Genomic DNA, 53,785 nt, shown 5'->3' with positions numbered 1-53,785 from the left:
ATATATAGGGTGTAAATGTGACTAGTCGAGCCAAATATTAGCATTTTGAAATTCGGCTTACAATATTTAAAAGTGTTTAAGTTTGGCTCAAGTTGATAAAACTTTGAAATTAGTTGTTCAATTCAGAGAATGAGAAGCTTTCAACACAAGAAAATGTGAACCGCTCGGAGCCCACCTGAATTTGTTTTCTGTCGCCACTAGCCGGCCGCTGGGGAAACACAGCCCGGCCCTCTCTCATTTATGAAAAATTTGAATTTAGTTAGGTTTGGCTCGTTATGTTATAAAAGTTTTATAACTTGAATATTTATGTTTTTAAAATAAAAATTTTAAAATTAATAGTTGACAAATTTCAATTATTTTATTAATTTTATGAAAAAAAAAATTAACTTTAAAAAGTTTATAAATTTAAGATATAAAGTATTGTTCAATATGTTTAAATTTCCAATATAATTTTATATAAACACATATGAATGATAAAATTCAAGATATTTATTAACTACTCATGAGCTTAATTTATTGTTTAAAATTGGTTTGTGATTAATTTTTTGTTCAAATTCTATTCGTTTTCTTTATAAGTAGAGTTTAAACGAACTAAAATCAAACCGAATTTGAACTGATCACAAGCTCTTTTAGTTTTAGTTTTGTTTAGGTTTGTAATTACAGCCCTACTTGTAAACAGTTTTATTTTTTTTTAATGATTTTTTTTTAATAAATTAGGAGGGATATATGGCTGATCGATTAGCATCTGGGTATCACAAAATTCAAACATCATTGGCAACTAGAATATCTGCTCTCATAAATACTTATGGAGATTTTCTTATGCCCCTTTCTTTTTTTCTTTTTTTTCTTTTTTTGGTGTTTAATTTTATCATATTCCCATGGTGGGATGTTATATGGTAACTATTTTAGTAAATAAATATAAATTTTGATCAAGTTTATTATTACTATGATAGAAAAAAATTATGTAGGTCCCTTAAAGAAATTCAACGATAAATATCATTGTTTCATTATATAATAATCTAAGTTGGAATTCAAGGGTAGGATTTATTTTTCTTTTCAGTTTTTCATATTATAAGATTTATTTTCTATTGGGATCCACAAATTTTTTCTTTTAAAAATTATCCAAACAAGAAAAAAATTTCACTTTCCTAGAAAATTTTAGATTTCCACTAACTTTACCTCTATTCAAATATCCCATAAATCGTAAATCCTAAAAAAAAACCAACTTATAAAGCCTTCAAATGGATATTTTTATTTAAAACAAAGGGCTACTTTATTGGCTTTTTGAGATGGATTTTTCGTTTTTTGGGGGGGGGGGAGGGGGAGGAGAGAATTATTCAGCTCGCACTCTTTTCAGAAAATTAAAATAAAAAAGTTAAAATAAAAACATAAAGAGATTGTAATTCTCAATCTTGACCATAAGAAATGGGTTAATATAAATTTCCACCATGCAATAAATTTGACATTTTAAATCCCTACCCTTGGTTACTGGTTAACGATGGAGATCAAATCTTAGCAAGTGATGGGATGGTAGTTTAGCGGAATAAAGTTATTCAACCTTTACATAAATAGGTTTGGAGTTAAAATTTAAATCTTAACGAGCTTTATTATATACCTATTAAACTACCATAGACATCTTTTTTATTCCAGCAAAAAAAAAGAAAAAAAAGAAAAAAAAATGGGAATGTCTCGTTACGATGTCAAATATGTTTTCTTTATAATTTTACTTTCCCTGTCCAGAAAAAAATTTAAAAAAATTGTTTATAGCACATCAGAACCAGGTAAAGGTTTTACGGAGAGGTTTAATTTAAAATAAAATAAAAATACGAGGTCCTGAATAGTTTCCTTTGCTTCCTCCTAAGCCTCCGAGGCTTCACTCCCTAAGTCCCAGGCGGCCAAGACTAGTTTGCAATCACCGGCGGTCGATCTCCAACAATGTTAAATCACCGGCAGGTAATATACTATCTCTTTCTCGAATTTTTATTCGTTTTGGCTCTGCATTCGCTTTCGCATGAGAATCGATTTTGATGAGATATCTCACATCCTCCCCTGTTTTTTACCGGAAAAATTGATTACTCACCCATAGTTTTTTCATGGGGCATTTGCTATAGTTGTTTGCTTTGGATACGCCATATTAGGTTTTTTTTTTTTTTTTTTTTTTAATGATAATTCTTCCTCTTGAGAGTTTATGTGTTTGATATTTGTAGATTTATAGGATTCTAGCTATAGTTTTACAGGCTAAAGTTCTTAATCCAAACTGCCAAAATGCAAATATGGTGCTTGTTGTTGATCGAGATAAGTTTTTATTTATATATATATATATATATATATATATATATATATTTTTTTTTAGAGTTTTTTTATAGGTCATTTTTCTTATTCATTGAGAATTTGCCTCTAAATGCTCCATGATTTATACAAGAGAATTGCGACTCCAATTTGTGTAAATACATTTAAGAAGCAACGTTGCTACGGGTACCAACACTTTTCATACGCAGATTGTTATTTTCGCAATACGTGAATGGTTCGACAATTAATGTTTTTTTATTTTTTTTTAAAAAAAAAAAAAAAGTGAACCGTAAACAAGCCAATCAAATAGAATAATAGCTTGCAATTTTGGTTCCCAAATCTTTCTCAAATGACATGGCAAGTCTGGTTTCGACCTCACGTCAGAGATGACAGACCATGATTCATTTGGGAAAAGATTTGGGGGGCCTAAAATTTGGGATCCCTAGCATCTTGCATATATTTATTGCATATTAATTATACTTCGCCACTTGATTAGATCTTGTTTAGCTTTAGTAATATATTTTGTTGCTAAGCACTACCGTGATTGTGTGTTTGTGAATCAGAGATGTATTGCCTTGGGTTGTATTAAGCTAAGTTGATGCAACATATGGCTACTGGCTGCTTAAATTTACTTTTCTATTCTAACTTTAAATGATAGATGAAGTTGAGGCACCCTATAAAGCGTCAGTAAACAGACGGATCTTGAATCCAAAATGTTTGAAAACGGGTAAGATGCTTAGATATCTGAGGCCTTGGTATTTTCTGATTGACTCTTTTACTTTTTAGTTTCACAGCTTTTACATATTCAAATAATCAACAACTGGTATCTATCTTTTGTTCAAAGAAGGATTTGTTAACTTTCTTGCAAATCTGAGTTGGTTCCCATTGTGTGAATATTTTTTTGATTTACTGTTATGTGGTATTGTTTTCGTGGAAAGAGCAAGCATAGTTGCCTTTGGCATTTTGTTATATAGATTGTTTTCATTTTTCACATGGTTTTGGCATTGTTAAATCTATTTCTTCATAATCATACCTGAACTGTGGTTAAACTGTAGTTTTTTTGGTAGTTGATTCTACAAATGCAAATATCAGTTTACTCTGTAAGATCTTTAAGTCTTGGACTTGCTTCGACATTTTGAGTGTCAAGGGAGTCCAGTGAAGAGAAACTTCAGTGTTGGGGTGTATAATCAATAATTTGAAAAATATATTACATATTGTGGAAATATAATGATAGTAGTATCAATCAAGATCTGTCACTTTCTCTACATGCTATTTTTGTAATTTGTTTTCTGTATTTTGAGTCCATGACTTAAATAGTTTGTCTTGTTGCTTCTTGGTTCACTGTTCATTTGAGCCTCATATTGGGAGAGTATCTTGTGAGGTTTAAACACAGTGATATAGCAATCAGAGCTTCATTAAATCCTTCTGATCATGAGATGGTCACCTTGAAGATTCCTAGAAGAAAATGACTCAAACATGTATGATTGTATGTTTATGAAGTGTCATTTGTAAGACATGCTTACCAAATGCGATTTGTAGGATATTTCTATGTCAAGAGTGGTCCTTCGGATATTGAAGAAGACAAGTTGTCAGCTGCATACAATTTGAACTATTTTGTATTATTGTAATGAACATTAACGTAGAATTTCAAGATCTGGTTGGATTTGGATTTCAAATCTGAGGAGCTTTCTTAGATCCATTTCTTGGATAAGGAGATTTCAAAGTAAGAACTAAGAATTAGAATTAAAAGTTAAAAATTCGGAATTATTCTTTTGACATTTTTTAAAAAACAAATAACTATGGTTATGTTCTACTCAGTCATATTAACTGTTATCAAGTGTGCTCTGATTCTCAATCCATGTACTTTTTTTTTTTTTTTGGGCCCTTTTTTTCGTATCATATTTGACTTTGCATCACAAACAAAACTGTGAAGAATGCCACATATTTGTTACTGTAACATGACCTTGTTTGCATGCTTCAAAAGTTGATAGATATGGATTTGATCTTTGGCATTAGTCCTAGTGTTGAATCTAATTGCATTGTGCCTGTGCAAATGAAATGTCTAAATATCTTGAAAGTATGTGATATTTGGAATGAAATTTAACAGTAGAAGAGAGAGAGAAGCTAGAATTATATTTTCCTCCCTTAGTCACGTTGTTGTTGTATTTTGTTATTTTATTTTATTTAAATTTATTTATTTTTATTTTTTTATGATTATCATTATTTATTTATTTTTTATAAATATGAAAATGACTTGAGCTCAGTGACACTTTTCTTAGACTCTCAATCAAGTATTTTTTTTTTATTTTTTATTTTTGGTTAAAATTTTTAATGAGTATCAGGGCCAAGAGAACCTGGTGGTGCTGTTGATCTCATAACTTATTACAAGCTTTGGTCTCATAATGTTGTTGGAGACACTGACGTCCAAAAAGGGGAAGGCATGGAGTTGGATCAGCTTCTTCAAAATGCTTCCCATTTGAGAGAAAGAAATGCATGTATATACCCTTTTGATTTGGATCTACTAAGGGATGCTTTTCATATGAGGGAGACAACTCCTGTTAACCAGCCTTTCGTAAGACCTTTTAGTTTTATGGCTATCTATTTTTTGTTCCTCCTCTTTCTCTCTTTGTTTTTGTTTTTGTTTTTGCTTTTTTTTTTTTTTTTTTTTTTTTTTTTTTTTTTTTTTGCCTTCTTCTTCTGGGTGTCTTTGGGGATGAAGGCTTGCTCAATATGAAATTTAAGGAACGCTATATGGAAGTTTTCCTTTTCCTTTATAACTTTGTAATTGATATGTTCTGATAGTGAGAAGTTTACTACTTAGGTAGTTTTATGTGCAATTTACCGAGGATCTTGCTGATATTATGTATTTGTCTTACCAGAAACGATGTTGTAATTTCTGTATACGTAGACAGACAGAGAAAGGCATCCCCACTGCGACAGCAAAGTTAAAAAGTGACTTTAAAGACAGAGAGAAGGGGCATAGAAAACACAAAGACCAGCACAGTGACAAGGATAGTAAGAAGAAGATACACTGTCACACTGTCACAAGGGTAAGAGCAGTGTTAAGGGTAAGAATATAAATGCTGTTCATGGATTTAGTCTCGAGGACTTGGAGAAACAGCAGGAGATGGTTTGCACACCCATCTTTTCTTGTTGCCCTCTGTTGATTGCACGTCCTAAATTTTGTTGCCTTTTGTTGATTGCATGATTACTGTTTTTCTCTTTTCTTTTTTCCTTTTTTATGAAAGCGTTGTTAATATGCTAACAACTTGCAGGACGGCTATTAACTGGGATGTCCATTTGAGTGTTGTATTCTTTCTTCCATGGTTATTTTTGTTTTTTTGAGGGAGGTGAGTGTCGGGATACCCACTACAGAATTAGGTGAAAGTAAATTTTGGTCATTTTCTGTGGCATTTGTATTGATATCAAGTCCTGTGGCCATTTTTCCAAGTTTTTCACCACCTGACGTCCAGAACTCTGTGAGGGCGCCCACATTCATAATGTAAATTCATGTTTGCTAAGACCACTCACGTCTTGGTATTACATTTTGAGGTACAAGATCTGCTGGTTGATTTCAATGTGAGTCAGGGAACAGTGCAAAATTGACTGTTTGACTCTCTTCTCTTAGTGCAAAGTACTGTCAAAAAAGGTGGAGGGTGGGGGGTGTGCAAGTGTAGGTGAAATCCTGATCAGTTTATTCATGTTGAGATATTGGTAAATCCTGTATGTAACAGGATTTCTTTCTTGCAAACTAATCTTTCTACCAGAAGGGCTCTGTTTTGAGTTGATATGGATCTGTAAGATTTATGTTCAAATTTCTGTTTTCAATATTGAGTGCTCAGATTTTTTTGGATCATGGGTGACTGCTCAAATTTGGAGTGGTACTCTATGAATTCTCTCTTGTTACCAGAAACTATCTTTTAAAGGGAAGTGAGTTTCTCATATTTTTGTGGTTTTATAATTTAGGCATATATGCTTTTGTTAAATAAAAGATTTTTTTTTTTTTTTTCATCTTAGTTTTGAATTTTATCATTCCAAGTTTCTCTACATTGCTACTTCATCAAGTAGCTCAAATGCAGACGGCAACTTTCTTTTTCCGCAAAAAAGAAAATTTTATTATTTTATTATTATTATTATTATTTTCTCTGGAAGCCAATTCAACCAACCCCTTTTCTACCAAGCCAAACGAAGCCATGTATGGCCAGATCATCTAGCATCGCAGCCATACAAAGGGCTGCAAGCAAGCTCATTCGAAGTTGCAAAATGTGGAATGACCTATGCAGAAAGAATCGAACCAAATAAATCACCTTTTCGACACAGGAAATGGATTCAGCATAATCCTGCAACTTGCCATGTTCAGATATATATATATATATATATATATATACCCTCATTAGGAAATTTTTCCATGCAATCACGACTTCCAATTCCCAAAACATAATTCTTCTTCCAAAAAGACAAAACAACAAAAAAAAAAAAAAAACAAAAAACAAAAAAAAAAAATTAAAAACTAAAATAATTTTGATTAAACTATTAAATATTCAAAACTCAAAGCTATCTTTAATATACTTGTCATTAAGCAATACCTTGAATAGCTGGTGGTAATATTCTCATGTTTAAACTTATTATCATGCTTCATTGTTTAAACTTATTATCATGCTTCATATGTTAAGCATAAACAATAAAAGTGGTAATTGATTCTTGTTAAAACCTGTTTGGCGATCTAATCGATATATTACTTAATTTGGAACGTTTTAGATTTCTCATTTCATTCTTGTTTAATTTTGTTAAACTTCTCTTTTTATTACTTAAAGAAATAAATTAAAAAAATCTCAAGCTAGGAATGATATTTTTTTGAGTTGTAAAATGTTGTATAATTTTTTATTTTTTATTTTTTTGGAGATGTAAAAATATTGTGAATATTAGGAAGGTTGGGTAATGTTTACTTGTGCATACTAGCCTACAAGCAAAGTAAGCGTTCACTTGTACATATCATAATCATATTAGCCTACAAAAATGTAAGCAAGTAGAAATGTAAATGAGCCGAATTGAACGAAGTATTGGCATTTCTAAATTCGGCTCATATGATTTTATGAGTATTTAAGATCGATTCAAGTTTATAAAATTTTGAAATAACTTGTTCAAGCTCAACTTGGCTTGTTCATTAAAAGTTCAATTTTAACTTAACTCGATATGTTACAAAAATGAAAAGACAATTTATGAAAAAAACCAAACTTGAAAGTTTTTTTTTTTTTTTTTAAATTAATTGTTTATTAATAAATTTCATATATTGTATTAATTTTATTATACAATTAATTTATTTTTTAAAAAAATTATAAATTCATAATATAATTATTATAAAATACGTATAAATAATAAATTCAAACTACTTATGACCTTAATTTATTACTTAAAATTGGCTAACGATGGTCGTTTCTTGTTGTGTTTCTCCTTTAAGCATATACAAATTTGCAGCTATCTTTTTTGCTTTCATCACTGCAAGTGCGCCTTTAATTATTTTCATGATCTTATCTTGAATATGGGTTTAGCACCCACTATTATTTAATTGTCCCAAAGACAATAGATCTTTTTTCAAGCCTTTCACGTGTCATACCTTCTAGATTATGTGAACCGTACCATCATACATCTTCAATTTGATGATAACAATACCAGCGATATTTAAGGCATGATTGTCTCCTATGAACACAGATCCTCCTAAGATAGGTTTATATTGATGGAGTCATTCTCTTTGGGGGGTCATGTGCCATGTTGCTTCTAAGTCCATAAGTCAAACATCAGTGAATCTTTTCTAGCTTCAGTAACTAGTGTTGTTTCGTTGTATAAAATTTCACTGTCATCCGAGGTAGTTGCCACATAACCTTGAACTTTTGACGACTCAGCACCTTTTCCTTTGACTTCTTTGTTTTTCTTGAGATACTAACACTTCTTTTTGTAGTGCCCTTTCTTGCCACAGTGATGACATTTGAAATTTTTCTTACTTCTAAATTTTGATCTACTCTAATTTTGACTCCCATCGGGGCCACATTTCGTTGATCTTCCTCTTGTCATTGTCAAAGCTTCAACTTGTTATGAGCTTCCCAATCTATCTTCTTTGCTCTTGAGCCGAATTTCTTCTTGAAGAATTGTAGCTGCAATATCATTTATGACTAAATTTCTATGTTGTTAGTTAAGTTGACAATGAGTTGATCATACGAACAGGTAGACTTTGAAGCAAAATTCCAAATCGTTTACCCGTGGCTATGTTATTGCCTCATTGCTGTGAGTTGTGAAAATAAAATATTGAGGGTGTTGATGTGGTCAGTCACAATAGTTTACTCCATCATCCGAAGAGTGTAAAGCTTTCTCTTTAAGAATATTTTATTGTGTATTGATTTAGTCTTGTACAATTTTGTCAGTGTCCCATATTTCTTTTGCTATCTTTTTTTCCGCTCTGTTTGACAGTACTTCATCGGCTAATGCTAGGTAGAGATTAGCAATAGCATTGCCATCCATCTCGTTCCACTTGCCATCATCAAGGATTTCTTCAATTATTGCCAAGTAGTTATCTTTTCTAAAAACTTCTTTTATTCATATTTTCCACAATGAGAAATTATTTCCATTGAACTTCTCTATTTTATGCTTTGCAGCCATTGTTGAAGGTGTTTCTTTTCCAATGATTAGATTTGACTGAAGCACAAAAAACTGGCTATAAACCAAACTTTGGTACCACTGTTAGGATATCGAGATATAGGACACATAATTACAGCTGAAATAGAAATTATAAAAAATGAAACATTTGTGTGTAAAATATTCAAATAAAATACACATAAAATAATTGACAATCATAGAAGAATTTTACTATAGTAAAAGAATATAATAATTTCTTTCTAAAATAAAGAGAACACAATTGATAACACCATTTCTCTCATAATAGGAGAAAACACATTCTCTTTTACAAAAAAAAAAAAAAAAAAAAAAAAACAAATACTTAGGAGAAACCCTTATAAAAAGACTCTCTCTCTAATACTCTCCTTCTTTTTCTCTATTTCTAAGAATTTTTATTTTATTTTTTTCAAAAGAGTGGGATATGCTTGCTTAAAAAATGGGATAGTTTTGCAATGAGTGGAGATGAATATATGGGAGCATAAGGCGGTAAAAAGAGGCGGTGGAGTTCTTGAAATTGAAGTTGTACTCTTGTTGCATGTTGCCATGAAGCTTGATGCTTTGCATGGTTTGCTACCGCCTTCGACAAAGTCAAAAGGCTTCATCCACAAAAAAAGGTGGCTTTGCCGCCACAAATTGTTTGCTTGGAAACGTTGTTGAGCCAATGTGCAGGTGTTGACCCTTTCACATAGTTTCTTATATCTATATTTATATATGTATAAGACTTTTCACATAGTTTCTTATATCTATATTTATATATGTATAAGAATAATGTTGCTTATAGCCAAGACAAGGCAATTATATATTATATATATATATATATATATATAATATTTTAAGCATAGTGTTGCAAAAATCTTAAAGCTTTTTTTTTTTTTTGGCTAAAATCTTAAAGCTACACGCTAATAATTATTTGTGGGTGCTTTGCTATTGATTATGCTTTCGTATTTTTTTCATCATCAATTGGAAGTTCTTGCGTTGGCTACTTCGTACCCTGGTACACTGTCATAATCTCCATTTTTAATCTCCAATATTTCTATTTCTTACCTGTATGCTGAATTATGGTAGTTATACAAGTTCAATGTTGTATACTGGCCAATAGGCTGTCTGCCTTGAACTTTGGGCACCTTGGCCACTATAAAACAACTCTTTGATTGAGCCAAAAAAAAAAATTAAAAAAAATAATAATAAATATAAAAACAACAATCATAATAATAAAGAATTTAAGTCAATCCATATATTTTATTTTATTTGTTCTAAATATTTGTATTTGATAAACAAATATTTTAATTTCTATAATTTTTTTAATAAATATTTTCCCAACTTGTAATATTTTGCTGATTAAACATTCTAACCAATCAAATATAATTATGTTCAAAGAATTAAGTGAAATATATTAATGAATTGTATTATGTCCGAATTGATTAATTAAAACTCTATTTTTCTGCCATATTTTTTATTTTTTCCAACTTTTGATTTCAAAACTATGTTCTGTTTTCCTTTGTTGAACATAGCTATATTGTTGCACTAATATGCATTTTACATGTCAGTATTGATTACTTGAAGTATTCTCAACATATAAACAACACTTATTTGATAAACTGAGGCATAACGATTTTAACACCAGGTCTTCAACTTAAGATATAGAGGTTATCACTAATGATTACAAACTATTTAAATTAATGTTTATAATAAAAAACTAAATATTTTGTAATTGATTAAGGGTATATTTTTAGAAGTTTACATTTAAAAAAAAAAAAATTGTAGTGCCAAAAGAGTCCCTCTACTTTCGTTTTTTTTTAATTCACTCTTTAAAATATTTATGAATCAGTTAGCTTTGTCTCGGATTCAACTCCCCCAATAATGGGGAAAAAAGTTTTAAAAAATTAGTATATTAAGCAACTAATATTGCTGTTTTTCAACTTTATGCAAGTCGACAGCTTTCAGAAAGCTATCATTCAAGTTACCGTTACAACATAATTGCTAGCTTTCTGGATGTTATATATAAATACAAGCCCCTTTTTTTGTGGACAGTATTTTTAAAAATGGAAATATGGTTATAGATGATAGTTTTTGAAAAAATTGTCATAAATAATAATATTATATATATATATATATATATATATATATATATATTTTGTTCACATCTTCACCATTCTCTTCATATAGTTTGCAGATTTTAGCTACATGAAATTTGTATACAATGCTACTGATCTTTCATTAAAAGAAGAGTAGGACTATATAATAGTGGGAGGTGGTACAGTAAGCTGTCTTTTGGCTCCTTCTTCATACCCAATGGTCTTGACCACAAACGGGGTATTAGGTGGTCTTTTGCAGGAAGACGATGGTAAAACATCTGCTCAGAGGTTCACTTCAGAAGATGGTGTTGCGAATGTTAGAGGAAGAGTCCTTGGTGGGAGCAGCATGATCAATGTGGGATTCTACTCCAAACCTGATGACCAATTCTATAATGAATTTGGCATGCACTCGGACATGGATGCGGTCTAGGAGGCATATCAGTGGGTGGAAGACACTATTGTTTTCCAACCAAATCTTTCGGTTTGGCCATCTATTGTCAAAGAAGCTTTATTGGAAGCAGGAGTTGGTCCTGACAATGGATTCAATCTGCAACACTTAGTGTCAGGACCCGTCCAAAATTCCTCACCGGAACCCTAGATAAGCCCTGATCCAAAGAAAACCCTACCGGACCCTCCAATAGAAAATCCGACAGAACCTTCCCTAAGGGTTGGACTTACCACAATTTTCCTGCACTAAAAACACACTTCTAGAAACATCCCCTTATTCCTCCCACATTACTACAATTTAATTCCACATATTTGCAGCACTCCAAATGAATAACAGGAAATCAGTGCATAATTAATAAAATGTGTCCAATACAGTATACAGAGCATTAAACAAACAAATGTGGAATTAATACAATGACAGATAAAGAAGTAATACAAGATGAAGAGGAAAAAGGGAGGAAATGCTTCTTGAACTTTCGGCAATGAACTAAGACGTCGGGCTTGCCCCGGACGATCAACGTCTCCCCACCTGGAACTAGGGGAACAGAATTTAAAAATATGAGATGCTAATCATCTCATTGATTGACCCTAACTACTGTACAATTATAAATCCACGATAATTATAATACACTTGATTAATTAAGAATAAATAAATAAATAAATAATAATTAATTGGAAAACTATAATTTCTCTCAAAACCCTCACCATTCACTCTGTTGGAAAGGTTCCCCTTTTAAAACATTTTCGCAAAACTCAATCTTTTATACCCCAAAGATCAAGAAAAACAATTAGTCAATAAATTTCGAATAAAATACAAGAATTTAAGGATTCAAATTTATAATGAAAATAAAAAATAAGACATCATTGGATACCATAAATAAAATTATAAATAATACTTATATTAAAGAAATTTGGCATAAGAACAAAAATAAATCCAATATATAAATTATAAAATTTATTGTTAAAACTCAAGGAAATAACCAAAGGAATATTTTAAATCAATTTAAACATCTATATGAAACAATTGATAAAAAAATAATAGAATTTATTTTAAAATATCAATCGATTTAAATGATAAAATCAAGACAAATAACTCTTAAACATTAATGAGAATAGGTAATAAAATTATGATAACAATTCCATAAAATTTGTGTAAAGCTTTAAATTTAAATACATAAATAATAAAAACAACAATTTATACAACATATACAATGTACTATACGATGTACCAATCTGTAAACCGTGGGATACATCCACTTCACGACCCTCAATATATGAAAGGTGTCGTAGAAATAATAAATAACCGTTGGGACGTACCCAGCCTCACGATCCGTGGCAACAATAAACCATTTGATGATACCAACCTCACGGCACCGTGGTAATAATAATAAACCGTCAGATAAACCTGATCTCACAGTCCGTGGTAATAATAGATAACCGTTGGATGAAACTAACCTCACAGCACCGTGGTAAACCAAGCGCGCGGTAATATAATATAATATAATACTGATCCAAAGTATTGGCATTACATGGTACATCAATTTAAAATAATCGATACAGTATCCTACTGTATCATAATCATAATTTAATTGTCAAGTTCAACCGCTTGTTCAAATATTTCAAAATCTCAAAACATCATTTCATACGAAAATCAGAAATACCACAGTGAAAATATATTCACCATAGACCAATTTTAAACACATAAAATTATAAAATATTTGATCATACTTAAAATCATAAAATTTTCCATCTGCTTCTCAAATAAATCATTTCCGAAATGATTTAAAATCCCAATTTAAATACCAAAATATTTAACTACTCCAAGTTCACGTATGAACCCATTAGAATATAAGACCATTTAATATATTGTCAAACCTTACGTAAAATGACAACTCATATTTAATAAGGCATATATTTTTATATGCATAATCTAAACATTCAATCAAATGGTATATAAGCCAAATTATTCGAACACATATATATTATATTATACTCCAAAACAATTTTTAAAACTGATAACCATAGCAATAATTAAAATAAATCAAACCACAATTTGTTTAAATTTCCAATTATATTCTTTTGGCACCAAAACATATATATATATATAAAAAAAAAAACATTATAAATTAGCAATACAATTTATTTGGAAATTCTCTTAATATCAATACATAAAACATATTTATCAAAATTTAATTATGAGATATTCCAACAATGAAGTTTGATAATAATTACCAAAATCTCAAATTCCTTAAAACCAAAATATTTTATAATGTACAAATATTTAATTCCATTCAATTTTGGCACCAAAATTCCAAATATAAATTTACTAAATATTCAACACATCAAACATATTTTTCAAACAACCAATTTACACAAAATATATATATTTTAACATCCCAAAATAATTTTGAAAGTGAGTCACTTACCTCGAGTACGCAATTAATCCAAGATCCTCCATGGGATAAATTTTACGATGTACACGTGCTCCTAGAACAACAATATTACACAACTCAAATAAATTAATATTTTATTCGGATAAATAATACCCTGTACCCGGGGGGTTTAACACAAACGTTAACCAAAATTGATGAGTAATATACCGAATCGAAGCTTGTGGAACAAGGATTACGAATCCGGTCTTACTTCCCTGAGATCGGACCCGTGGTGGCCGGAATCTCGCCGGAAAACTTTAGGGATTCAACTCCTCGATTCTCTCAATTCGTTGAGATTTGAGGAAAGGGGACACCGGATTTGGGTTCAGAGGGTTGGAATTAGTGGGAAAGGAGGGGCGGTGCAGCCGGAAACTCGCTAGAAAGTTAATTTCCTAGCAAGCCGCCATGGTCATCGGAATCCGCCACTGCCGGCGGCACGTCCGGTGACCACTGGCTGTGATTTTTTGTGGGAAGGTAGATCTGGTGATGGATAACTCAATGGAACTGGGCGGTGAGGCAAATGGTTGCCGGAATAGGGAGAAATCGGGGTTGGAAGAATCGGCACCGCCGTAGGAAAAAGCCTCGATCCGGGCCCGTCGGCAGTCGGTTGGCCGGCCGGTTTTCAGGTGGGCTTTAAGGTGGGGTGGCGCATGTACTGTTCCAATGGCTGGAAATGGGTGAACGGCGGTGGCCAGTTGGTTTCTCTCTGTAGCTCTCTCTCTCTCTCTCTCCCCTCCTCTCTTTCTCTCTCCTTACCCCGCCGGCTCACGCGTTTTGCCAAAATAAAAGCCACCCATGGGTGACACTGTTCACTCATGGGATTGGCTGAAATTGCGACACGTGGCACACACTGTTCACTCAAGCCAAATATATTAAAATATTACGGTATTCGAAAAACTTCTCATGTCCATAACTTTCAAACCACATGTCCAAATCGGACGTACCACTAGTCCACGGAATCATATCGACGAGTACTTCACAACCATGCATGAGTCAAAGCTCAACTTTGCATGAATAAAAAGTCAACTCGGACACCCCTTGGACAGTTTGGACCTCAACTTGTTTTGCTCATAACTTTCAAACCGTAGCTCCGTTTTCGAAGTGCTACTAGTCTATGGACTCATGACAACGCGTACTTTGTAACGGTACCTCGGTCAACCTAAAATTCCATCCGAGTCAAAAAGTCAACTTTTGACCTCTTGGTCAACGGTCAACGATCAACCTCGGTCAAAGTTGGAAAATTTTCGTTGTACTTTGGGACGGGGTGTTACACTTAGTGGGAACCAAAACTTGAGGGAAAGAGACATAGAGCTGTGCAACTTCTTAACAAAGGCAAACTGAAGAACTTGAAAGTTGCAGTTGAGGCCTATTCAGAAAGAATTATCTTCTCTTCCAAAGCATCAGGAAAGCAGCACTAGCATATGATCTATTGAACATTTCTATATATAATTTTATTCTACTAGCCACTAGGTGTTGATGTCCAGTAGAAAGGTACTATATATATATATTTATATCAATGCTCTATACTGTAGGTGTATCAGCAACTAGGGTCGTATTAGTGATTCGAAGGGGCAATTGAGTGCAGGGGCAATTGGGAGCCCTCAGCTCATTTTTCTCAGTGGAGTTGGTCCACTTCCTTATCTTTTGTCACATAAAGTTCGGGTAGTCAGCCAAAATGCCGATGTGGGAAACTTTATGACAGATAATCCTTGTAATATCATTAACATTGTAGTCCCATTTGCATTGGCCCCTTCAGTTGGACAAGTTGTAGGAATTATTAGCGACTTCAATTACATAGAGCCAGTCTCTTTTGTTACCTCATTTTCTTTTTCTCAACGTTTTAGCTTTTATCCAAATGGAACCACTCTTTCAGAATTGAGCGACCATTGTTGAGAAGTTCTCCAGACCACTTTCGAGTGGCTCCCTCCGGCTAGTTTCATCGGCCGATATCAAAGTCAACCCAACCGTCCGATTCAACTACTTCAAAGATCCGAAGGACCTTTCTCGTTGTCTAAGAGGAACGAGGTTGCTCAGTGGTATGCTCAAGACCAATGCCATGGAAGGGCTCAAATTCGAATATTTAGAGGGTGCCGAAGGTTTCACGTTTTTAGGACCTTCTTTGCCAAGAAACCTCGCCAATGATGCATCAATGGAGATGTTTTCTCGAAGCACACTGATGACCTTTTGGCATTACCATGGTGGATGCTTGGTGGGAAAGGTTGTCGATGTCGATTTGCGAGTGGTGGGTACAAATTCACTTCGAGTGGTAGATGGATCCATACTCAATACATCACCTGGAACCAACCCTTAGGCCACCCTCATGATGGTAGGCCACTATGTATATTAATATTACTCACCAATATGCCTTTTTCTTTCTTTTAATGAAATATTTTATTTCTAACTTGGTGTTGTCATTTTGTAAAATTTGGGTAGGTACATCGGGCTTGGGATGATGCAGGAAAGAGAGGCAGCAAAATAGATTGAGCATGTTTATCATATAAATAACATAAAATAGGAAATCAGGGAAATAAATTTGCTAAACGACCATTTTGTAGGAAGAGTATGCTTAATATCATTGTGGCCCCTATGCAATTATATGTAATGTTTTGTGCGTCTAGAAACCTGATTTTTGTTTTCATTTCATTCATACTTTTGTATATTCTATCGAAATATCACCCGATTGCAATAATACAATAAAATTTTAAAGCATTTTTTGTTTGCTGCATTTATTTGAAGGCTAGACTTGTAACCAGTTGGGTAAATGAATGTTGGTCATAATCTCTTATCTTGCCCCGGAGTCTAAGGTAAATTGGTCATGGTCGATGGACAACCAAGGTCTCGTAGCACATGCTTCCTTAAAATATTTTTTATTTTTTATTTGTTGAAACAAATATTTTTTAAATTTATATGCATTTCAGTCCTTTATATTTTTACTCTAGCAATTTAAGTTGTGCACCTTTCAAAATACAAATTCCTTTTTGCATTTGTTCAATTTTTATTTTTTTATTTTCTTTTTATGCTTGATTGTAGTGTTTATTCAATAGAATAACCTGCACTATATCTTTTGAAAGTTATGTGGTAAATATTTTAGAGTTAATTATAGCATTAATGTTAATAATGGTAAAATCAACATAACTTCTTATAGATTTTTTGTTTTATAAAATTTCTTTATTGTAGTTTGTAACTACTATTTACCTTGTTTTTAAATTTTAGTTTTCACTATATATTTTTTATTGTAGATATCTTTTAAATTTAAAATAGCTGTGAAAAGATATTTTTAAATAAAAGCGACAGGAAAACTAATCGAGATACAATTTTATATGTTTAATAAAAAACAATTAATTACTCTCTGTATCTATAAGGGTAAAGCTCTATAGACATTTTGTCTAATATCACTCAGGTGTCCAATAGAATATCTGGTACAGGTGTCCAATATGTAAATGTATTGCCTTGAAGAATATTCCTGTGAAATATCCAAAGGTGAGTCTATAATAGCTGCTAAAATTTCATGGTTTACCCTTGAGTTCATATGGTGGAAGTGGAACCCTTTGACTTTTTTACTGATGTATATATTATCGTGCTATGAATAATATTGGGTGGTGACTAATACTATTCAACAAGCCTACTACTAATAAACATTATCTCTCTAGAGAATTTTTAACAAATTAATGACATCTTTTTGTTATAAAAATATGGTTTAATGGTGCCCTTCTAAAATATTTTTTTGGGTCTGCTATTGGTTGTGACCAGTGAAACAAAAGTCGCCGAAACTGACGAGAAGTCGAAGATAATTTCGGTTGCCGGCCACTGTCAACATCGATTTTAGGGGGGGGGGGGGGGGGAGGAGGGAAGAAGTTTCTGTCAGGAGTGCGGCCGATTTTTCGTCGGAATCGAAGAAAGTCACTAAAATCTTCAAAAACTGGTGGAAATTTCATTCTGTTGGTGGAAAATGCCGACCGAGAACTGATGTGTATGTGTTTGTGTGTTGTGATTGAAAAGGAAAGATCTGAAGGGAAAGGGGACAGCCAAGGAGGAGAAAGACACGGGAATTTTTTTATTTTATTTTTTTTGTTGATTTTTTTTTTAAAAATGTTAATGAAAGTGCAATAGAGGAAGACACGAGTATACATATATATATATATATATATATATATATATATATATAATTTTTTTTTTGTTATTGATTTTTTTAAAAAAAAATGTTAATGAAAGTGCAATTGTGGAAAATGTGAATGAAAGTGCAGAAATTGTTGATTATTTGGATTTAATGTTTATGGATTTTCACAATGTTAATTGAGTAGGAGAGAAAAACAAAAATTCAAAATGAAATGAGAGTAGAAAAGTAATAGAAAATGAATCTTATACTTTTCCTTGGACAAATCTACATTACCCTCCACTTGAACAGTTAGTTGGGATTGATAGAGAGAGATATACTTGGTACATCCATAATTATATGGAAAATTTCTCTAATATGATGAGTTGGAATGCCTATTGTTATACTCGTGAAACATCAAGATATGATCATCAATTTGAAGAACGAAAGAATTCTTTTTGGTATTGATAATGTATTAGGGATTATATTTGAGAATTTTTTGTATTTTACTATTATCTGTTAAATTTTCTATGTTTTCGTGCTAATTAATATTATATTTTATTCACTTATAAATAATTTGTAATATTTATAGAATATTTTATTATTATTGTATTTTAATTATTATATTTTTATATTATTTTACTATATTAATTATCTCATATGTAAAATTTATATTCTAAACTAAAAATTTACAGTTTCCGTAACTTTATCGATATTTTCATCGATATTGATGTTTCCATTGATATTTTTATAAAATCATACTCTTGATATTCTATTGATATCAATATTTTCTTCACTGATTGTGACAGTTACTTTTTGTTTTTTTGGCTAAAATATTTTTGGTTATCTATGCTCCATATATTATATACACTCATATATATGTATATATATATATATATATATTTGAAAATTATAATATACACGTACTAAAAGAACTCTGCCTCGGGCTTGAGCTATGAAAATTTTTAATGGGTTTTTTAAAATTTAGGGCTGTTCTTTTTATACAACCATTTTTTTTTTTGTTTTTTTATCTCCCACTTCTTTTTAGATAAATTTTTAAAAATATTCTTATTCATTAAGTGTTAAATTCCTCTAAACAATAATAAGTTGTTTTTTAAACTTCAGCTAACCAATTTTAAGTTACTCAATATGTAACAGTCAAACAATATATGTTTAAGTAATTAGAACTAAATGTAAAGGGACCAAAAAAAAAAAAAAAAAAAAAACTAGAACTAAACATATTTTCTTATATTAAAAACTGAATTATTTTTTTCTAGTAGAAATAAAAATATTTAATCTATCCAAGTAGAGTAATTTATTTTTAAACTTCATCAAATTGTTGTAAATATAATTATATTTGACGGAAAATATATAATTAACAAAATATTCAAACGTTAAAAGTATTTATTAAAATAAAAATTTATAGGAAAATATTTTAATTTAGTCAAATAAATCAAAGTGAAAATGCATGACATATTATCTGAGTTATTAAATTATTTATATTTATGATTAGGAGATTATAAATTTGAAATATAAAAATTAGAAAGAAAATATAGTAATATAAAAAATAAAAATAAAAATAAAAACTCTCTTTAAACCTTTTGGTGGCAAAATGATTTGTGCCAATATATCGTCTATAGCATCAAATGGGTGATAATATCATCGTTAACGTCTTTAATGAAATTCAAGTATTCTTTGTTTTTTGCTGAGAACTGAGATTCATTGAATCCAAAATAAAGGGCACAAAAGTAAAACCACCCCCATTCAGGTAGCCACCACATCAAAGCTCTCCCGAATCAAAAACAAAATAAGATTACTGGCCAAAACATTAATATCTACGGGGCCAAAGAACTAGTTTTTTGCTGCCCACTTACTAGTTGTATGAGCAACTCTATTGGCCTTTCTTGGTGCCCAGTCAAAAGAGACAAGGTTAAGACTAGAAACGAGAGAAAGGATGTCCTTAAACAAAAAATTAGCAGACCAGTGCAGGGAACTCTTATCTCCGTTAGATAAGCTATTAATAACAGTAAGAGCATCAGATTCGACACACACTTTAGTCCAACCAAAAGAGATTGCAAGCTGCATGCATGGCTTTGAGAACCGCTTCCAACTCTGCTACCTCCGGAACGTGTATATCATATTGGAAAGTGTGAATGCGCAGCAGCTCACCTATGTCATTCCGGGCCACTACCCCCAAAACGCTCCCTTTGGAAGACATAGCTGCATCAGTATTAAGCTTTATACATCTAGAAGGAGGTCTACACCAGACTTGATGTCTCTTGCTATGGTCCACGTAACCAGAGTTCAAATGTTGATCCCTTGGAACCGTGTTGATTCCCTCCATCTCTTTGAATTTGTTCCAAATACGATTCATGGAGAGTTCTTCATTGGAATCAGGTATCTTGTGCACTGTCCTGTTTTGAAGCCACCACAAATGTTCTTTAGTGGTGGCGCTGAACAAAAAGAAGCTGTCTCTATCGTCATGGTGCACTGGCAGCACTCCCTTTGGATCTACTAGGCAACTAAGGTAGGATTGTAAATCGGAAAAGCCCACTTTCTCCCATCAGATACACCAGGGGCTACCAAACCAAAGTCTTTTTGCAACTTCCACATTGAAAGAAAACATGAACTTCATTTTCCGTGCTTTGACACCCATGACAACACCTGTCATCCTCCACATCAATACCCCTGACTATCAAGTTGGTCTTCACCGGCAGTCCAAAATTTGCTAATTTCCATAAAAAGAATTTGGACCTCTCATGGAGCTGACTCCTCCACATCTACTACCACCAATCCTCCTTATTGCTTCCTTCCCCCTTATCCAAGCAATAGGCCAAATTGTCACTACTTTGTACCTAACCAGATTATTTTGTCATTTAGGCCATTTTTTGCCCAGAACATGGATTTGATTAGGAGTGGGCATGTATTAGGTTGGTTCGGTTTAGAATCGAAATATAACTTAATCCATACTTATCGTTTCTTTAATATAGAATCTAAACCAAACTATTAAAACATTAAATCCAAAGCAAACCAAACCTTTTATAACTGGTTTAGTTTGGAATGGTTGATCGATTTAAAACTTACTAAATTTTAAATATATAATACAAATAAAAAATTTTCCATATATAAAATAGAAATAATAAATTATAATTATTCAAATATAAAATACAATTAAAATAATATAACATAGTCCATAATGGAAAATAAAGAAGAAAATATAGCAAATGATACACATCATACACTTATCAAGTAGCAAGCATTAATGTCATTATCTCACTCCTACAAAATCAAATTAAAATTGTTAGAACAAATAATATAAACTAATACATTCATCAAAATTTATTCACTCAGAATCAATGCATAATTCCTTTTTTTCCTTTTTTTTTTTTTACCTTAAAACTTTGATAAATCATAAGTCAATCAACATTGATAGGTTCACTAATATTAGTTGATTCTGCAAGCTCTACAAAGATCAAAACAATAAAATTAGCCATAAATTATATTTAAAAATTTATTTATATGTAAATAACAATTAGATACAATATATGTAGATATATATATATAATATGGTGTTAAATTGATTTTTGTAAAATCATATGCCCTAAACCAAACCAAAATCATAATCTTATTTGTCATTAACATTCTCCCATGAATCAAAAGCAACAGCAACACTCATCATCAACATGTTATTAAGAAAATAAATTGACAAACCTAGACAAAATTCAACAACAGATGCCATGACCCGTGAGTTTTTGAAGCAGAAAACAAGCAACAACTGGTGCCAGGTTCTAAAGTAGTGAATGAGCAGATGCCATGAGTTTTGAAGCTGCCATGAGTCTTAAAGCAGAGGAACAGATGCTAAACTGCTGTGAGTTTTGAAGCTGAGGAACAGATGTTGAAGCTGCCATGAGTCTTGAAGTCGTGAGTCTTGAATCAAAGGAGTAGATGGTCGAATCGAATATTAGCATGGTTAATGGTTATGCCGATGGACTGGTGGTGGGCAGCAATGGAGGTAAATGCTTAGTTTAAGATTACAACTTACAATTTAATTGGGGATTTGGGGATGTGAAAAATATATATATATTAAAAATTAATATATAAAAATGGAAAAAAAAGTTAAAAATTAATATACAAAAATGAAAAAAATATTAAAATTAATATATAAAAATGAAAAAAAAAAAAATATATATATATATATATAATTTTTTAATTATATAATATATTATTTGGATTGGATTGGATTTATATTTTCAATTCATAACCAATCCAATCCACTCTAATTGATGTAAAAATCCAATCCAAACCGTTAAAAATGAATTGAATTGGATGGATTGGATTGGATTTTGTCCATCCCTAAATTTGATGTTAGTCACAGTTTCTTGATCAAAAAGAATAGACAGGTACTTGACGTTCCATTCTCCATTATTTAACTTTAGGGAGCTAACCATTCCAAAATTACTAGGAGGGCTTGGATGGATAGGCTTAGATAAAAAATCCAGATTGTTTGGAATCTAAGGGTCCTCTCAGTAATTAACTGTGTCGCCTTTCCCCACTTTAAAGCAAAGGCCCTTTGACGAAGTGATTTAGCTTTCAGCCCTGTTTCTGACTGCTCTTCATGAAAGACGAGTGGGGAAATTCAAGTAAAATTCTTTTGCGTTATAATTTTGACTTTGAAATTTTAACTTCGTCCTTTGCAAAAGCTTTCAAAGCTTCCAGTGATAATTGACTTTTCGTATACAAGTCTTAAATGCCAACTAGTCTAACGGTTGAGATAATTCATGATAGAGTGGAGAAAAATTTGTTATATGAATTAATCACATATATAACATATACACAGCCAATTTTTTTTCAAAAAACAAATTATAATGTCTTTCTTTCAAAAAAAAAAATATATATATATATATATATATATATTTGTGATAGGTTCAGTTGATATGCTTCTCGACATTCACGTATAAGGGATAATAGGTTCAAAAGATACGTATAGAGAGAGGAATTGTTGTGAAAAATAAAATATATATATATTTATATAAATGTTTGTTAAATATGTCTTCCCCTCGTTTGGTGTTACTGTTAGGGTAAGTTGTTGTTATTATATTTATTGGTCAATAATCTTGGGAAGCTGGAATATTATTTTGCTTGGTATAAGTCTAGAAGAGACAGTGACGTGGGCTTGACACATTAAGACAAAATTTCTTCTTTGGCGGCAACCTAACTGATAATTATAATAATAATTAAAGATAATTATTATTCTTTGGCGGCATATTGTTTGTGTGGAAAGCGGAAAGATATTGAGCCAATGCGCAGGTGTTGAACTTTTCACACAGTTGCTTATATCAATAACTATGTATATAGATAAGCGTAGTGCTGCTTATAGCCAAGACAAGGCAATTGTATTTATATAACCTTTCAAGCATAGCGTTGCTAAAATTTTAAGGCCGCACGCTAATAATTATTTACTTATTATGGGTCCTTTGTTATTGATTGTGCTTTCATATTTTTTCCTTTATCAATTGGAGGTTCTTGCGTTGGCTACTTCATCTGATCATGGTATATACTTTCATAACCTTCATTATTAATCTCCAATATTTCTATTTCTTATCTATATGCTGAATTATGGTAGTTAAATAATCTCAATGTTGTATACTGACCAATCTGCCTTGAACTTTTGGCACCTTGGCCACTGCAAAAGAACTCTTTGATTGAGCTAAAATAATAATAATAATAACAACAACAACAACAACAACAACTATAATAATAATAATAATAAAGAATTATTTAAATCAATCCATATGTTTTAATTTTTTAATAAATATTTTTCCAAGTTGAAATATTTTGTTGATTAAACATTCTGATTAATGAAATATAATTATGTTTAAAGCAATTATATCAAATATATTAATGACTAATTAAAACTCTATTTTTGTGCTATATTTTTTTTTTTTAATTTTTTTCCAACTTTTGATTTCAAAACTATGTTCTGTTTTCCTTTGCTGAACATAGCTATGTTGTCGTGCTAATATGCATTTTACATGTCCGTATTGTTTAGTTGAAGCAGTCTCAACATTAAACAACATTTTTTTTTATAAGATTTTACTACCAGGATTTGAACTTCAAATATGGAGGTTATCACTAATGATTTATAATATAAAACTAAATAATTTGTAATTGACTAAGGGTGTATATTTTTTGAAAATTTACATTAAAAGTTGTTGGAAGCGAGAAAAAAAAAAAGGAAAAAAGAAAATTGTAGTGCCAAAAGAATCCCTCTATTTTTATTTTTTTAATTCACTCTTTAAAATATTTGTGATTTGTCTCATATTCAATTCCTCCTATGACGGAGAAAAAGTTCAAAAAAATTAGTACTTTAAGCAATTGATATTGCTGCTTTTCAATTTTATGCAAGTCGACAGCTTCCAAAAAGCTTTCGTTCAAGTTAGCGCTACAACATAATTGATAGATTTCTTGATGTTATATATAAATATAAGTCCCTTTTTGGATGTGGGCATATGTAATTTTTAAAAATGAAGTATGGCTATAGATAATAGGCTTTGAAAAATTACCGTCAACAATAATATTATATATTTATATATATAAACTTTGTTCACATCTTCACCCTTCTCTTTATGTAATTTGCAGATTTTAGCTATATGAAATCTGTATACAATGCCACTGATCTTCCATTAAAAGAAGAGTATGACTATATAATTGTGGGAGGCGGCACAGCAGGTTGTCCTTTGGCTGCAACTTTATCAGCGAACTACTCGGTTCTTGTTCTTGAAAGGGGTAGTGCTCCTCCTTCATACCCACAGCTAGTCTTGACCACAGACGGGGTATTAGGTGGTCTCTTGCAGGAAGACGATGGTAAAACACCAGTTCAGAGGTTCACTTCAGAGGATGGTATTGCGAATGTTAGAGGAAGAGTCCTTGGTGGGAGCAGCATGATCAATGTGGGATTCTACTCCAGAGCTGATGACCAATTCTATAATGAATCTGGCATTCACTGGGACATGGATGTGGTTGAGGAAGCATATCAGTGGGTGGAAGACACTATTGTTTTCCAACCAAATCTTTTGGTTTGGCAATCTATTGTCAGAGAAGCTTTATTGGAATCAGGAGTTGGTCCTGACAATGGATTCAGTCTGCAACACTTAGTGGGAACCAAAACTTCTGGTTCAACCTCGATAATGAGGGAAGGAGACATGGAGCTGTGGAACTTCTTAACAAAGGCGAAATGAAGAACCTGAAAGTTGCAGTTGAGGCCTATGTGGAGAAAATCATCTTCTCTTCAAGAACATCAGGTGAGCAGCACAAGCATATGATCTATTGAACTTTTCTATGTATAATTTTATTCTACTAGCCACTAGGTGTTGATATACACATTTTTTGGTAATGCTCTGTACTATAGGTGTATCAGCAACTGGAGTCGTATATAGTGATTCGACGGGGAGGACTCATGAGGCATTGATTAGAGATAAAGGAGAGGTGATATTGAGTGCAGGGGCAATTGGGAGCCCTCAACTCCTTCTTCTTAGTGGAGTTGGTCCACTTCCTCATCTTTCGTCACATAAAGTTCTGGTAGTAAGCCAAAACGCCGATGTGGGAAGCTTTATGGCAGATAATCCTCGTAATATCATCAACATTGTAGTCCCATTTGAATTGGACCCTTCAGTTGTACAGGTTGTAGGAATTACGAGCGATTTCAATTACATAGAGCCAGTCTCTTCCGTTACCCAATTTTATTTTCCTCAACCTTTTAGCTTTTATCCAAATGGAACTGCTCCTTTAGAATTGAGTGTGGCAACTATCGTTGAGAAGTTCTCTGGACCTCTGTCGAGTGGCTCCCTCCGATTGGTTTCGTCGGTCGATGTGAAAGTCAGCCCAACCGTCCGATTCAACTACTTTGAAAATCCAGAGGACCTTGCTCGTTGTGTAAGAGGAATGAGGTTGGTTGGTGATATGCTCAAGACCGATGCCATGGAAGCTCTTAAGTTCGAAGATTTAGAGGGTGCGGAAGGTTTCAAGTTTTTAGGACCTTCTTTGCCAAGAAACCTCTCTGATGATGCATCAATGGAGGCATTTTGTCGAAGCACAATGACGACCATCTGGCATTATCATGGCGGATGTGTGGTGGGAAAGGTGGTTGATGGTGATTTGAGGGTGGTGGGTACAAATTCGCTTCGAGTGGTAGACAGATCCATATTCAATACATCACCTGGAACCAACCCTCAGGCCACCCTTATGATGATAGGCCGGTGAGTATATTAATCTTAATCACGAAGATGGCTTTTTCTTTTTTATTATTATATATATATACATATATATATATATATATATATATATACAAATTCGCTTCGAGTGGTAGACGGATCCATATTCAATACATCACCTGGAACCAACCCTCAGGCCACCCTCATGATGATAGGCCGGTGAGTATATTAATCTTAATCACGAAGATGGCTTTTTCTTTGATTAAGATGAATATATATATATATATATATATATTTTGATGAAATGTTTAATGTTTAACTTGGTTTTGCCATTCTGTGAACTTTTGGCAGGTACATTGGGCTTAGGATGTTACAGGAAAGGGAGGCAGCAAAATAGATTGAGCATCGTTTATCATATATATATAATATAAATTAAAAAAATAATAAATTAGGAAAATAAATTTGCTAAATGACCATTTTATAGGATGAGTATGCTCGATATCATTATGGTCCATATGCAATTATATGTAATGTTTTGTGCTTAAAGCAACCAGATTTTTGTTTTTATTTTATATCCGACAAGGGAATTGATACTTTTGTAAATTATTTTCTTTTATATATTTATAACCCAATCATCAGTCAACTCTTTAATGATGTTCCCTTAGGGACAGTACTAGTGACTTTTTTTAATAAATAATTATTAACTTGAATCTCTTCAATATAAATTAGAAAAAAAAAAATTGTAGTGGTAACTTTAGTAATTTAAGTTTTCGTTCTATACATACATATACAAGATTATATATATATATATATATATATATATATAAATCATGACGAAGATTAACTGGGGATAGATGGCAGTGCCACAGTCAAGTTATCCTTAACGGCGTTTCTTTGTTGATTAGTCCAATGTTGAAATCCATCGTGTAGAGCATGGTTGGCTTATATATATATATATATATATATATATGTGTGTGTGTGTGTGTGTATAATTTTGTTGGTTAATTACATTTTGGTATTTTTGACTTATAAAGATTTTACAATATTAACCAAGTAAATTATTAAATCATTAAAAAAAAAAACTTAAACAATATTCAATAAAGATTTTGACCGTTACTCATCTGGAACAAAAACATGTTTATATTGCTGGCCGTTAGATTGAAATTGACGGTCCAGATTAGATTGTCATTTCCCTCCCATTCCCTTCCTTTCCCATCCATCTCCAGTAGTGTTCGACGTCCGTCTCCCACCGTGTTCGAGCAAGAAGCAGGGACCATTTGACAGCCAGAGCCACCACCGTTCAGCCATACAGACGTCCTAAACCTGCCAAAACCCACGGCCTGAAAGAGCACCGTTCAAGCCAATGTCCGTCCGAAACCCATTGCCCAGGCCACCGCTCAAAGAGACCATCTTTCTCTTTTTGGTATTGTACAGCTCTTTAAATCAGCACGCCAGCTTTCTAAGTTCGCAACCATCGCACTTGTTGGTATGGATTCGGAGGATGTTCAAGTTTATTTGGAGGACGTTCAACCCCTTGGAACCCAGAACTCTGCTACTCTTTTATTCCAATTTATATACAATATCTATCTCTTTTCTTCTTTTTTTTTTGTTTTTTTTTTTTTTTTGTTTTGATGGGTGTGGTGGTGGGTGGTCAACCCGGTCTGATAATCTTTTTATGGATCAAACATAAATTTTATTTTTTGGGGTTGGTGGGCATTGCACTCTACAATTTTGTATTTTAGTTTGGATGTATTTCGATTGATTTTTCATGGCTTCAACTCAATTGGGTTTAAAAAGCTTCTCTCTTTGAATGTCTTTTCCATTAGGATTCAGTTTATGCTGCTGGGAACAGTGCTAGATATCAGAGGGAGATTTCTTTTGGAGAGGATGTTGTGATTGTGGCGTACGTTATTGATTTCTTAATTTCAGATAATTTAATAGCAACTCTCTTTTCTTTCCTGTTCTTCTTTTTTTTAATGAAAGTTTTTGTCTTTCATTATCTCCAATAATTCACTACAAAAATCATGGCAAAGACAGTGCATACCGCACTGCCATTTGCAAATCGAATTAGGGGTGGTTTCAACGACACACTTCCTGATGATTTGCTTGCTGCTGTTTTGAAGGTTGGATACCTTTGATAAACTTTATTTAAAATTTTCTACAATTTTCATTAATAAATGTTTAGAAGGAAGACTGGTTCTGCTGCTTGGAGATTATGCTTTTCTAGAAGTTTGGTTAGTGTGAAGCTATAGTTTTTATAATTTTGCAGTTATATATTGAAGCTTGTCAATGCAGGCAGTGATAGAGAAAACAAATTTGAATGCAGGTGAAGTAGGAGACATAGTTGTTGGCACATTTTCAGCACCTGGTTCGCAGAGAGCAACTGAATGTGGGAAAGCGACATTTTATGCTGGATTCCCTGGTAACTTTTCTTTATTTTTCCTTTTAAATTTATGTTTTATCAAATTAATGGGCAGTTCCTCACTACATTGTTTTGAACTTGATAAATTCTACTTCATGGTATAAGAATACACAACTTGTATTTTAGGGTGTTTATTACCTATATTTGGAACCCATATTGTAATCTAGGATTAGATCAATAATGAGTAATCGAATGATACAAGTTACTCTTCAAGCTTTCAATATTGTAATCTTTCTTGGACATTTGGTGCCCTGATGTAAGATTCTATTTACCTTATATTTCCACCGTACCATTTAAAACAAAAACAATGCTTATTCTACATCAACAGAAAATGTTCATCAGACTTTAAGGCTATTGCTGATGTTGCTGCTTCTATTAAGGCGGGATTTTATGACATCAATAAGGAACATCCTTGAATATGTTTTACACAACCTCAACTTTTGGCTCTGACCATTTTTGTATTCAGTGCAGGAATTGGAGCAGGATTGAAGTCCATGACAATAAATAAAATGAATAGGGCTACTAAAGTTAACCCAAAAGTATATTTCAAAGGCTACATTTTTGTTCTTCATTTCTTTTTCTTCTACGAAAAATGATTGAAGTTGAATAACTTGTTTGGTGTATGATAAGGTGTCAACAGGCGGAGATCTTTACACAGGCACCCGTGATTGTCTTCTTCCTAATGGTATTACATCTGAAAATGTCGCACAGCGTTATGTTGTGACACGTGAAGAGCAGGATATGGCTGCTATGAGGTCTATAGATTCAAATTGTATCTTTATGATTGTTTTAATAAAACTTAGTAGGTCATCATAAGGATAAAATATATAATAAAAAACATTTATTTTTTTTAAGTAAAATGAAGGAATATTGGTGGGAATTCTGATTCTGATTACTCACATTACCCGTGGATCATAATATGCCAATTTGTTGTTAATTACATTGTTCTAAGAAATATAATAGAAGGGAAAAAAATAGCAGTACTAAATGTTACAGCAGGTTATATTATACCTGAATTTTGGAATAAAGTTCACCCAAAATAGATTTGGAATATCAAACATTAACATAAGAATTCTCATTCATGTATAATTCTTACACAACTTGTCAGCTAAAGCTATAATATCTAGGTCAATTTCATCATTTAATAGGTACATCCTCTGATTGATGCCCCAACGGTTTGTTGGGTGCTTAAATTTTTCTATTTTTATACACTGGATATATAAGCTGGAGAGTCCCCTTCCAGCTTCACCTTCCCCTTTACCAAGGCCTGGAGCAAAAATCAAAGTTAAACACGAACTATATTAAATTGCATCATGCATGATAAACCTCAATCAATCACCCCAAAATTGACCTATAAGTGTCTATATTATATATATATATATAAGGAAAAAAGAGTGCAAAACCAATTAAAAGAATTCACTTGCCCTGCATCCTATAACCCAAAATGAGACCGTATTCTGAGTTGAGTCACTTGCAAAGTTATAACACGTTACCAAGCTCCTTTTTTCTTTTTTTCTTTTTTTTTTTTTTTTGATTACACATTCCTGAGTTTTTAACCCTAAAGTACCATATACTCCAAGTTTATCATATGCGAGAGACCACTCCTTAATAATGTCAAGCAAAAATTCACATCGTAATTGAGAATTAAAGTTCCTCTTAAAGTCTTCATACGTACACCCAAAACCAAGGGATTTTGCAATGCTTGCATATAAATCAAATGACTAAAGAAAATTTAATACCTTGGAAGGCCATGAGGGTCTTACATAGAACTACTTGCTCAAGCAACAAATGCCTAATGTTAACGCCCAAAGGGCTGTCCACAAAAGAAGAAAAAGATATTAACAAAAGACTCTGTTGGCAAAATATCTTAGTGGGAATAATGAAGAATAAAAGTATGTACTAGCAAGAATTTTATCTATCTTAAGAGGGAATTACGTCTCAGACATCCTTATGTAATAATTGATATTTAGGTATTCTTTCTGGGGGTAGAGGGCAATTCACTATCAGCTTCCTTTTCATTGCTCCCTTAAATATTGCCTGTAGAAAGTGCAAAGAAACTTCATCTAAGACCCATTATACATATATCTAGAAACACATATATGAAAGAGCAAGAAGAAATTCTTAGAATCACAAAGTAAGAAAAAACATAGAATCTAAAACAATCATATGAAATCGTTAAAAGCAAAGAGAAATGCAGCAAAGAACTTATATATACTTTGATGTTTCCTAAAATTACCAGACTTTTGTCACTTAGATACAGACCATATTGAAACACATATTTTGACTGTACAAGCAAATTTTGTCTAATCCAACATACTAATTGAGCTAAAATTTTATATATAGTTTATGAATGTTTTCTAGAAGCCTGTCTGCTAATAGAAATGGATTATCACTAAGACATACACAGGGCATGTAGCAAGACCATGATGCCACATGGCCAACAACTGCAAGAAACGTGGCTGCTAATAGAAATTAGAAATAAGCATCTAATTTCAATTCAGGAAATTATGTGTCCTCATATTTATATGGCACAAAAAACACCCATAACTTGGAACTAGCGTTGTATTTGAAGAAAGTTAAAATAGCTATACTAAGAAAGTCAAATGGTTTATTAGAAAAAAAAAAAAAAAATTCTTATGAGAGTGTCAGTGCATTCATGATTTAATTTATAAAAACCAAATGCCATTTACCTCCACAACAGCAATGAATCTTGCTTTTGGTGAAATGCACCAACCCATTTAGTGTGATCTGCAGTCCTGCGTGACAACAAAACAATAGTCCAATGTGAACCACTATTCTCCCAAGATCTCAGTTGCAGATGCTACTTAATATATCAAAAAATTTAGAAAGATTCTCCTTTCCCCCAAAGCCCACCCAAAAAAAAAAGAGACAGATTCTATTTCTTGAAAATGCAAAGTCACAACTTTTATCCTCTCAATTCATCCATAATGTGCAAAAACATCAATTAAGGAGTGCAAAATGTGAAGAAGTTTGCTACTATTTTTGTTAGAATAATTCTCTGGTTTTCAGGGGAGGTCCTAGTCTTTAGGAAAAATCTATCTGTATTTGACTTATTCCAAGTTACTGTTCCCACTTACCTTTCTTTTCGTCAAAGTAGGTTGTTCTCTTTTCTGTTAAGATTGTGTATTGAGTGACTATTAAAGCCACGGTTATTATCAATAAAATTTAGCTCTTTCAAACCAGCTGTTGTGTTTCTTGTTCTTTGATCAAAATTTTCAACAATCCGGTATCAGAGCCTCCAGTGAATCTAACAAAATCAAAGTCGTAGTCTTTGAAATTCTTGCAGTAGCACGAACGATGACTACTGAAAGGAGTTTTGTATAGCCAGCTATTCCTCATTTTGATGGTCACTATGATCATTGGAGTATGCTAATGGAAAACTTCCTACGATCTAAGGAATATTGGGAGCTGGTGGAGCCTAGGTATGTTGAGCCAATAACAGGATTGTTGCAGACAGATGCACAGTGAAAGAAGAATGATGAGATGAAGCTAAAAGATCTAAAAGTGAAGAACTATCTCTTCCAAGCCATTGATCGCACAGTTCTTGATACCATTCTTGAGAAGGATACTACCAAAGAAATATGGGATGCCATAAAGAAAAAATTCGAAGGAAATGCAAGAGTCAAAAGGTCTCATCTTCAAGCTCCCTGTAGAGAAGTTGAAACTCTTGAAATGAGATATGGTGAAGGAGTGACAGAGTATTTCCCTAGAGTCATGACAGTGGCAAACAAGATGCGAATTTATGGAGAAGATATGCAGGATGTTAAAGTGGTGGAGAAAATTCTACTCTCTTTAACTGAAAGGTTCACTTATGTTGTTTGCTCTATTAGGGAGTCAAAAGGCATTTATGCTCTCACAATTGATGAGTTACAAAGCTCATTAATAGTGCATGAATAGAAGTTCTAGAGGCACAATGGTGAGGAGCAGGTTTTGAAGGTGACATATGAAGGAGGAAGAGGTCGTGGTCGTAGTGCCAACAGAGGAAGAGGAAGAGGTCGAGTAGGTTTCAACAAAGCAATTGTGGAGTGTTATAAATGCCATAAACTTGGACATTTTCAATACGAATGTCCTTTTGGGAACAAGGAAACAAGCTATGCAAAGCTTGATGAGGAAGACAAAATGCGTCTAATGTCTTATGTGGAGTTGTATAAGGCCAGAAGTGAAAATGCATGGTTCCTTGATTTAGGGTGTTCCAGTCACATGTGTGGTGATCATGCTATGTTCAGTGAATTTAATGGAAAATTTTGGCATTCGGTGAAATTGGGGAACAACACTACGATGAATGTGATGGGAAAGGGAAGTGTGAAATTGTTGCTGAATGGAGTCAATCATGTTGTTACTGAGGTATACTATATTCTAGAGTTAAGAAATAATCTCTTGAGCATAGGGCAGCTGTAAGAAAAGGGCTTGGCTATCTTGATTAAGGGAGGGACCTGCAAGATATTTCATCCATGAAGGGTTTGATCATTCAAACTAATATGAGTACAAATAGGATGTTTATCTTGTTGACTTAGTCTCAAGCACAATCTAATCAGTGTCTTCATATAAAAGATCAAAACCTGTCTCATCTTTGGCATCGGAGGTGTGGGCATCTGAGTTACAAGGGTTTAAGAACACTGTTGCACAAGAACATGGTGTGTGGACTACCTCAACTCTCTGCCTCAACTGTGCCATGTATTGATTGCATCAATGGGAAACAACACCATGATCCTATCTCAAAGAAGAGTACTTGGAGAGCAACTCAGAAATTGGAACTTATTCATACAGACATTTGTGGTCCGGTCACTCCTACATCGAATAGCAACAAGAGGTACATTTTGTTATTCATTGATGATTATAGTAGAAAAACATAGGTGTATTTTTTTGGTAGAAAAGTCAGATGCTTTAAATTGTTTTAAATGTTTTAAGACTATGGTTGAGAAAGAAACAGGGCTATTGCTTAAATGTTTACGCACTGATAAAGGAGGGGAATTCAATTCAAATGAGTTTAATGATTTCTGTAAACAAAATGGAATCAAGAGGCAATTCAACACTGCTTATACTCTGCAATAGAACAGTGTAGCTAAAAGAAAGAATATAACTGTGATGAATATGGTTCGTTCAATGCTATCTAACAAGAACCTTCCCAAGACTTTTTGGCCAGAAGCAGTAAATTGGACTATCTATATCCTAAACAGGTGTCCTACATTGGCTGTCAAAGATGTTACACCAGAGGAATCTTGGAGTGGAGTAAAACCTTCGATAGATCATTTTTGAGTCTTCGGTTGCATTGCACACGTCCATGTTCCAGAAGCAAGTAGGACTAAACTTGAAAGCAAAAGCATTACTTGTGTACTATTGGAAATTTGTGAGGAGTCAAAAGGTTATAGGCTTTATGATCCTGTCGTGAAGAAGGTTGTTGTGAGTAGAGAAGTAATTTTCGAAGAAGGCAAGCAATGGGACAGGGATGTGAGTTCTAAAAAACAAATAGTAGTAAGCTTAGAATGGGATGATGGTGGTGGTGAGATTGAAGAAGATGCAAGTCCAAATGGGAATGGAGATGGAGAGGTAGGAGAGACTAGTGATGAGGGAGTTAGAGAAGAGGAAGATGGTACTAGTGAGGTTGAAGAGACAGTGAGAGAATTGAGACAACCTTATGAGAGACAACCTCCTGTGTGGATGGGTGATTATGACAGTGGAGAAGGTCTATCTAAGGATGAAACTCTTATGCCATTAGTAGTATCAACTGATCCATTATATTTTGAGGAAGCTGTAAAGAGTGTAAACTGGAGATTGGCCATGGATAATGAGATTGAATCCATTGAAATGAACAAAACATGGACACTCACTGAGCTGCCAGCTGGAGCCAAAGAATTAGAGTGAAGTGGATTTACAAAACCAAATATAATGAGTATGGAAAGATCAATAAATATAAGGCTCGTTTGGTTGCTAAAGGGTATTCTTAGAAACATGGAATAGACTACACAGAAGTTTTTTCACTGGTGGCAAAGATGGATACGGTAAGGATGATTATTGCTCTAGCTGCATAGAAGGATTGGAAGATTTTTCAGTTGGATGTTAAGTCAGCTTTTCTTCATGGTGAGCTGAGTAAAGATGTTTATGTGGAGCAGCCCAAAGGATATGAAAAAAAAGGCAATGAGCATTTGGTTTATAAGTTACATAAAGCTTTGTATGGATTAAAACAAGCTCCACAAGCTTGGTTATCTTGATAAAGAGCAGACATTACTCACAAAGAGAAGCAGAGAAGGAAAAATTATCATTGTAAGTATTTATATTGATGATTTAATTTTTACTGGCAATGATGAAGTTATGATATTTGAATTTAAAAGATCTATGTTAAAAGAGTTTGATATGTCTGATTTGGGGAAGATGAGATTTTCTTGGGATCGAGTTACTATAAAAATCTGATGGTATTTATATATGCCAAAGGAAATATGCATTGGAGATTTTAAGAAGGTTTGGTATGATGGAAAGTAATTCGGTGGGTAGTCTAATAGTTTCAGGTTTCAAATTAAGCAAAGATGAAGATGGAGTTTCTGTTGATGAGACATACTACAAGCAGTTGGTGGGAAGCTTAATGTATCTTACTGTCACAAGACCTAATATGATGTTTATTGTTTGTCTCATTAGTAGATATATGGCAAAACCAATGGAGAGTCACCGACAGACATCTAAAAGAGTTCTTCGATAGTTAAAAGGGACTGTGAATTATGGAGTTCATTATAAAAAAGGAGGAAATGGTAAGTTGTTGGCATTTATAGATAGCAACTATGTTGGAGATTTGGAAGATAGCAATAGTACATCTGGGTATGTATTTTTAATGAGTTCAGGTGCTGTTTCATGGTGTTCAGAAAAGCAGCCCATTGTGACTTTATCAACCACAGAAGCTGAGTTTGTGTCAGCTGCAGTTTGTGCTTGTCAAGGAGTCTAGATGAAGAGAATTTTAAAAGAGCTGGGACATTATGATGGAGGCTGTATTACTGTAATGTGTGATAATAGTTCAACCATCAAGCTATCTAAAAATCTAGTTATGCATGGTCGCAGCAAGCATATTGATGTAAGGTTTCATTTCTTAAGAAATCTTACCAAGGATGGTATAATTGAATTAGTTTATTGTGGGAGTCGGGATCAAGTGGCTGACATTATGACCAAACCATTAAACCTTGAAGTTTTTCAAAAGCTTCGGAAGTTGCTGGGAGTACGTAAAATTTCTGGCATAAACTAATTGCTTCACAACATTTAGTTTAAGGGGGGGAATGAAGAAGTTTGCTACTGTTTTTGTTAGAATAATTCTCTGATTTTCATGGGAGGTCCTAGTCTTTAGCAAACATCTATCTGTATTTAACTTATTCCAAGCCTTTATTTTCGTCAAAGTGGGTTGTTCTCTTTTCTGTTAATATCGTGTATTGAGTGGCTATTAAAGCCACAGTTATTATCAATAAAATTTAGCTCTTTCAAACTAGCTGTTGTGTTTCTTGTTCTTTAATCAAAATTTTTAACAAAATGCATAGGGTCCCATTTGCAGTCGCAAATGAAATTACATAAAAATCAATTCAATTCAAATCCAATGATGTTCATTTGCATCAAAAAGTAATTTACGAAGTGGAAAGGTGGGCCTTAATGGGGGGTTTTTAAGATCTGATGGTTTAAAGAGAAAAAAATACAATGAAACAAATTAAAGGGAAAAAAAGATTAAACCATAGAATGAAAAAAAAAATGAAAAAAAAAAAGAGAAATAATACCCAGAATCCATCTTCATATGATGAGCATTGAAACGGAAAATTGTAGAAGGAATAAGAAGCACGGCCAAATCGGAGGACGAGAACCTTGTCGATGGTATCTCTGATGGTGCATCTTAAATACAAATTCAGAAACTTATATTCATGATACAGAATCCCAAAAATAAATAAATCAATATACATAGATTAAGAATAAGTTCTATCAAAATTCCAAAAAAAAAAAAAATTGAATGAAAAAATTTGAATAAGGTATTTGAAAACCCTAGCCTTAATGCTATCGCTACCGTTCGTCAAGGAGAAAGATAAAAAAGAAAAACAGAGCCTCTGTGAGAGGTGGCCTGGGCAGTGCATTTCGGAAGGTCTGGAATGTCGGTAAGGATTGAACGGTGGTGGCTCTCGCTGTCGAACGGCCTTTGCGTCTGTTTGGAACGACGGTAGATAGGTGGGAAAGGAAGGGAATGGGATGGCTGCTTGCTCGAACACGGTGGGAGATGGGCGTCGAACACTACCGGAATGGAAAGGAAGGGAATGGGAGGGAAATGGCAATCTAATTTGGACCATCAATTTCAATTGATCGGCCAGCAATATAATAGGCCTCGCCTTGGGGCGCCTAGGCTCCAGCCTCAAGGCTTGGAAAAAACATCAAGTCTTGGGGCAAGGCTTAGAAACAAATTTTTAATCTGTGACTCTTTTTTATGAGAGAAAGTGTATTTTTTTTCTTTTTTTTTATTTTTCATTTTCTTTTTTTGTTGTTGTTTTTGTGTGTAAATGAACATGTGTCATAATCGCTTTTATTACCCATGGGGTTTAAGCTAAATTCGTCATGGCTGACAGACAAGCAAGGTTTAACAGTAGAGGTGCCAATTTAGATCAGGATACAATGATACAATTCGAAAACGATATGGAATAAATGGGTTTGGATTTATTATAAATGGGTTCGGATCATAATCGAGTCAACCTAATTAATATGATTGTTAATCATGTCATTTTCGAATCGACCCGTTTAACTCAAAATTGATCCGTTATGATTCATTTATTAAACGTATCAGTTTCAATCCGACACTATTACATACCTATTACAACTCTTTTAAATTTAATTTTAAATTATAATTTTACCCATAATATATTATTAAAAAATAAAAAATATTATAAATTATAAAACTCTATTAAAGTAATTTTTTTATGAAAGCACATTTATTAAGATTTATGTTTTGTGGATTAGGATTTGCAAATATAATTTGAGGGTATATTACAATGAAATTTAAATATTGTATCTTAATTTTTTAATGCTTAAATTATTTTTATGTTGTTTTTTTAATTATTATTTTTAAATCATTTTCAAATAGGGAGCTTGATTTTCAAGTTAGTAGAATAGATATATTAATAAACAAGTTACTTTCAATAAATAGATTAATTTTGATTTAATAGGTTAATTTTTAAGTTAATATTTAGGTTAATAGGTTAACAGATCAACACGACCGATTAAAGTAATTTTGTTAAATGGGTCGTTTCTGGTTGACTTGTTTATATATATATATATATATATATTTGACACGACTAATAAACGGATTAGATTAGGACTAAACATTTTTGATATGATTATTAAACGGATCGACAAGGACACAACACATAAACACGAATTGCCACCTCTAACTAGCAGTACATGCTCTTTTAAAATATTTTTTATTTATTTTTTATTTGAAGAAACAAATATTTTTTAAATTTATATATATTTCAATTATTTATACTTTTACTCTAGCAATTTAAGTAGCGCTCCTTTCAAAATACAAATTCCTTTTTCCATTTGTTCAACTTTTATTTTTTTTATTTTCTTTTTATGCTAGACCTTAGTGTTTATACAATGCAATAAAATAGCCTGCACCATATTTATTGAAAGTTATGCTGAAAATATTTTAGAGTTAATTATAGCATTAATGTTAATATTGGTAAAATCAGCATAACTTTTTATAGATTGTTTAGTTCATAAAATTTCATTATTGTAGTTTGTAATCACTATATTGTTTTCAAGTTTTAATTTTTATTCTTTTCATCGTAAATACTTTTTAAATTTAAAAAACCTATGAAAGAAACTTCAAAATGAAATCGATATAAAAACTAATCGAAATACGATTTTATATGTTTAATAAAAAAATTAATTACTATGTATCTATGATATGGGTAAAGCTATATAGACATTTTGTCTGGTATCAATCATGTTCCAGTATGTAAATACATCGCCTTGAAGAATATTCCCGTGGAATATCCATAGACAAGTCTATTGCTAGAGTTTCATGGTTTACCTTCGAGTACATACGGTGGAGGTGAAGCCCTTTTTAGATATATATATATATATATATATATATTGGATAATTCCAATATGCTCAACAGATTTATTTCTAAATGATCTCCAGCTTACATGGATCAATTTTTGTTCAGCATATTTGACATTGTAATAATGGCAAAATAGTTTAAAAATATTTGATAGCAACATCGATGCAAATGACGTGAAATTTTGCTGGTTAGCAAAAGAAGTTGTGAAATTTCAGTCTTAAAAGTTGCAATACAAATGTTAGGTCAAGTTCAAAATGCAGTATGGATGCCAGAAAAAGGACAATGGGAAACATTACTGCCATTTTAATCCCATAAATACAAATCTAAGTTGCAACGTCATCCCCTTACATGCATACATAACTATAATTTACATATAGGGTGAAAGTGCCTGGTCGAGCTAAATATTAATATTTTAAAATTGGCTTATAATATTTAAGAGTGTTTAAATTCGGTTTAAGTTGGTAAAATTTTGAAATTATTTGTTTAAATTGAATTTAATTTGTTCATGAAAAATTCAAGTTTAGTTAAGTTTGATTCGGGTCGTTATAAAAGTTTTAGAAGTTGAATATTTATTTTTTGGAATAAAAAATTTAACATTAATAGTTAACAAATATTAAGTTATTTTATTAGTTTTATTGAAAAAATAATAATTTAACCTTAAAAAGTTTACAAATTTAAAATATAAAAATATCGTTGGATATGATAAAATTTAAACTTTTCATTAATTACTTACAAGTTTAATTTATTATTTAAAATGGATTTGTGATTTTTTTTTTTTTTTGGTTCAATTTCTGTTTGTTTTCTTTAAAATAAAGTTTAAATGAACTAAAATGGAACAGAAGTCGAACTTATCACAAGCTCTTTTAATCTGTTTACAGCCCTGCTCGTAAACAGTTTTGTTTTTATTTTATGATTATTTTTTTTTTAATAAATTAGGAGGGAAAATGGCTGATCGATTAGCATCTGGGTATCATCAAAATTCAAACGTCATTGGCAACTAGAATATCTGCTCTCCTAAATAGTTATAGAAAATTTCTTATGCCCCTTTCTTTTTTTATTTTTTTGGTATTTAATTTTTATCATATTCCCATGGTGGGATGTTATACGGTAACTATTTTGGTAATAAAGATAAATTTTCATAAAGTTTATTATTACTATTATTAGAAAAACAATTATATAAGTCTCTCAAAGAAATTCAACGGTAAATGTTACTGTTTCATCATATAATAATCTAAATTGGAATTCTAAATCTTAAACCCCATTTAAAAAAAAAATAAATAAATAACGAATTTATAAAGCCTTTAAATGAATATTTTTATTTGTTTTTACGTACTCAACGGGAAAATTATTAAACGCACTCTTTTTAGAAAATTAAAATAAAAACATAAAAGGATTGTAATTCTCAATCTTGACCATAAGAAATGGGTTAATATAAATTTCCATCATGCAATAAATTTGACATTTTTAATCCCTCTCTTTGGTTAATGATGGAGATCAAATCTTAGCACGTGAGAATGGCCGTATCTCAATCGAAGTTGATGTCAAATATGTTTTCAAATATGTTTTCTTTAACATTTTACTTTCCCTTTCCAGAAAAAAATAAATAAATAAAATTTAAAAATGTTTATAATACATCAACACCAGGCAGAAGAAACCTCATGAAATTACGGAGAGGTTTTAATTTAAAATAAAAAATAAAAATAAAAATACGAGGTCCCGAATAGTTTCTTTTCCTTCCTCCTAGACCTCCGAGGCTTCACTCCCTAAATCCCAGGCGGCCAAGCCTAATTTGCAATCACCGGCAGGTAATATACTATCTCTTTCTCGAATTTATATTCGTTTGGCTCTGCATTAGTTTTCCCATGAGAATCGATTTTGATGAGATATCTCACACTCTCCTCTGTTTTTTGACCGGAAAAATCGATTACTCATACATGGGGCATTTGCTATAGTTGTTTGCTTTTGCTACGCCATGTTAGTTTTTTTTTTTTTTTAATGATAATTCTTCCACTTGAGAGATTATGTGTTTGATATTTGTAGATCTATAGGATTCTAGCTATAGTTTTACAGGCTAAAGTTCTTAATCCAAACTGCCAAAATGCAAATATGGTGCTTGTTGTTGACCGAGATAAATTTTTATTTATTTCTATTATTTTTTTTTAGAGTTTTTTTATGGGTCATTTTTCTTATTCATTGAGAATTTGCCTCTAAATACTCCATGATTTATACAAGAGAATTGCAACTCCAATTTGTGTAAATACATTTAAGAAAAAACGTTGCTACGGGTACCAACACTTGTCGTACGCCGATTGTTACTGTTGCAATACGTGAATGGTTGGACAATTAATGTTTAAAAAAAAAAAAAAAAGAAAGAAAGAAAAAAGTGAACCGTAAACAAGCCAATAAAATAGAATAATAGGTTGCAATTTTGGTTCCCAAATCTTTCTCAAATAACATGGCAAGTCTGGTTTCGACCTCATGTCAGAGATGACAGACCATGATTCATTTGGGAAAAGATTTGGGGGGCCTAAAATTTGGGATCCCTGGCATCTTGCATATATTTATTGTATATTAATTATACTTCGCCACTTGATTAGATCTTGTTTTGCTTTAGTAATATATTTTGTTGCTAAGCACTACCGTGATTGTGTGTTTGTGAATCATAGATGTATTGCTTTGGGTTGTATTAAGCTAAGTTGGTGCAACATATGGCTACTGGCTGCTTAATTTTACTTTTCTATTCTAACTTTAAATGATAGATGAAGTTGAGGCACCCTCTAAAGCATCAGTAAACAGATGGATCTTGAATCCAAAATGTTTGAAAACGGATAAGATGCTTAGATATCTGAGGCCTTGGTATTTTCTGATTGACTCTTTTACTTTTTAGTTTAACAGCTTTTACATATTCGAATAATCAATGGCTGGTATCTATCTTTTGTTCAAAGAAGGATTTGTTAACTTTCTTGCAAATCTGAGTTGGTTTCCATTGCGTGGTTATTTTTTATTTACTGTCATGTGGTATTGTTTTCGTGGAAAGAGCAAGTATAGTTGCCTTTGGCATTTTGTTATATAGATTGTTTTCATTTTTCACATCGTTTTGGCATTGTTAAATCTATTTCTTCATAATCATACCTGAACTGTGGTTAAACTGTAGTTTTTTTGGTAGTTGATTCTACAAATGCAAATTTCAGTTTGCTCTGTAAGTTCTTTAAGTCTTGGACTTGCTTTGAGATTTTGAGTGTCAAGGGAGTCCAGTGAAGAGAATCTTCAGTGTTGGGGTGTATAATCAATAATTTGAAAAATTTATTACACATGGTGGAAATATAATGATAGTAGTATCAATCAAGATCTGTCACCTTCTCTACATGCTATTTTTGTAATTTGTTTTCTGTATTTTGAGTCCATGACTTAAATAGTTTGTCTTTTTGCATCTTGGTTCACTGTTCATTAGAGCCTCATATTGGGAGAGTATCTTGTGAGGTTTAAACACAGTGATATAGCAACCAGAGCTTCATTAAATCCTTCTGATCATGAGATGGTCACCTTGAATATTCCTAGAAGGAATTGACTCAAACATGTACAATTTTATGTTTACGAAGTGTCATTTATAGGACATGCTTACGAAATGGGATTTGTAGGATATTTCTATGTCAAGAGTGGTCCTTTGGATATTTAAGAAGACTAGTTGTCGGCTGCATACAATTTGAACTATTATGTATTATTGTAATGAACGTTAACATAGAGTTTGAGATCTGGTTGGATTTGGATTTCATATCTGAGGAGCTTTCTTCGATCCATTTTTTGGATAAGGAGATTTCAAACTAAGAACAAAGAATTAGAATTAAAGATTAAAAATTCGGAATTATTCTTTTGACATTTTTGAAAAAACAAGTAACTATGGTTATGTTCTACTCAGTCATATTAACTGTTATCAAGTGTGCTCTGATTCTCAATCCATGTACATTTTTTTTTTTTTTCCCTTTTTTATCATATCATATTTGACTTTGCATCACAAGCAAAACTGTGAAGAATGCCACATATTTGTTACTTGTAACATGACCTTGTTTGCATGCTTAAAAAGTTGATAGATATGGATTTGATCTTTGGCATTAGTCCTAGTGCTGAATCTAATTGGATTGTTCCTTAGCAAATGAAATGTCTAAATATCTTGAAAATATGTGACATTTGGAATGACATTTAACAGTAGAAGAAAGAGCGAAGCTAGAATTATATTTTCCCCCCTTAGTCAAATTGTTCTTGCTTTTTGTTATTTTATTTGATTTAAATTTATTTATTTTTATTTTTTATTATTATCATTATTTATTAATTTTTTATAAATATGAAAATGACTTGAGCTCAATGAAACTTTTCTTAGACTGTCAATCAAGTTTTTTTTTTGGTTTAAATTTTTAATGAGTATCAGGGCCAAGAGAACCTGGTGGTGCTGTTGATCTCATAACTTATTACAAGCTTTGGTCTCATTTTCCCTTTTTTTTGCAAGAGGTCACTCCCTCTCACTGTATCTGACAGTGACATCCAAAAGGGAAGGCATGGAGTTGGATCAGCTTCTTCAAAATGCCTCCCATTTGAGAGAAAGAAATGCATGTATATACCATTTTGATTTGGATCTACCAAGGGATGCTTTTCATATGAGGGAGACAACTCCTGTTAACCAGCCTTTTGTAAGACCTTTTGGTTTTATGGCTATCTATTTTTTGTTCCTCCTCTCTCTCTCTCTCTCTCTTTGTTTTTGTGTTTTTGTGTTTTTTTTTTTTTTTTTTTCCTCTTCTTCTTCTGGGTGCCTTTGGGGATGAGGGCTTGCTTAATGTGAAATTTAAGGAACGCCTATATGGAAGTTTTCCTTTTCCTTTGCAACTGATATGTTCTGATATTGCCAAGTTTCCTAATTAGGTAGTTTTATGTGCAATTTACAGAGGATCTTGCTGATACTGTGTATTTGTCTTACCAGAAACGATATTGTAATTTCTGTATGCATTGACAGACAGAAAAGGGCATCTCCACTGCAACAGCAAAGTTAAAAAGTGACTTTAAAGACAGAGAGAAGGGGCATAGAAAACACAAAGACCAGCACAGTTAGAAGGATCGTAAGAAGAAGACACTGTTACAAGGGCAAGAGCAGTGTTAAGGGTAAGAATATAAATGATGCTCATGGATTTAGCCTCGAGGACTTGGAGAAACAGCAGGAGATGGTTTGCACACCATCTTTTCTTGTTGCCCTCTGTTGATTGTACGTCCTAAATTTTGTTGCCATATGTTGGTTGCATGATTACGGTTTTTCTTTTTTCTTTTTTCCTTTTTTTATGAAAGCATTGTTAATATGCTAAGAACTTGCCGGATGACTATTAACTTGGATGTCCATTTGAGTGTTGTATTCTTTCTTCCATGAGTTATTTTTGTCTTTCTGAGGGAGGTGAGGGGCGGGATACCCACTACAGAATTAGGTCAAAGTAAATTCTGCTCGTTTTCTGTGGCATTTGTGTTGATATCAAGTCCTGTGGCCATTTGTCCAAGTTTTTCACCACCTGACGTCCTGAACTCTGTGAGGGCGCCCGCATTCTTAATGTAAATTCATGTTCGCTAAGACCGCTCAAGTCTTGGTATTACATTTTGAGGTACAAGATCTGCTGGTTGATTTACATGTGAGTCAGGGAATAGTGCAAAATTGACTCTGTTTGACTCTCTTCTCTTAGTGCAAAGTAGCTGGCAAAAGAGGGGGAGGGTGGGGGTGTGCAGGTGTAGGTGAAATCCTGGTCAGTTTATAAATATTGAGATATTCGTAAATCCTGTATGTAACAGGATTTCTTTGTTGCACACTAATCTTTCTGCCAGAAGGGTTCTGTTTACAGTTGATATGGATCTGTAAGATTTATGTTTCAATTTTTGTTTTCTATAGAGTACTCAGATTTTTTTGGATCATGGGTGACTGCTCAAATTTCGAGTGCTACTTTATGAATTCTCTCTTGTTACCAGAACTATTTTTTAAAGGGAAGTGAGTTTCTCATATTTTTGTGGTTTTATAATTTAACTTGAGTATATATGCTTTTGTTAAATAAAAGATTTTTTTTTCTTCTTAATTTTGAATTTTATCATTCCAAGTTTCTCTGCATTGCTAATTCATCAAGTAGCCCAAATGCAGACAGCAACTTTCTTTCTCTGCAAAAATGAACTTATTTATCTATTTTTTTTTTCTTTTTTTTTTCTCTTCTGGGAAGCCAATTCAACCAACCCCTTTTCTACCAATCCAAACGAAGCCATATATGGCCACATCATCTAGCATCGCAGCCATACAAAGGGCAACAAGCAAGCTCATTCGAAGTTGCAAAATGTGGAATGACCTCCTATGCAGAAAGAATCGAACCAAATAAATCACCTTTTCGGCACAGGAAATGGATCCAGCATAATCCTGCAGCTTGCCATCTTCAGATATATATACCCTCATTAGGAAATTTTTCCATGCAATAACGACTTCCAATTCCCAAAACATTAGTTCTCCTTCCCAAAAAAAAGAAAATAAAAAACAAAAAAAATATTAAATTAATAACTAAAATAATTTTGATTAAACTATTAAATATTCAAAACTCAAAGTTATCTTTAATATACTTGTCATTAATCAATACTTTGAATAGCTGGTGGTAATATTCTCATGTTTAAACATATTATCACGCTTCATATGTTAAGCATAAACAATAAAAATGGTAATTTATTCTTATTAAAACCTATTTGGCAATCTAATCGATATAACACTTAATTTGAAACGTGTCAGTTCACTCATTTCATTTTTGTTTAATTTTGTTAAACTCCTCTGTTTATTACTTTGAAAAAAAAAAAATCTCAAGCTAGGGATGATATTTTTTTGAGTTGTAAAATGCGGTATAATTTTTTATTTTTTATTATTTTGGAGATGTAAAATTGTTGTGAATATTAGGAAGGTTGGGCAATGTTTACTTGTGCACACAAGTCTATAAGCAAAGTAAGCTTCACTTGTGCATATCATAATCATATTAGCCTATAAAAAATGTAAGCAAGTAGAAGCGTAAATAAGCTGGGTTGAACCAGGTATTGACAGTCCTAAATTCGGCTCATATGATTTTATGAGCATTTAAGATCGACTCAAGTTCATAAAATTTTGAAATAACTTGTTTAAATTCGGCTCGACTTATTTATTAAAAGTTTGATTTTAGCTTAGCCCAATACGTTACCATATAAAAACTTCAAAACTTAAAAAAAAAAAAATTAAAACAAAAATTTTAACATTAGTTATTAATAAAGTTGATATATTGTATTAATTTTATTATACAATTAATTTATTTTTAAAAAAAATTATAAATTCCTAATAATTATATTACATGAATACATATAAATAATAAATTCAAGCTACTTATGAGCTTAATTTATTATTTAAAATTGGCTAACAAGCTTCGTTTCTTGTTTAAATTCATCCTTTTTTCATTTTTTTTATTTTTTATGTTGAAGTTCGAGTAAGCTAAAATCAAGTTGAACTCAAACTGATAACTAACGATGAATTTTGAGCCTGTCTGCAATCCTATAAGTAAGTAAGCAAAACTTTTATATGACCAAACCACCACCATTTAATAATGAATATAAAATACTATGAATAATGAAAGTATAAGATGTATAATGTGTAAGGTCATTACTTTTATCAATTATTATTAATGCGTTTCATTTCTAAATTAGCAGGACAAAATAATATTATATGAATTTTGACATAAATAATATGAAAGATATGGATTGTGCGTGCGGCAGATCTAGAGTGAATTATTGCTGATTTTTTTTTTTTTTGTTCTTTTAAAAAAATTGTTTATATTATATGAATTTGTAATAAATTACTAATCTTGAGCATTTCCAATGAATTTTTCTATGGAAGTTTATGTGGCAAGGGTTTTGAAAGGTCTTCATGCTTATGTGATATTTTCTCTATTTAATAGACTATATTTCCTGATAATTTTTTTCCAGTGATTCTATTCAGAGTATGATGGAGTACTGAAATATAAGTTTTTTTATTTTAAAATTATATCTAATTAAAATAGAATAAATTGAGAAATGAAAAGATGATTGATGAACAAAACCATAGTGTTTCGGATTGCTTGTCAAACTTTTATAATGTTCCTATTTCAAGGTACGTGGCCGTTATTAGGCGGTTAATTGAGGAACGACCTTTTATTCTTTCTATGTGAAGATCTTCTAGAAATAAAGATATGCTTACCCTAAAGGATGTGCGAGCTTGATGAACAAAGAGAAGGCATAATCAAGGCAATTTCATAAAAGCAAAGAGAAATAAGAAAAACTTTTTCTATCCTTTCTAAAGTTGTGGATTTTTTCTATGTTTGCCATTATTCTATAATCATTTGTGAAAAAAAAAATTTCTATTCCCTTTTATACAATTCAAATGTAGGTTTATTGAATCTTTCGTTTAATAAATATATAATTATTTTTTTCTGGAAAATGAATATATGGTGTTAACTGGTAGCTTCACCCATAATTTATGAATCCAAACCAATTAAAGCCTCATCTAATTAAAATTAAACATAATTAAAATATAATAAATTGAAAAATGAAAAGATGATTGATGAGTGAAACCATACCAACGAAACCCATGAGCTTGATGAACAAAGAGAAGGCCAAACCAAGGCAAATTCATAAAAGCAAAGAAAATAAGAAAAGCTTTTTCTATCCTTTATAAAGGTATGGATTTTATCTATGTTTTCTAATATTCCATGATCATTTGTAAATTTTTTTCTCTTTCCCTCTTATACAATTCAAATGAAGGTCTATTGAATCTTTCATTTAATAAATATATAATTTATTTATTTATTTATTTATTTTTTTGCAGAAAAGGCATATACGGTGTTGCGTTGTAGCTTCACTGCAACGATAATCTATGAATCCAAAGCTATTAAAGCCATGATTCGCCACTTAGAAATTGTGAAAAGATAAATCGAAACTAGAGCTTAGATCTCAAGTCATGCATACTTTTTTTTTTTTGGTCAATATATGATAAATACACAAAAATCAATAAAAATAAACAAAATACTGACTCAGCCTATCTAATAGAGTTTTCAGAGGTAAACAATATCCTTCATAGCTTATTGCTATATTAGCTTGATCGAACTAATGTACAAAACCATTAGAGATAATTTTTTTAAAATCCTTTTTATTTATCTGGCATAATATTTTTAAATAGATAAAACCAATAGACAACATAATTGGAGATGCTCTTCATTATGCATGTAACGGTGTATGTCAATATGAATTACTCTTTTTTTTTCTTTTCTTTTTTTTTTTTTGTAAAATACAAATATAAAGTGGTAAATAAATATGATTAATATTGGAAGATTTTAAAGATATCTCTTGGAATTTTTTTTAATGAAATTCTGGATAATTTTAGTCTAAATATGGAAACCTAAAAGCAAAAAAATTTGTGTCTTTTTATAATTTAGTTTTTTCTGATGAAATATGTTTTCTTTATATATATATATATATATATATATATATATATATATATATATATGTATATGGAAAACTAAAATTATAAGCAAATGTATGTTTTCGATAATTTATTTTTTAATAAAATAAAATTATTAGTATGTGAAGATTTTTAAAACAATAAATTATTTATTTTTTTGTGAAATCTTCCATAATTTTGTTTTTGATTGAAACTTTATTCGATAAGTTTTAGTATACAAGGAAAACTTAAGAATCGATCAAACTTAAAAAAGGAAAACAAAGAAACACAAATTAAAAAAAAAAAAAAAGGGAAAAGATTACCAAAAACTGTATTGGGGGATGCTCTCTCTCTCTCTCTCTCTATCTTCCCCCCCGTCCCCCTTCTGCTCCCCCCCAACCACCACCACCACCACCATTAAAATCGAAACCAAAAACGAAAAAAACTTTCAGTTTCGTTGAATATTGGCTATATGTGTTATAAGATTGGGCTAGAATCTTTCAATAGTAGCCAATCCACTTCCACGACTCTTAACTCTCACACCACCACCAACTTGTCATATTCCCATTAATCCTTACCCACATTTATAAAATTGTATGCCTCTAGCCGCTCCTTCTTCTTCGTCTTCTTTTGCAGTTGAGGCCTTGTATGTGAAGACAATTATCTTCTCTTCCAAAGCATCAGGTGAGCAGCACAAGCATATGATCTATTTAACATTTCTATATATAATTTTATTCTACTAGCCACTAGGTTTTGAGATCCAGCAGAAACGAGGTATATATATATATATATATTGTTTTTTTTCTCTTATATATAAATGTTCTGTACTGCCGGTGTATCAGCAATTGGAGTCGTATATAGTGATTTGAAGGGGAGGACTCATGAGGCGTTGATAAGAGATGAAGGAGAGGTGATATTGAGGGCAGGGGCAATTGGGAGCTCTCAGCTTCTTCTTCTCATTGGAGTTGGTCCACTTCCTCTTCTTTCGTCACACAAAGTTCCGGTAGTTAGCCAAAACCCCGATGTGGGAAACTTTATGGTGGATAATCCTCGTAACAGTATCACCATTATAGTCCCATTTACATTGGACCTTTCAATTGTACAGGTTGTAGGAATTACAAATTACTTCAATTATATAGAGCCATTCTCTTCCATCACCTCATTTTCTTTTCCTCAACCTTTTAGCTTTGATCCAAATGAAACCACTCCTTTAGAATTGAGTGTGGCAACCATTATTGAGAAGTCCTCTGGACCACTTTCAAGTGGCTCCCTCGGGTTGGTTTCGTCGGCTGATGTCAAAGTCAACCCAACTGTCTGATTTAACTACTTCGAAGATCCGAAGGACCTTGCTCGCTGTGTAAAAGGAATGAGGTTGGTCGGTGATATGCTAAAGACCAATGCCATGGAAGGGCTCAAGTTTAAAGATTTAGAGGGTGCCGAAGGTTTCAAGTTTTTAGGTTTTTCTTTGCTAAGAAAGCTCTCCAATGATGCATCAATGGAGGTGTGTTGTCGAAGCACAATGACGATATCAGGACTAGTCCAAAATCCCTCACTGGAACCCTAGACAAGCTCTGATCCAAGAAAACCCTACCGGACTTTCCAATGGAAAATCCGACAGAACCTCCCCTAAGGGTTGGACTTACCACAAATTCCATGCGCTGAAAATACACTTCTATATATATATCGCCTTATTCCTCCACTTTACTACAATTTAATTCAATAATAATCAGCACTTCCATAAATTAAACAGGCAACTAATGTAGCATTTAATAAAATGTGTCCAATACAGTATACAGAGCATCATAGAGTACAATTAAGTATCAAAGTTATACAACAAAGGATGGAAAGATATATTACGATAGAAATAAATGAAAAGAAAGATAACTTCTCGAAATACGATAGCACAAAGATCAAGCTCGCTCCAGACGAACGTCTACCAATCTTTGTACCTAGGGGAACGGATTTAAAAATATGAGATGCTAATCATCTCAGTGAGTGACCCAATCTAATATACAATTATAATAGTAATAATAATTATAGTACACTTGATTAATTAAGAATAAATAAATAAATAAATACTAATTAATTGGAAATAATATTTTCTCTCAAAACTCTCACCATTCACTCTGTTGGAAAGGTTCCCCTTTTAAAACATTTTTGCAAAATCCAATCTTTTATGCCCCAAAAATCAAGGAATAATTAATTTAATAAATCATTAAATAATCCAAATACGAATAAAATATAATAAAATAAATTCAGAATACTTACATTAAAGAAATATAACATAAAAGTGAAATTCAATATATAATTTATAAAATTTGATTTAATAAATCAAAATAAACAGTGTCAAAAATATAATTTAAATAATTACAAATAATCATGCAAATAAGTTGTAAAAAAATACTATAATATTCATTTTGAAATACGCAACCAATCTATATAATATTTTTATGGCAAGATGCATTTTAAAAACATTAATTTTAAATAAGTGACATAAAATATGAATAATTATATTTTAGAAAATACTAATTGAAAATAGGTGATAAAATAAATTAAATACATTTAATTTAAAGGCTGCTTTAAAACTTTAGGATTTGAAATTTATATCAGAAAAATAATACTTGACACACCATACTATATACCAGTGATGTCCTACGATACTCAGCGTCTTGAGTACTATCTGGCGGGAGGTTAAAGAGAGAAACTTGCATACGGTCGCTTTAGCATCCCGACAGCGCCGCTGTTTAAACCGTCAAGTATTATTGTTTTTCAAATTCATATTCCCACATTTTTCTTTAATATCACCAGCATAAATCCATCGATAATATATAATTTTTCCCATATCATAAAATCAACCAGATTATATTTCAAGTGCATAAATATAGATTTTGAGAGCACTATAATTTAAACCAATATTTTTCTTGAAATCTTTAAAATCAAATCATGCCAAAAATATTATTAAAACCATATGAAACTCATATATTCTTAAAATAATGTAAACGCATTTGTTATGCATTATAAAATCAACATCAAACTCAACAATAATTAATTAAAAATCTTAAACCATAATTCCTTTAAAATCCCAAATACCTTTTTCGCAACAACACATATATTAAAATCATTATAAATCGGCATTGTAAAATTAAATGGAAATTTCTTCAAATATTAAACATATATTAAAATTCACATGAAAACTTTCTAATTACACAATATTCCAACAATAAAATTTAACAATTATTAATAAAATCCCATATTCATAAAATTCTTGAAATCAAAATATTTTTTGATGCACAAATAATTATAATTCATTCAATTTTGGCATCAAGATTCCAAATATAAATTTACTAAATATTCAATACATAAAACATATTCTTCAAATAACCAATTAACACAAAATATATATATTTTAACATCCCAAAATAATTTTGAAGGTGGGTCACTCACTTTGAGCATGCAATCCAGCCAAGATCCTCCATAGGATCAATTCTACGACTCATACGTACTCCTAGAATAACAATATTACACAGGATTAAATAAATTAATATTTTATTCGAATAAATAATACCCGGTATTTGGGAGAGCGAACACAAATGACAACCAAAATTCACAGATAATATGTCGAAATGAAGCTTACAATACAAGGATTAAGGATTAACCCTTATCTTTCAAAGATTAGACCCGAGGTGGCCAGAATCTTGCCGAAAAAGTTTCGGTTTTTAGGTTCTCGGCTCTCATAGAATGTCGTGAATTGGAGGAAACCGACCTTAGATCTAGGTTCAGGGGGTTGGAATTAATGGGAAATGGTGGCCGGTGCAACTGGAAACTCGTCGGAAAATCAATTTCCCGACGAGCCGCCATGGTCACAGGAACCTGTCACTGCCGGCGGCGCGTCCGGTGTCCACTGGTCGTGATGTTTAGTGGAAAGATAGATCGGAAAATGGGTAATTCAACGGGACTGGCAATGAGGCAAACAGAGGTCTGGTTTGGGAGAAATCGGCCGAAGAAGGAAACAGGCCGCTCGCTGGAAAAGACCCCAATCTAGGTGCGTCACAGGCGATCTGGCCGTGATTTTTGGCTGACCGGTCGGTTTTGATGGGTGGGTCATGGTGTTTAGGTGCGTGTACTATTCTGGTGGGCAGAAATGGGTGAATGGCAGTTGGCCGGTCTTTCCCCTTTTTCTTTCTCTCTCCTCCTTCTCCTTCTCTCTCCTCCCTCCCTTTCTCAACCAGTCAAAATACTCGTGGGTGCCACTGTTCACTCATGGGTGGGTCCACTTTTTGTGACACGTGGCATCACTGGTAACACACATACAGATCCATGAATAGTAAATGTTGTCTCGGAAAAACTTCACAATTCCGTAACTTTCAAACCACATGTCCAAATCAGATTTGCCACTAGTCTATGAACTCATATCGATGAGTACGTCACAACCATGTGTGAGTCAAAGCTCAACTTCGCACGAACAAAAAGCCAACTTCGGCACCCCTTGAACAGTTTGCACCTCAACTTGTTTTGCTCATAACTTTCAAACGGTAGCTTCGATTTTGACATGCTACTAGTCTACGAACTCAGGATGACACATACTTTGCAATGGTGCCTCGATCAACGTGCAAAAAATTCCGACATATTTTGGGACAAGGTGTTACAGACGACCTTCTAGCATTACCATGGTGGATGCTTGGTGGGAAAGGTTGTTGATGGTGATTTGCGAGTAGTGGGTACAAATTCACTTCGAGTGGTAGATGGATCCATATTCAATACATCACCCAGAACCAACCCTCTAGCCACCCTTCTGATGATAGGCCTGTAAGTATTTTACTCTTACTCCCCAATATGCCTTTGTCTTTTTTTTAATGAAATATTTTACTTCTAACATGGTTTTGTTATTTTGTGAACTTTGGGCAGGTACATTGGGCTTAGGATGTTGCAGGAAAAAGAGGCAGCGAGATAGATTGAGCATCGTTTATCATATACATAATATAAAATAATGAAAATAGTAAATTAGGGAAATAAATTTGCGAAACGACCATTTTGTAGAATGAGTATGCTCAATATCATTATGTTCTATGCAATTATATGTAATGTTTTGTGAGTCTAGCAATCTGATTTTTGTTTTTATTTCATATCCGAGAAGGGGATTCATACTTTTGCTTATTTGGTGTAAATATCACTCGATTACAATAATGCAATAAATTTTTAAAGCATTTTTTGTTTGCTGATACTCGAAGATCAGACTTATGATCAGTTAGTTATGTCATAAATAAATTAATCGAAAATAATGTCTCTCATAACTTTTATTTTTATAGCATTAATGTTAATATTGGTAAAATCAACATAACTTCTCATAGATTTTTTGTTTTATAAAATTTCATTATTGTACTTGGTAACTAATATATACATTGTTTTTAAGTTTTCGTTTTCACGATATATTTTTTATTGTGGATATCTTTTAAATTTGATTTACTTATAAAAAGATACTTTTAAGTAAAAGTCACATAAAAACTAATCGAGATACGATTTTATATGTTTAATAAAAAAAATTAATTACTCTCTGTATCGATGATAAGTGTAAAGCT

The 53,785-nt window shown here is 32.2% G+C and overlaps 3 protein-coding genes, 1 long non-coding RNA gene and 2 pseudogenes across 8 annotated transcripts; 5 read left to right on the top strand and 1 right to left on the bottom strand.

Moving 5' to 3' along the window:
• The first annotated feature begins 1,642 nt into the window (after window positions 1–1,642).
• On the top strand, window positions 1,643–6,260 carry LOC107414398 (mediator of RNA polymerase II transcription subunit 19a). Of its 5 annotated transcripts, none has more exons than XM_048481488.2 (5): window positions 1,676–1,953; window positions 2,853–3,016; window positions 4,632–4,861; window positions 5,169–5,357; window positions 5,565–6,233. In XM_048481488.2, exons 2-5 carry the CDS (start codon window positions 2,941–2,943, stop codon window positions 5,574–5,576), a joined length of 507 nt encoding a protein of 168 aa, XP_048337445.1. In that variant the 5' UTR covers window positions 1,676–1,953; window positions 2,853–2,940; the 3' UTR covers window positions 5,577–6,233. The 5 variants fall into 5 exon arrangements, 2 of the variants coding, with proteins under 2 accessions (XP_048337445.1, XP_048337446.1); XM_048481489.2 differs by having other exon boundaries at window positions 1,678–1,953; window positions 5,169–5,339; XR_007243170.2 differs by having other exon boundaries at window positions 1,681–1,953; window positions 2,948–3,016; window positions 5,169–6,233.
• Window positions 6,261–11,247: 4,987 nt separating this feature from the next.
• LOC132800347 ((R)-mandelonitrile lyase 1-like) lies at window positions 11,248–16,220 on the top strand. The gene is made up of 3 exons (XM_060813818.1): window positions 11,248–11,454; window positions 15,458–15,712; window positions 15,807–16,220. The coding sequence occupies exons 1-3, from the start codon at window positions 11,248–11,250 to the stop codon at window positions 16,218–16,220; spliced, it is 876 nt and encodes a 291-aa protein (XP_060669801.1).
• Window positions 16,221–23,289: 7,069 nt separating this feature from the next.
• Window positions 23,290–26,891, top strand: LOC132799141 ((R)-mandelonitrile lyase 3-like; annotated as a pseudogene).
• A 3,681-nt stretch (window positions 26,892–30,572) lies between these two features.
• Window positions 30,573–38,392, bottom strand: LOC132800744 (uncharacterized; annotated as a pseudogene).
• Window positions 38,393–40,373: 1,981 nt separating this feature from the next.
• LOC107414428 (uncharacterized) lies at window positions 40,374–44,117 on the top strand. Its single transcript, XR_007243181.2, has 3 exons — window positions 40,374–40,530; window positions 43,227–43,407; window positions 43,695–44,117. It is a non-coding gene; the product is annotated as an uncharacterized LOC107414428 (long non-coding RNA).
• A 4,688-nt stretch (window positions 44,118–48,805) lies between these two features.
• Window positions 48,806–49,527, top strand: LOC132800346 ((R)-mandelonitrile lyase-like). Its single transcript, XM_060813809.1, has 2 exons — window positions 48,806–48,893; window positions 49,052–49,527. Exons 1-2 carry the CDS (start codon window positions 48,806–48,808, stop codon window positions 49,525–49,527), a joined length of 564 nt encoding a protein of 187 aa, XP_060669792.1.
• Window positions 49,528–53,785: the final 4,258 nt, after the last annotated feature.

The sequence above is a fragment of the Ziziphus jujuba genome, chromosome 1, assembly GCF_031755915.1.
Source record: "Ziziphus jujuba cultivar Dongzao chromosome 1, ASM3175591v1".
NCBI lineage: Eukaryota > Viridiplantae > Streptophyta > Magnoliopsida > Rosales > Rhamnaceae > Ziziphus > Ziziphus jujuba.
Note: the sequence above shows the minus strand (reverse complement) of the source record. Positions and strands in the feature narration are given on the sequence as shown.

Excerpts from the sequence above, each read along its gene's own strand:
- LOC107414398 (XM_048481488.2), top strand. The coding sequence starts at position 2,941 with ATGATAGATGAAGTTGAGGCACCCTATAAAGCGTCAGTAAACAGACGG. Across the intron at positions 3,017-4,631 it reads TCCAAAATGTTTGAAAACGG|GGCCAAGAGAACCTGGTGGT; the intron begins GTAAGATGCTTA and ends AATGAGTATCAG. Across the intron at positions 4,862-5,168 it reads CTCCTGTTAACCAGCCTTTC|AAACGATGTTGTAATTTCTG; the intron begins GTAAGACCTTTT and ends TTGTCTTACCAG.
- LOC132800347 (XM_060813818.1), top strand. The coding sequence starts at position 11,248 with ATGGTCTTGACCACAAACGGGGTATTAGGTGGTCTTTTGCAGGAAGAC. Across the intron at positions 11,455-15,457 it reads TGCACTCGGACATGGATGCG|GGTCGTATTAGTGATTCGAA; the intron begins GTCTAGGAGGCA and ends ATCAGCAACTAG. Across the intron at positions 15,713-15,806 it reads ACTTCAATTACATAGAGCCA|TTCTCCAGACCACTTTCGAG; the intron begins GTCTCTTTTGTT and ends ATTGTTGAGAAG.
- LOC132800346 (XM_060813809.1), top strand. The coding sequence starts at position 48,806 with ATGCCTCTAGCCGCTCCTTCTTCTTCGTCTTCTTTTGCAGTTGAGGCC. Across the intron at positions 48,894-49,051 it reads CTTCTCTTCCAAAGCATCAG|CAATTGGAGTCGTATATAGT; the intron begins GTGAGCAGCACA and ends CCGGTGTATCAG.